General features: G+C 33.4%; 2 protein-coding genes across 4 annotated transcripts; both read left to right on the top strand.

Annotated features, from left to right (window-relative positions):
- Window positions 1-17,427: 17,427 nt before the first annotated feature.
- Window positions 17,428-26,894, top strand: LOC133288309 (RNA-binding protein 2-like). Of its 3 annotated transcripts, none has more exons than XM_061486036.1 (7): window positions 17,428-17,598; window positions 23,089-23,151; window positions 23,387-23,526; window positions 23,631-23,913; window positions 24,029-24,090; window positions 24,208-24,289; window positions 26,261-26,894. In XM_061486036.1, the coding sequence occupies exons 1-7, from the start codon at window positions 17,520-17,522 to the stop codon at window positions 26,362-26,364; spliced, it is 813 nt and encodes a 270-aa protein (XP_061342020.1). In that variant the 5' UTR covers window positions 17,428-17,519; the 3' UTR covers window positions 26,365-26,894. The 3 variants fall into 3 exon arrangements, with proteins under 3 accessions (XP_061342020.1, XP_061342024.1, XP_061342021.1); XM_061486037.1 differs by lacking the exon at window positions 17,428-17,598 and adding an exon at window positions 19,732-19,780; XM_061486040.1 differs by lacking the exon at window positions 23,089-23,151.
- Window positions 26,895-41,106: 14,212 nt separating this feature from the next.
- On the top strand, window positions 41,107-43,476 carry LOC133288295 (extensin-like). The gene is made up of 4 exons (XM_061486017.1): window positions 41,107-41,387; window positions 41,445-41,552; window positions 41,910-42,870; window positions 43,126-43,476. Exons 1-3 carry the CDS (start codon window positions 41,136-41,138, stop codon window positions 42,840-42,842), a joined length of 1,293 nt encoding a protein of 430 aa, XP_061342001.1. The 5' UTR covers window positions 41,107-41,135; the 3' UTR covers window positions 42,843-42,870; window positions 43,126-43,476.
- The last annotated feature ends 28,613 nt before the right edge of the window (window positions 43,477-72,089 follow it).

Genomic DNA, 72,089 nt, shown 5'->3' with positions numbered 1-72,089 from the left:
TTTTTTTGGTAGATTCTCTCTCACTTATTAATATTAAAGATATAATTTTTTTGAAAATAATTAATATTGCATTAATTTTTTAAAATTATAAAGCATGTGATTATCATTCTCAACGAAATTCAAAAATGAGTCATTATTCAGTAAAAAATATATTAAGTGATACTTCTTCCATTTTAATATGGGAAAAATATTGTTTACCAAAAAAAAAATTGGGAGAAATATTTGTCATTTAAAAAAATATAACTTTGCGTCATTTTAGATTATAACCATTGATTTTAGTCAATCAACAGTTAGGATTTATTGGGTCAAACTTATTAATTAATTAATAATTCTTAATAAAACTCAATAAATCCTAACCGTTGATTGATGAAAATCAACGATTAAGATTTAAAATGACACAAAATTATATCCTTTAAAAGGATAATATTTTTCCTTTTAAAATTTTAGTTATATATTTTAAAGAAAAAATGGTATACCAACCCTAATCTTGTGTGAATCGAACTCAAATTCTCTCGTCATCTATTTAGCTTATGCCACCAACTGAATACACCCACTAGGCATTCCTTTTTTATAACTTTATCTTTTTCTATTGATATCTCCATTAAATAAAATATAAAAAATTAATATAGCGAGAGAATAATTTCATATAATATTTATCTAACATTGAAATTATTTAATTATTTTTAATTCTAATAAAAAATAAACAATTGATATTTTAAATCGGAATAGTATCACCACTATCATGATCATAATATATTAAAGAACCATGAAACTAACTACCAAAATAAAGAACCATGTCCACACCAAAAAAAAAAAAAAAGAACCATGAAACTCCTATATTGGCACCGACAATCCACACTAACTTTCCATGTTTCACCAAATTAAATAGCTAAGCCACCCCTTTCAAAGGAAAAGTTTATAATATCTGTGGAAATTGAGCAAGAAGCGCTGTTTGTTTAACCTAACCCACTTGAAATTTGTTTCCCTAACACCAAACTTTTACTATTAATTAACCACCTTTGACTTGCTCATTTTAGAAACAACCGAAATATGAATAATTTTTTTTTTCGTACAAAATAATTTTTTATTTTTCTAGTAAACATTTTAATATTTAAATAAGAAAACATTAAATATTTTTTATATTTACTATTTTAAGTAATTAAGAGGATATACTTTATTAGAAGATACTCTTGAGATGTGTATTAATATGATAAGGACTTTATTAATAGGAACCGTTAAAGCATGAGTTAATAACAATTATTACCTTCTCATTAAATTATTATAATTTCTTTAAAAAAAATTAATATCTAAAAATTTATTTTCACTTAATAGTTTCTATGTTAATCTTTTAATTCTTGGGGAGGAGGCTGAACCTTTAGCCATCACTGTTCCCCCGCACTCCGGATTAGTCTCATAGCCGGCTCAAAGAGTCGAAGCTCGTGGGGATACCGGAGGGAGCCAACTCGTCTCAAAGAGATAATTAGGGTTGGGTAACTCCAAAAAAAAAGAAATTAATAAAATTATACATTCTAATTAATAACCCTCTTAATCATTTAAAAATAAATTATTAAATTTTTTTGATTTCTTAATGCTTTACTCTCTTTTTTAATCATTTCATGGTTGAATGTTGTTTTTAAATAATTAGGAGTACTGTTAATGGAATTTGTTGAAAGGCTACAGCAATGCTCGAATCAATCAACGAAAAATAAAAGTTTCAAAATTTGACTAGCCCTACTAGCCTTACCATTTTCGATTCATCAACTCAAAAAAGAAATCTAAGTTTGCGATGATAATATGTACCCCAAAAAAAAAAAAGTTTGACACAGTAAAATAAAGAGAATATAATTGTTCATGTTGCATGAAATAATTTGTCTCATGCAATATATAAAAAAATGAATGAAATGTACAAAAAAAAAAAAAAATAGGTCTTGTTCACAGAAATTTTTAATATGCTCATGTCCCTTCATGGTCCTTCCATTAAGGAGGTGATACATGAAATTTTTTTTTTCTCACTTTTCTCTTCTCTCTCCTCAATTTTTCTTTCACTCTCTCCTTCACCCCACTCAATCACCCATGGGCCGGGAGCGCCAAATTTAAGGGAACAGTGACCATTGTGACACTGTTCCCACACAAATTTACCTAAATGCCACGCTCTTGAACTAATTTTCCAAACTGTCATGCAGGCAAGATCGCTTGCAGCAGTAGCGAACTATGCAAGATGATGTGTCAGGAAGCTGGTGGTGTCAGAGTTTGCTTCTAACACAGGCGACCTCTGTTCTAAGTTCGCCTACCATGTAGGCGACCTTCATTTTTTTTTATTTTTTTTTTAAATTTGATACTTGTTATCCACTAAAAGTGTGACACGTCAGCAAACCGAATTCGTCTGTGTCTGAAGCGAACTTGTCCCCGTGGCAGATTGGAAAATAACACTGTTCGCATGACATTTAGGTAAAAAAAAGTTGGTGAACAGTGACATTTTAGTCATTATATCCAAATTTAAGCTCCTCGTTCACATCAGACATTTTGTGTCATTTATAATAAGAAACTATATCCCCTAAAATAAAACTCTAAACTAACTCCAAGTACAGATAACTTAACTAGATAAGCAAAAAGACACAACTTGAAGCAACATAGGCTGTGCAGTGTAGGATAGCTATGAAAACAAGGGTCCTCGCACGAACATTTATTTGCTACTTAATATAAAATCAAATCAAAACATTACTTGGGAAGATTCTCACGTCATTTCCCGTAGTTTTATGAGAATGTATGGTCACTCTTAGCAACAGTTACTACCTTTATCAACTTTGCACGCATTCAAACTACAGAATTTCAGTGAGAGAAGTTCCAAGTTCAGAAGAACACTTGTTGGAACGGTCTACTCATGAAGAATTGAAGCGACTAGCTAGAATCAATAATATGCAACTTCTTTTCTAAATCCTAGTCTAACATATATATATCAACAAAATTCATGAAAAGTTCCGTTATCTTTTTCTTCCAAAGGAAGAACAATGCCAGCTTTCTATTTACCAAACACTGAGCTTACTTGCAAGGAACAGAAGCAGAAGTAGATATACATCAACTTCGCAAGATTTTTTACCTTTTTCTCTTTGCTTTTAAGTACAAGAGCTTTTATCTTTAAGCCAAGCCTCAAAACACTTCTTGGTTTGACCTCAAGGGTTCTATTACAAGTATGAAGGCAAAGCTTATCCAAATATCATTCACATGCAGCTGTGTGGAGAAGGCAATCTTCATATATATACCCTTTAATAGCTCATTCTGAAACTGTCTGTTCCTTTAAAATGATCTTAAAAATAAACAGAAAGGAGGGAAAACCAAAATAACAAAAAAATAAAAACAAAATACAATTAATGCATACCCTTAAATTTTTTTATAAGAGATTAGAGGCCAAGATAAAGGAGGAACAAGATATCCCTCTACGGTTTCCCCAGTGAGCTTTGTAATCCAATGCCATTGTGCTTCCTAGAAGGCCCTGAAGGTGGGATTGGCATTGCTTTTGGCAAGAAGCCAGAGAAGTTTGGAGGCAAAGCCTGAGCCTTTGGTTGCACTTTGAGAATTTGAGGGTGTCTAGAACCGTAACTGTGGCCAGCAAAATATATCAGCAAAAGCAGCAACACTAGCAATACATAAAGATGTCTTCTATCCATTTTGTCCAACAAAGGGAGTTTCCTTTATAGCAAGAGAACCTCAGAAGGGAAAAAGAGGAAGTGAAAAAGAGTGAGACAGAAATAGAGAGGGTTATGTTTAAGGGGGGAAAGGGAGGATAATGAATGCTGCAAGCTACAAGATTGTTTCACGCATACTTAATAAATGAAGAAAGAATTTGTGGAGTGCTTGTAGTGCCAAAGTGGCTTGTTTGTGAAGTATATATGAAAGAAATGCTACCAACAATGAAGAACGAGGCCTGTGTGCGCGGAAACATGGGGAAGAGTAAATGCAGGGTCATGTGCTTTAAGATTTTGCTGTTGGGAGTGATATTTGTATTACGATTTTGGTGGCTTGTAGCAATAAATGAGACAACATGAAAACTATAGTCCTTTTATCCAATTAAAAAGAGACTTCTAGGAAAGCATTTAAGAGGCCTTGGAACGGGTCCTTAGGGAAGATGTTCTGTGTCATACAAGTTGCGGAGTAGAAATTAAGTTGAAACCAGCCAAAAGGGTATTGCCAAATGAACTTGGCAAATGAAAAGAGTGGAGGAAAAATTATATAAATTTATATTTTTATATAAAAATACAATATATTGAGAGCAAAATAGGGTGAGTGTTGTCTGGTTAGGTGAATCTGTGGGCCTCCATGGAAATTAATAGCCGACTAAGGAACTGAAGGTCTGAAACTGTTGTGCTAAGTCTCACAGGTAACATGTAAATTCGTCCCTCATCAATGACTTGGGGACTAATTAAACTCTGCAGGCAATTCAATGAGGTGATGTCATAGCTTCTCTCTATCTCTCTTAACAACTTCTTAATGGGAATTGAGGACCAAACTCTATAGTGCCAAGAGTGACTTGTTTATGAGAAAATTATATAGAATTAGATAGTAAGTTTATGAGAATAAAATAATTATGGGCAAGATAAGCTTTAAAAGAAGGTATCTAATTTTGTTTAATTCTATTAAATTTATTTATATAGAGAAGGTTACTTATTTTAAATAGTGTACACAGAAATAAGAGGGTATTGATGAATAAGGCGGGTACAGCATGAGTGGGGCAGGCAAAAAGAATTGGGTTTTCTTGACATAATTAAGACGAGGCAGATAAAGTTGGACCCACGTGCTGTGTGGAAATAGAGACAGATATAGGGACAGATTGATGAGAGGGATTGTGTTGTAATCAGTGCTTGTAAGTTGTAAGTTCTCAGCAGAAGGAAGGCTCTATGCTCATAGGAGAGGAAAAAAAAGTTGAGCTAAAAAGTTAGACACTGATGTGGTCTGGATATGTTAAGTGCGGCTGTAAAGAGTATTAGATTAATATAGTTAATTAGTAACTTTAGATTATTATAGTTAGCATGACAACATTGAGAAAATATTTGGATGCATAATTTGGCCTTCCTCTATGGATTGCAAGTTCTTTCATTCAAGCCTTGATTCATTAAGATTAGAAAACAATAATAGAAAAAACTTCTTACAGAATAATATAAATTATTACAAAGACTCTTTTTGGTTGAAGTTATTTTTTATATGGTATGAGAGCTCTAGTGATCACAAGATCATGAGTTTGATCTTCACTGTCCCCACTTGAGAATTTAAATAAGTATAAGGTAAACAAAATAAATAAAAAAATTGACTTATGCAATATCTATACTTCAAACCCAAAGCGCTCTCTTGCATGAGAGAGTATGTTAGAAAATAATATAAATCATTAAAAATGTCTTCACTTAACACCTTAAGTTTTTGGGCTCTTGCATGAGAGAGTATGTTAGAAAATAATATAAATCATTAAGAAGACCTTCACTTAACACCTTAAGTTTTTGGGTTGAAATAGTTTTTAAAAAACCTTTGAATTTGCACCAAAAATGCATATTAACACCTGATAAGTCTAAAACTATCAATGGATGCGGAGAACTTTCTCTTTCTATATGGAGAAACACTTAAGAAAGACAAACATTGTAACACAAAATTAGTTATTCTACAAGATATGTATTTAATTTAGAGGTCTAAAAGGATTTCTAAATAACTATATACATTTATAATTAAGACAGTCATTTTCTTACACTCCTTTTTCTTCAAGTTTTAATTTAGTTTGTTCTTTTCCTCACTTTGTTTCCGAAAAGAAAAGAAGGTTAAACCTAAACGCAACTCAAATAAAGTAAAGAACAAAATATTGAAACTATGTGAGCTATTTGTTAAATATTTGTGTTTTTGGTACAAATTGGAACACTACTGTTATACTCAAACTGAATAATGATCCTAGATTCTACTGACCTCATGTGCAGTGAGAGTTAGCTTACTGTACACCGGAATCAATACGGCAGTACTGTAGCTACATTGATAATAATAGAGAATCTGTTCCATCCAAAAGAAGATAAACAAAGAAAAAGTTACTTGGATAATTTTTTTTGAAAGAAGTGTGTCATTTTAAAGAATGTAAAGTTGTGTCATTCTAAGTGAGAGAAGGAGATAGATAAAGGAGGAGAGAGTGGACAAAATAAAAATAAAAATGTGAATCTCATCTCTTTGTGAGAGTGAAATGATATAAATTATATCATTTTAAAAGGATAAATAACTTTCCTTTTTTCATTCATTTATATTTCTCTGGTAATCTCTTATCAAGTAATACTTCTTTATTTCTGCCGCTAAATTTTGGTATTTAAAAAGTCTATTAAAACATATCTCCTGGGTATTTTTGGGTCTCCCTTCCTCAACATTTTTCAGTACATTTTGCACTATGTGTTGGTTTACAAGAAGAACGTGTAAATTCCTAAATGGGCATTAGAAAATCTCAGTTATGATTGAAAATTACTAGAAAAAATTAGTAGCATTTTGACCAAATAATAATAATAATAAAATTAAAATGTCAGAATGGCATGACAAAATGAAACTAGCTTTTGGTCTGCCCTCTTTCTTTTCTACATTTATATTAAGGGCTTTATTAATGTTTATAGACGAGTAATTGGGACAGTGATCATTTTGTCATGTTTGATCAAAATATTTACCAGACTGTCACGTTAATAGTAAATTTTTTCAGAATGTCACGCGGCATAATTCGCTACACTGTGCAGCGAATTATGTTTGCAAATAATTCGCTACACAGTGTAGCAAATTATGACATGTCAGGGTGCACAGTCAGCAAAAATAACACGTGTCAAGCAGGTAGTAATTCGCTACATTGTGTAGCGAATTATGCTTGGACGACTGCCTGCTTGACATGTGTCATTATTGCTGACGGTGCAGCCTGACATGGCATAATTCGCTACACTGTGCAAACATAATTCGCTGCACAGTGTAGCGAATTATGCCGCGTGGTATTCTGGAAAAATTTACTGTTGGCGTGGCAGTCTGATAAATATTTTGGCCAAACATAATAAAATGGTCACTGTTCCAGAATAATTCTCTTATACCATAGATATAATTATAAGCGTGGTCCACTCATAAAAAAATTATAATGAATATATAGAAAAGAGAGATATTCTCTAACATAAGAGAAGTTTTTCCCTCGTATCAATAGCATCTTGATGTTGAGGATTATAGCATTCCATTTGCAGGGAGGCCCATGTGTCAAAAGCATGCATCTATTAACAATCTTTGAATTCATATCCCCCATTTTTCATGGCATCACTGCTATAAAGCAGAGTTTTTTCTACCATTTGGTTTTAGTTCAGTTTGAAGTACTAGACCAAAAAAACAAAAATCTTACTTACCCTGTATAGGATGGAGCCCAACAAGTTTGCGCAAAACATATACACTATCGGAAGAATCAAATTGTAAGCCCGAACCTGATCGTGGGCTTCTTTTTTTCTTTTCTTTTTCCAAAACTGGTCTAAGACTTACTGATATTTGCTAATAGTCCAAAATGAGTGCTGGGAATATCAGGAATGTTTTCAATTATTTTAGGATACCAAAAATATAGAAAGAAAATATGAAACCATAAAATATGCAAGTATAAATTATATATGAAAGATTGTAATCTTGAAACATATATATTCTCATATCCTTGCTAGATTTTAAAAAACAGATAGTATCAATTTATATCGGTATAAGAATAGTAAAGTTCACACTTGATCTTTGTTGTTGATTTCATCCATCAAACAACTATAATTAATTGAGTTATTTTTATTAATTAATTTTTAATTTTTAATAAATTATAACCATTAGATATATAAAAATCAATGATTAAGATTGAGTGTGAGATTTTACAACGATATAAGAAGATCCAGCCCCTTTTAAAAATTTTGGGTTAATAATATTTTGTTTATGTGTCTTTTAGTTAATTGTTAATTTTAACTCTTTATTAATGAGATAAATGTAATAGTAGAAATTAAAATTATGTATTTTTTATAAAAAAAAAATGTAAAAGTATATCACAAGTTTTGGTGAAGTATAAATGCAAATCAAAGTACCAACCTTGTTCCCACCTATAAAAAATAAAACTCGTGTTATCCTTTATATCCATTAGTAAGGTAAAAAAATAATTTTATGTTGTTCTTGTTAGAAAATAAAGAGAGAAATGGAAGAGAGAAGACAACAAGAAGTAGGGCAAAAATCTAATTCTCATTTAGCTCTTTTCTCCAATACACACAATGTCAATATATAAGATTACAACCATGAATAAGGGAGTAATGATTCATTAGTGTAGTGGTTACATAATCATGAATGGGAGATAATTATACCGTTACTGCCAATGATAACGTCATGACGTCATCCATAATTGTACCGTTACTGCAACCGGTAATGTAACGATAACATGATTTAAGTCATCCATATTTTACAACACTTCCCCTTGGATGACTAAACAATTTGAATATGTCTCATTAAAACCTTGCTAAGAATAACTTAGTGGGATAAAAGCTTAGCAAAAGAAAATGAGTACAATATTAATATACAAGCTTTTGTTATACGCTAACATAGATTGTCTTATTAAAAACCTTTCCAAGAAAAATCCAGTAGGATAAAAACTTGGCAAAGAAAAAAAGAGTACAGTGCATATAACTCCCCCTCAATTAAGTTGTATAGCTACTGTTGGAGTTAAGGCAATAGAGTAACAGTTACAATTTTCAATAATAGTAATTTCGTAATCTTCTCCCATAGTAAATTGTAATTATGTCCATTTATAACATTTCATATGGACTTCGTTGTGCTAATATCCATGCCTCGTTAAAACCTTGATAAAAAAAACCTAGTGGGAAAAACTAACGAAGGAAAAATAGCACATGACATGCGCTTCAGGGCTCCATCCTCCAGGGATAGTCATAATTAATTTGTTCGTCCTGGTGAAAATAATATATTAAGGAAGTAGCGACTAGGCTTAACTTTATAGTCTTCCATAACATTGCGGTGCTTCCACAGAGAAATGCATCTCTACTTTGTGATTATATAGTCAACACCGAAGTATTTCACCAATGTAAAATCTCCATATCATGGATAGATCCTCAAAAATATGATTAACTTTATTCTAATGTCATAAGGAGCAACACTATGTCTAGCTAGAACTTTAACTGCAAATGCAATATCAGGCCTGATTGCAATTTGCAGAGTATAGTAGAGTTCCTTATGATGCTTAAGATTAGGAACTTCTAGGTCACTTGTGATGCTTAATATCTGACCATTTTGAAAGATGTTCGATCTGCAAGTCAAGACATATAATCATCTTTGAGCTCGATGCTAAACATGTTGTGACTTTCATTCTTTTTTACATGTGATATGGGAAATCTTTCAGGAATAAATATCACCATCAAATGAGCCATATATATATGTTGTCAAAACGTTCATAAGACGTGTTTCTAATCTTTCAAAGACTATTACGCAAATTAGAAAAACAAATTGTAATTATATCTATCATAGGTGAATATGTCTCATCATAATCAATCTCAGGTCTCTGAGAGAACCTTTGGGTAATGAGTCAGACTTTATATTTCACAACCTCATTTTCTCATTTCGTTTTCAGACAAATACCCTTTTATATCCAACATACTTTACATTGTTAGGAATTCAAGTTATAGAGAATCCTTCGGGGATATAAATATTATCGTCAAGTAACCCTGCAGTCATGACGCCCATTAAATGCATCTTAATATGCATCATAATTGCCATACTGATCAAGTAACGGAACGTGATATAATTCATTATGGGATAATAAACATCATAATTGATGTAGGGTCTCTGCGAAAAACCCTTGTTATTTCTTAATTGCCTCCTTCAATTCATTATATTATGAATGCTTCTGGCATTCTTGAATGACATTGGGTTCTGGATCCAAATTATCTCTTGAGACAGCAAGACTTACTGAGAAGGCAATGGTGTCGCCGACGACAAATAATATTATCATCTTTGTCGTTTCCCATGACATTCAGATTTGGGCATTCCGTATTCCTAGAATTATTGCGGTTAGCAGCGCTGCATTTATTTCACCGGATTCACTTTCTTCAGGATTAACCTCTTCAGGAGGTGCGATGAGTGACTTATTTTTATTTTTCGCCGATTTATGTCTTTAGTCTCATTCACGCTTCTGGCGTTGTCTAGACTCAAACAAATTTTTGTGTCATCAAATTCACCACAACATGTGGCTCATTTTCTGCAGGGATATGAGACTTAGTCACTCTTTTGTGATCAGTAAATATACATGGCATTTTCCTTGTTAATGATTGCAAGCTAATGATATTTTGAACTTCAAGTTCAATTATACTTGTACGTGGACCATTATAATAATTTAGTTGGTTTTTCTTTCAAAATATTTTCCCGGGATTCATCAAGCTTCTGGCTTTCTCCCCCTAATGCCGGGAAATGTCCCTCTATTTAATAAGTGAATTGTGTATTAAACAATTCGCCCATCAAGGGCTCCAAATACTTGATTCTGTATTGATTTTCACAAACTCACGTAAATGTCAATCCTTTAGGTGACATAGGGACATATATAATTCAACCAAAAATGCGCAGATGGGAAACATCATGTTCACATTCACATACAAGTTCAAGAGGGGAGTAAATCATATGAGCTAGTGGACTTCGGGTTCATAATCAGTTCAATATTGTTGTAGACATGCCCACGACCACATTATGTAAATGTATCGATAAAAAATTCTACAATACCTAGTGAATTCTTTTGCCATTTTTTTAAGCAATCCATCCGGGATGTATATAATGTGAGGTTCACCATTCTTGCCCATATTCAATCAACTATATTCATTTCATTAGCCACTTTAGTTTGGCTCCTTTCCCTTTCATGATTTGATCAAAAGTTAGATTTTCAATGGTCCTTTCAGGGGTTATATCATTATTTGTGCTTCATAGCCCTCAAAATAGCTAGAGTCTTTTTTATTTTTTGAAAATGGATTAGTTATCCAACCTTAAATAAATGTGGTTATCCATAACTAAACCGTTTTAAATTATAATAAAAGGCCCATTCCCATCTCTTAACTCATGATCGAACAAACTCCTCTAAGTTCTAGACCCTTCCATGTTTTAATGTCTAGATTACACAGTCTTAGTGGGGATTTGTAGATGAAAGAGAGAGAGAGAGAGAGAGAGAGAGAGAGAGAACAGTGGTCATACTTCACTTTAGATCTTTATCAGAGGTGGCAAGAGGTCAATAGCGATTTTGAAGAGGTCAAGAGCATTGTTGTAATGGTTTGGGGTTTCTGCCTTCATCTTTTGATAAATTTGGTTTTGAATTGGATTTGAGATAAAACCGGTTCTGAACCCGTTATCAACCGATTTTTACATAGCATAACCAAATGAATAAAATCTAAACAGGTTCAGCTCAAAAATCCAAATTATATTACCGGATTATTTAAGATTAGTTCGATTCTCTTACTAAACCTATCCATGCACATCACTCCATTGACTGGATAAATTCTTTACCCAAAAAAATAAAGCAAAATTTAAATTTTAAAGATCTTTAACTATGACTAAACTCCAAATCGAGATTAGACTTATAACCGACTCAAAGAGTTGAAACTTCTGAGAATATCCTAGAAATTGACTTGCCTTAAAGAAGTAATTGGGGTTGGTATATCAAAAAATATATATCCACTTAAAATATTTGAATAAAACATTTTTATACAATTTTAAGAAGATTATCTACCCAAGAAAAAAAAAATTGTGATAACAATAAACTCATATATAAATTAGTTTTTCTTATTTTCATTCTTGTCTTTTGATGAAATAATGTAATAATATTTTATATAATCAAGAAAATATTACAGCATAATTAAATATAATTAAAAAAATGCAAGAATATATTATAAATTATTTTATTAAATTATAAGCCCCAGAGCAAAAGTATTAAATTATTTTATTACTACTAAAAAAACATATGTAACGACGGAATTTCAATAAAATTTCCCTCATAAAATTCGTGGTTATTTGATTTCCTTAGCGAATTTTGTCGCAAACCTCGTTTGCGAGAGAATTTACAACAGAAAGTAGTTGTGATGATGGAATTAGCGACTGAAATTTTATAGCAATTCCGTTGACTTTTTGACCCTTTTGCCCTTTATTAATTAATTAATAACCATTTTGCCCCTGATCCAAAACTATCCACCAATCTGCCCTTCTTTAATCGATTAACGAAAAGATTTAATCGATTAAATGGTCAAAACTGGCAAATATGGTTGACTCGAAATTTAACCGATTAAATCTTCAAGTTAATCGATTTAATCGATTAAAAATTGTATTTAATCGATTAAATACAGCAGAATCTCACGAGCAATCATCGATTAAGAAGCTTTTTAAAGCGTTTATAAGTTGTGGAAGAAGAATGGATCGTTGCCGTTCAAATGAGTTGAGATTACAACTTCCACATGGAGGAGGAATGGATCATTGAGCGTTTATAACTTGTATTTTTATTGACTCTCGCAGCCGAGATATGCTGGTAGAGTTTTTGGCTTTTGATTTCGTTTACTTGCCTATAGATTTCAAGTTCGCTACAAATATATATCGTATGATGTTCAGCTAGCTCTTTTTTATTGTGTGAACTTTTGATCATGATATATAATTGTTTTGCATAAGCGGGTTGAACAAGGGTTACGCTTTTGTTAACTTCACAAACCCCAAGGCAGCTTGGAAGTTTCTTTTAACAGCCTACAATATGAAATGGGACATGTTCCGGTCATACAAGATACGTGAAGTCGTTGCCACGTCTCCATGTATGGTGAGGAACATGGGTTTCTGTTACATGAGAAACACCCTGCTTTTCGTTCCTCTTCGATTAAAACTTGTATTTAAATGAAAAAGGGAGTTTTAATCGATTAAAAGGGAGATTTAATCAATTAAATCTCGAGTCAATCATTTTTGACAGTTTTGACCATTTAATCGATTAAATCTTCAAGTTAATCGATTAAAGAGGAACAGATTGGTGGATAGTTTTGAATCAAGAACAAAATAGTTATTAATTAATTAATGAAGGGCAAAAGGGTCAAAAAGCCATTGCTATACAAGTTTCAATTCCAAACTTAATGGCATCATAAATATTCTTTTACTATTAATATAAAAATAATTTTTTATTCGAAAAGGTATATAAATAGTTTTAAATATTGAGTACATCTTCAACAAAATGTTTTGACATTTTAGACAATTTAAAAAAAAAAAAGTTCTAAAAGCAATACTGTTTTAATTGTATAAATCCGAAAAGAAAGAAGTAAAAAAATGTCAATATTACGCAGTCGTAAAAATTATTTAAATTATTTAAATTTTGAAATATTTAAAAATACTAATTATATAAAATAAAGTGGCGATGTATTGAGGATTGAATATTATATAAGTACTGAAAATATTTTCTTTATTTATAACCCTCTAATTTTGATCAAATTAAAATTAAAAATATTAATTTTGAAAGAACTAATATATAAAATATTAATTTATGTTTAAAATAAATTTTTAAAAACTGTACTCAAAAGTATTAACTATATTTAAATAGTAAAAAAAATTTAAATATAAATATAAATTTTTATAATCGAAGAAGTCTCAAATCTTAAATTGATTTTACTCAATAAAAAATAGAAGAATATTTTAAAATTAATTATAATGAGTGCAAAATAATTATAAAAAGTCAAATTTTATACCATGCAAATCAAATTATTTTAAATAACTTGGCACAATAGCTTAAGAAACCATTGGATTAGCATTAATTATAATCAGTATTAACTATCAACCCACTATTAATTATAAAATATTAATTTATGTTTAAGATAATTTTTTAAAAACTGTACTCAAAAGCATTAAATATATTTAAAAAGTAAAAAAAATTTAAATATAAATATAATTTTTTTAAATCGTAGAAGTCTCAAATCTCAAATTGATTTTATTCAATAAAAAATAAAAAAAATATTTTAAAATTAATTATAATGAGTACAAAATAATTATAAAAAGTCAAATTTTATACCATGCAAATCAAATTATGTTAAATAACTTGGCACAATAGCTTAAGAAACCATTGGATTAGCATTAATTGAAATCAGTATTAACTACCAACCCACTATTAATCTAATTACTATTGAATTAACATTTTTTCTCTCTATGTCATACAATGGTAATTAGATAGATAATGAGTTGATAGTTAATTTTTTTTGTAGTTAAAAAATCCTCCCTCTAATAGTTATATGACATATATTTTACCTAAAATATAAATATAAAAAAAATATTTATTATTTTAAAAGATATAATTTTATGTTATTTTAATTTTGAGAGTAATTATCATTTTTGGTCCTCAGCAAATTTCACGATGCCCGCTTTAGTCCCTAGCAAATAAAAAGGCCCATTGTGGTCCCTAAAAAATTTAAAATGAACCCACATTAGTCCCTAAAACTAAAAGGACTAAAATGGATCCATTTTAAATTTTTTAAAGATCACGATTTGCCTTTTTATTTGCTAGGGACTAAAACGGGTATCGTGAAATTTGCTTAAGACCAACAAAGATATTTACTCTAATTTTGAAGTATATTTATTGGTCTTTACATTCTCTTCTCCAAAAAACTAGGAGGAGATAGAAATAAAAAATATTACAGAAGAAAAAATATATACAAAAAAGGAAATTATTGTTTTTTTAAGAGGGATAACTTTTTTCTAGTATTACCATTAAGATAACTTTAAGGGGTGTATTGGATTAGGATCTTAAAAGACTATTTTGATATAATACTTTTTTATAAATATTTAAAAGACCATCTAGAATTCTAGTGATTTAATGACTTTTTTAAAAGATTTTTTTTACAATCAAGATTTTATAAAATTAAATTTAATAAAATATATAAGATTTGAAAAGACAATATTGAATTATTGATTTATAAGATTTTTAAAAATTATATGAATTTTTAACAAACATTCAAAATTATAAGAGTCAATAAAAAAATAACAAAGAAATACAATGATATTAATAAAAAAGTAAAATCTAATATAATTTTTTCAATCACTAATTTGATATAACTTGATGTCTTACTAAGTAGCAGCTCTCTACATATTTATACTAGCCCTCCACGCATTAACATCTTCTCATTTTTGCTCTAGGGTTTGACCAATAGGATGAAATTTATTTTTTTCATTTGGTATTAAAGCTATGCATATATGATTATAAGACCCACAATTTTTTTATTTATTAAAACCTAAAATTTGCAATATTATAAAATTTCGTTTGGAATTTTTTGCAATTGATCTTGAAAACCTTGGGGGTTTTGTTATATGTGATGAGAGTTTTCTAACTATATATCATATGCATATTTTTATAGGGTATTATAAGAAAAATTCGAATCTAAATTTCTGGGTTTTATTATATGAAAGTTTAAAAAATTTCTCAAATTATTTTTAATCGATACATTGAAATCTTAAATTGCTTTGGGGCTTTTGAAAAACAAGTTTTTAGTGATCTATTGACACAAAAATTATTTGAAATCATTTCCTATAGCGAAGGAATTTCGTTCATGAATGTATTGTTACGAAACATTCATATTATGAAAGTTTCAATCTTGCTTTAAATCGACCTTGTTTCATTGATGTAAAACAAAAATTGGTTTAGGGGATTTTGTTTTCCTATTATTTTCTCATTATTTGTAATACAAAATTAATCACAAAATCATTTTTTAAACTTTCAAAAACTCAATTTGCTATTTTTTAGATGGATTAGATTAAAATCTTGTTGGGGTTGTTGTTTTTTAGTTGTTTTGTGATGAATATAGCTAAAAAATATGCTATTTTTTTATTTTTGACAAAGCTCTCGTGGCGAAACCTGATTTTAATGGGTCGACCCGCCAAAGGAAGAAGAAGACACTACAATAAAGAAATATCAAGAAATCCTAAGGGGGAGTTTGGTAGAGCAGAACTTTTTTTTTACCAGGAAAATATAATTATTAGGAATATAGTGGAAAAACAAGTTTGGTAGGAAAATTTAAAAAAGTTGTTTGGTAAGCCGAAACCAAAAAAAATTGGATAAAATTTTATGAGTATACGTATTTTTGTCACCATTTTCTTGCTCTTTTTTCCCTTTATCCAGTCATCTTCAAATACCACATCCCAAGTGGTATTCTTGCACAGTGTGTTTGGTCCCATTTTACAAGCAACTATGGAATACTGTGCAAATAACTTTGCACATCTCCTATACCTATCTTTCTTCAAACATATCTCCTACCAAACATTACCTAAGGGTTAGGATAAGATTGTGAGAGAGACATCATAATTATATTTCTCAAGTCTCACGAATCCTCACCAGTAGAAAATTCACTAAAATCGTGAGATTTTCGAATACCACAAGATTATTTTTTCTTTGTTTATAATCCGAATTGAATATTACTAGATATGAGTATACTCTAAAATAATATTTTAAAATCCTAATCGAATATCGCATATTTTTTTTTTCAATCCTTTAAAATCTTAACTAATTGAATACAAATGGATTTTTTTTATCTAAAAATAATCTATTAAAATCTTTTAAAATCTCAATCTAATACACCCTTTTATTCTCACAAAGTCCAACTCACTTTTGTATCAGGACATAAAATTTGTAGAGAAACATTATTTCCTTGGGCATGTTTAGTATAGGATAAAGCCTGATAGTATAAGACTTGATTAGATTTTAATACTATCTAGTGTTTGATATGATATTGTATAAGATAATATCCTCCAATATTTTAAAAATGAATATATTAAAAAAATTATTTTAGTATATTAATATTGAAATGATATATTAGTTATTGAGAATTGTACTTATAAGTAATATTAATCATCAATCCTTTATCAGACTTAATCTCACACCCTTAGGCCTGATTAAGTTATACATCATTTTGATGTATTAAGAGGTTCTGCTGTATAAGCTTATAATACGATGGTCACACCAAACAACAGAAAATGTCATAACGTATAATACAAGTTTATACTATCAAGCCTTATACATTACACCAAATAAACCTAAACAAATATGCGAACTAGAAAAACTAAGTGGGACCATCATTTCACGACGAAGTTGTGTCGTCTAAAACAGCCAAGGTTTTTCCCATAAAAATAGAGAAATATTAACCTCACGTGATAGGAGACAATAAATCTCTCATATACACTCAAAAAGACATGGGACCCACTTCAATTTTTTTTTCTCTTTTACTATACAATGGGACTCACATAAATTTGTGAGTGTAACATGAGATATTTTATCTCTGTATAAGAAAATATAATCGCTAAAAAAAAATCTATGGACTTTTTTGTATTTAAAAAAAAAAAAAACGAAACGAGAACGGTTGAATATTTTGTTTTTATCATTCTGCAGAGACGGGTCAAGAATTAGAGTTTGGTTTCTTGCTAATTAGGGTTTCTGATTTGCATCTCCTTCACCAATATATCCATCAAATTCATCATTCTCTTGATCTCTCACGATGACGGATGGCTTCTGGAATCGGCAGCAGGCGCTTCTCCCCTCTTCCGGCATGCTCAAACGACCTCGTATTGACTATGGTTTGCTCTTATCTCTTTTCGGTGTACTTTCTGTCGACAATACCATTATTTCACATTTTCGATGCACTTTCCCCCATCCAAATATACCCTAAGTGGGTTTTGAAGCTAGGTGTATTAGGTCTTTATTATAAATTGATTCTCATCGGATATAATTTGTGCAAAAAGAGGGAAATCATTTTGAGCATCACTAGCATTTTTTAGTTGTGATTTTAAAGTAGGGTGCAACAATGGCTGAGTGTATACCGGCGTGGAACCAGAATTAGAGTTTTGGGGTAAACATAAAAACTTTCTAGGGCCAGAACTATATTTCCATGTTGGGGCATTTTGAACTCCATAGTGTGCAGTACTGCATTTGCGCATTGAGCAGGGCAAAAGGTTGCTGGGGGAATAATGTTCCTTTGCATTGCACCTTTAAATCTATGACTAGGTTTGGCTCATCTGCATGCAATGTGGAGAAATCATCACTCTGTTTTTCATGCAATCTGAGAAATATTGAAGACTCATTAAACTTGAAAAGATCCCATCGAAATTAAGGGAAAATTAACCCTCACCTCCTTTCAACACTCTTTAGAAAAGCATATAGGCAGGTTCTACATGAAGCACACCATCTGTCTCTCCCGGTCATTCTTTTGCCTTCCTGTCAGCCTGTGACACTTCTGAATGGCATAATTCAATCCCTTCTGTAAGTATTTCTTGATACAAATGATAAAATCTAAGTAGTTGATTGTAGAAAGATGGCTTCCCCCAAGAGTATGCTATAGTGGCATAGCAGATTGTGAAGTGAGTGCTACAGAAAACAAAGCAGCTTCAATGAATTTTTTTTACAAAAAAAGGTGTTTGAGACTGAGTTTGTTTAGGAAAAGATAAGAGTTATTTTTTAGTTTCTAATACTAAGTTCTTAAGCTCAAACTAGTAACTGGAGAAGAATTAAAAAGAAATTGGTGCAATCACTTTATGAAAAATGAATGGGAATATCAGCTGAAGGAGGGCAAGGCCAAAACTGGTTGAGGGAGGCTCGAGGAGCAAGGCTAACTTGTGATCAAAACAACAGAGCCAGGCCGAAATAGGGAGGTTCAAATTAGATTAGAGAATCTGAAGCCCCAGATTCCTACATTTGATCTAAAATTGCAAGATTTGCAATTGATTGGTCCCTAAAGTCAACTAGGTGCAGCCCATTCACTGAAGGTGGGTTTAAGTAATGTTAAAACAGGGAATTTATCTCCCAGAGTCTTAGTGGAAGAGTGGCCCCTATTGGAGGCTGCTATGCCCCCCCACCGTGGCTCATCAAGCTGCTTCACTGAAACACTCAGCCATGGCCATTCAGGAAGCTGCCAACCCTTGGGCTGCTCTATTATTCTGCTATTGTTTCCAGTTAAGACTTGATAAAACTTGTGTTTCTTGCCACTCTTCACGATCCTTCTATTTGTTTGCTGAGCTGCTAGTAACAAGGGCATGCTTCCGATTGGGTATGAGTTGAGGCTAAAGATCCTTTGAGAAATTGTTCCCTTTCTTTTGTGTGTGTGACATAGATCTTTTTTTTTTTGGCAGTGAAGAGTGGAGTTGGTGGACAAAGGGTTGAGAGGGATTTAGAAAGATAAATAACATAAGGTGATAGTGACATTAATCTTTAAGGGAGTTATTAATGACATTAATCTTATAGGGGACAAATATTAAATAAGTTTATTTCTGATGGTGTTGTTGGGATATTGTTATATCACTGTTGATGATCCTTAGTCTATCAAACTTCTTAATAGTTAATATGTGGTCACATTAATTTTCCAAATACTTGGAAACATATTTCTAACATATTTTAGTAAGAGATATATGAAGAGTTTAAGATCCGCTTGCTGGTTTTATCATATCAATCATGAGGATCTTTAATATTTATAAGCTTCATAGTTAAATATCTGATAAAATAATTGATAAATTTAGATTTTCACTGATAGAAACTAGATCGGAGATAAAATAAAAGAGACAGCATAAAGAGCTTTTGGCCCAAAAGAACTGGATTTTCTGTTTGTTAATGGGAATTGAAAGTACAAACTGACCCTATGGAATACATGTAAATTGCAGAAAAGAAGATTACAAGCTGAAACAATCAACTATACTAAATTGCAGAAGAAGAACTAAATGCAAAGAAGTAATAAACTCTAGAAGAAAATGTACTCAGCACTTCCGAGAGGTGCTGCTCTCTCCCAGCCTAACCTCTTACGTGCCACTTTCACTATTTAACCAACTCTTCTAACCAACTTACCCAACCTTAGCATAGAGTACTCTAGAATATTCTATTTACGTGCTAAGTCATCCTTTGGAACTAATCCTCTGTAGTGCTTTCTATAGTACCTCCTCTGAGGAGTCTTATCAATACTTCCCCAAGACTTTCACTTTGCCCTCAAGGTGAAGTTCTATCCTCGAAAACCTTTCGCCGGGATCCCATTGCTTGAATTGTAAACAACAACTTATGACAAAATCATAGTGATTTCCTCCAGGGTTCCATTTCCTATCCACATTAGCTCCATCATCACCTTGCAGCATAAGAAGCTTTAACACACCAAAAATAGTGCTCGATCCATGACAAGAATGAATCCCAATCATTTGCTCCAAGATTGAACTAAGTCCACTATAAAGAGAAAATTCTGCCAAAGCAATCAACTTGAGCTCAATATCTTCAATAAGATCAGGTGTCCAAAATGCTTTCCCAATCTACCCCCTAGATAGATCTTTCTTTTACCCTTTTTCACGGAAGGCTTGGAGGAGACACACAAGAGCAGGATCATTTGGGGCTCCTTTCCAAGACTCATGTAACAAAGAGTCTAAACTAAATGCATGTAGATCGGTGGAATTGGAGGTTTGATTGTACCAAGAATGATAGCTAACCTCTCAATACAAATTACAATTGATTCTGAAACAAGGAAATAGACCAAATCTAGAAAGAACCTCAATGTTGAGTGCCTTCTTGTTTGATTTCTGAACATAGTAAAATGGCTGAATACATCTGCCTTAAACATAGGGTACCCATTCCCCTCTTGAAATTCAATGAATAAAATATTCTCCTACCCAACCATTGTGACTCACAGAGATGACATTCAAGTCCTCTGAAATTGGCAGCTATAACAAGCAATAAAGCAGTTTCGTAAAAAAAAACTGAGCCAAGGAACAGCTAAGTTATTGAGACAATAATCCAAAACAAGCAAGAGATTGTTTGTTTTATATTGGAACCAAAACACTTTTAAAAAGGAATCGATAACAGTAAGAACCTTGCTTAGGTGACTTTGAATCCTTAGTTTCGTGAAAAAAATGAGTGCCACCATCGAGGATTGACTCTCCTCCTTCTTGTCCTTGTGTTCTTCTTTCCTCGTGAGATTGGTGTAGGTGTAAGTGTTCATACTCGCCACTTGATTTGCTTTGTTTCTCTTGAAAGTTGACTTAAGGATGCATATCTGGTCTGTGACGTTGACGAACAGTCCCACCCACTCGTCAAGGGTGGCCGACACTGCTAAGATCTGCTCCCTCATGAGCTTCTGTTGTTGCATCAACCTCTTGCTGAATTTACCATCCAAAAATAAATAGGACCCTGGGTTTCTTGGTCCACTTTGTCGGGATAGACTGATGGGCTCATAAGCCCAATCCTCCAATAAAGCATAGACTGATTTACCATTGTGTCCGGGTTGGGCTTTGGGTAACTTAACAAAAATTTGGGCTAGATCAAAAAATTTACCCAACCCCATCCCTTATCTTGTTCGCTCATCTTCCAAATTCTTACACGTTTGCATCTGTCTTCTCTGTCCATAGCTGGGCAAGGAAGACTTCTCTACCTTAGACCTGGTGGTGGCTCTGGCAAGGGTGGAGGATCAACCTCAACCACCATCATTGGAGGTTGTAGTGACTCCGGTGACTGTGCACCCATCTCAAATGTCTTGTCCGCCTCTATAGTTCTTTCTTCTAAACCCTTTCTCACGATTCCCTGATTTTCATTTCCTCCCTTCTCTATCGACCATTCTAGAATTGAAACCAGTTCTATTATTGCCGTTTTATCTTCACCGTAAGTTTCCTTCTCTTGTTTCGATGTCTCATTCTCCTCCCACTCCGATTGCTGTTGTGGTTCAGGTTCAGGTTTTTGAGGATACCATTGTGCATCATCCACCTAACAAATTTCTGATAGATATTTCCCTATAAATGCTTTTGTAAAACTCCACTAGCTTGCCTTTGGATTGAGCCAAGACCAACATTTATATCATGTGAGATGGAATAAAAGAGACAACAGACAAGAGCTTTTGGCCCAGAAGAACTGGATTTTCTGTATGTTAATGGGAATTGAAAGTAGAAACTGACTCTATGAAATACATGTAAATTGCAGAAAAGAAGATTATAATCTGAAACAATCAACTGTACTAAATTTCAAAAGAAGGAATAAACTCTAGAAGAAAGAAATGTACTCGGCACATTCGAGAGGTGTTGCTCTCTCTCAACCCAAGATTCCCTAATTCAAGTTTAACCTCTTACATGTCACTTTCACTATTTAACCAACTCTGCTAACCAGCTCAGCACAGAGTATTCTAGAATATTCTATCCACATGCTGAGTCATCCTTTGGAGCTAATCCTCTATAGCGCTTTCTATAGTACCTCTTCTGAGGAGTCTTATCATTCACCTAACAGAAGCTTCCTTATCTTTGTCATGTTGATAGATTTAAGTGTTTGGTGTTGCATTTTATGTTTGACACATTTGAATTTTGGATGATTATTGGAGTCATATTAAGTTTATGTTTCAAGTATGAGTTTTTTCATATGTATTTGTTGATTCATTTGTATAGTGTTGTTATTTTGTTTTGTTTTAAATACATATAAACATCTTTAGTATGTTCTGCGCTCTGCTTCAATATTACCCTGCACAACATTGTGGTGCCATGAGGCCTGTGTCCAGCATTGTGCATTGGGCAATAAATAACAATGTTCATGTTTATGTTCTTGCAACAAATAAAGACTTAAAAGGAATGAAATCTTGACAATTTTTTTGTTTTTAGCAAATTTCAAAATTAATTTACAGAAAATTTGCTATGAAGGATTTACACTAAATAGTATTCGATGTGGTTACTAGTGCTGAAATGGATAACTTGCTTATGATTTATCAGTATTTCATATGCAAGGAGATTTAAATATGAGAGTATGAAGGATTTCTATTTTCTAAAAAACTTAGGAGAATTAATCGCAGGTATATATGCCTTTTTTTTGGTATTATTGTGAAATGGTTCCCCGTTTAAGAGTTCAAGTCAGATTCTCAAACTTGTCATCATCTTGAAACTGAGAAGCCATGCATTGAGCTCGCACAAGTTCAGATTATGAGATTGAGATGTAATAATGATCTGTGTGTATGTAATTGTGTGGGCTTGCATTTTCTTTCTCTTCTCCTTACTCTTTATTGTCAAAACTCCTTAAGCTTTTCTTTTCTTTTTGATTGGGGACTTGTAACTATTTCCTTTTGTCATCCTTAGAAATCCATAACATATCACCTAAGAAGCATCGATATGTAGCTCAGCCCACTTTACCTGTGTCTGGTAAGGCTCTGGTACTGGTACTCGTGCTAGACAATGTTGTTTAGTTATCTGTTTTGCTAGCATCTGGCATATTTCTTTGATGTATTTTATTATAGTCAGTGATTAGCATTGTAGGAATAGCAACGATATATGATATTGCAAATAGACAGAAACATTTTTGATAGAGTGGGTGCTTTTCAGCTTTATTTCTTTGATAGAGAAGTAGGTTGTAAGACTTGATTCTGTTACATTGCAGATATGTCCCCGTCTGGTCTGACTTCAGTTAATGAGATGCATAATTATATTGCTCGAGATGATGACCGTACCGGTCACCGAATGCTAAAGGACACTAAATCACTTGGGTCTGCTTATGACCGTTACCTTCAGAGTGGGGGGGTAACATCTTAACCTGTTTCATTTGCATAATGACTAATGAGTGTGTGCATGTGCTTTTACTGCTTGTTTGCTGAAAACTTTCATCCTGTTTGGTTATGAAGCAGATTACTTCATTTAATTCTGGGGAAGCGAGTACAATTGGTGGTGTTGGATTGGCAAGGGGTGTTGGTGCAGGCCATTCATTAGCTGATCCTGCTGTCATTGGGCATCCTGCTGGTGGTGGTCCTGATCTTGCACGAAATGGACAAAATGTGAATTATGGTGGTCAGTTACCAGTAGATGCAGTTTCCAGGCCCGGACCTGAGACAGTACCTTTACCCTCAGATGCTTCAAGTACTTTATATGTTGAAGGTCTCCCATCTGACAGCTCAAGAAGGGAAGTGGCTCGTATCCTTTTTGTTCTAAGACACTGTTTAGGAATTGTCTACTCATGATTTATCCGTATCTACTGAGCTCCATTTATTATAATTCAGTTACCCAAGTTCCTTAATGTCATGTTTAGATATTTTTCGCCCTTTTGTTGGATATAGAGAAGTGAGACTTGTGAGCAAAGAATCCAAACATGTAAGTGTACTGTTTGTAACAGTTGTCTGGTTGTCCTCTTTTGACTTTGTTACTGTCATGCTTATTGGTTGAAAGATCCATTATCCTTTTTTATGCTGAAATGCTTGTTGATTGCAGCGTGGTGGAGATCCTCTAATCCTCTGTTTTGTGGATTTTGCAAATCCGGCTTGTGCAGCAACTGCTTTGAGTGCCTTGCAAGGTATCGATTCTTGCTACCTGCTGATATAAAAGGAGATTAATTTCATTTTTTGGTTATGCAAGTCATCTAGTAGGGAATTGTAACGCTCGGCCGCTTCAAGAATCAACGGCTATCCCCACATACTAACACGAGACTTTTCAGTGTGCTTTTTCCTCACTCGCACACTTCCCGAGAAAACTTCCCAGGAGGTCACCCATCCCAGAATTGCTCCAAGTCAAGCACGCTTAACTGTGGAGTTCTTCCGATCCGGGCTACCGAAAAGAAGATGCATCTTGTTAGTATAGGTAGTATCAATTAATTCTTTTAAGCTATTCCCAAACTGTGCAGACTCATACCTGCACAGTCTTTGGAATCCCTCTCTTTCGGGTGTCGATTCGATTCATTCATGCATGTAACCCCCAGCTGGAAGCCTGTCAGGAGCCGCTCCTTGTCCGTGCCTCTTTGCACCGGCGATCACTCCCCGCCCTCGTCAGCGCTCGGGATGTTACATGCCCACCGGCTTCCGCCTGGTTCGTTCTCGAACCACACCGTACTGGAAGAGAGGCCTACTCTGATACCACTTGTAACGCTCGGCCGCTTCAAGAATCAACGACTATCCCCACATACTAACACGAGACTTTTCAGTGTGCTTTTTCCTCACTCGCACACTTCCCGGGAAAACTTCCCAGGAGGTCACCCATCCCAGAATTGCTCCAAGTCAAGCACGCTTAACTGTGGAGTTCTTCTGATCCGGGCTACCGAAAAGCAGATGCATCTTGTTAGTATAGGTAGTACCAATTAATTCTTTTAAGCTATTCCCAAACTGTGCAGACTCATACCTGCACAGTCTTTGGAATCCCTTTCTTTTGGGTGTCGATTCGATTCATTCATGCATGTAACCCCCCGCTGGAAGCCTGTCAAGAGCCGCTCCTTGTCCGTGCCTCTTTGCACCGGCGATCACTCCCTGCCCTCGTCAGCGCTCGGGATGTTACATGCCCACCAGCTTCCGCCTGGTTCGTCCTCGAACCACACCGTACTGGAAGAAAGGCCTGCTCTGATACCACTTGTAACGCTCGGCCGCTTCAAGAATCAACGACTATCCCCACATACTAACACGAGACTTTTCAGTGTGCTTTTTCCTCACTCGCACACTTCCCGGGAAAACTTCCCAGGAGGTCACCCATCCCAGAATTGCTCCAAGTCAAGCACGCTTAACTGTGGAGTTCTTCCGATCCGAGCTACTGAAAAGCAGATGCATCTTGTTAGTATAGGTAGTACCAATTAATTCTTTTAAGCTATTCCGAAAAACAGTTCTAAATTGCAGTGAATAAAATTACATATAAACAAGTCTACAAGTATGATTATGCTTATCCAACTCATAAAATTACTCGATTACTGAACTAAAGGGTTTCAACTTGGGAAGTTGTAAATCACTCTGTTACACTGAATATATAGATATATGCAAGTTATCTTTAAAGCAAAGGCTTGTTCAAACTGAAAAACTAAAACTTCATAGTAACTGAAGTAGTGAATACGTGACAAATGAGTGCCAACTTCCATGGTTCCGTTTGTTATCGTCTCATTCAAAGTTACATAAAATGAACAAATACCAAGATATCTGTTCTATTAACTATCAATATCATCGTCATCATCACTTCTGAAATTGTTGTAATGCTGCTTTCTAGTGCGTCTGCCTTCTTTGCAATAATCTCCGTCATTGGGAAATGTATTCCTGTTCTCTATCGGTACGACATGATCACCATTACTGTCATCAATATCATGATATTTTTGGGAAGTCAAATGAAGCCCAAAATTCTTCCATTATAACGTAGTCAGCTGTGCCTTTGATTGGCAAGCTAATAGCCATGTTTGTGAGTATCGTAGTCAGTCATAAAAAGTTAGTAGGATTTGAAGTCAATGGTTAACAACCTTTTACATAATTGTGTGCCCAAATTTCATGGTTTTTGCTGACATTGTGGTTGGATGGCACAGGTTATCAAGTTGATGAACTCCATCCTGAGTCCAGTCACTTGCGGCTTCAGTTTTCTAGGTTTCCTGGTCCCAGAACTGGACCTGGACCTCGTGGCAAGAGGTGAGGTGGTTAACCTAGGGCATTTAGGTTTTATGTGTGTCGTAATGTCTTACAGTCTTCCATTATCCCCATCTTTCTGGGGCGAGAATATTTACGGGTCAATGCTTTGCACATGCAAATTTGGTCTCTCCCTCCTGGCTACTATCCTAGTTAATGCTCTTGGGGCACAGACACTATTAACAGGCTGAGGTAAGGCTACAGCTGCATTTGAGCAATTCTAACATGAAGATTTTGGATGCTCATTGCCGAGTACCTTGTTGTATAAATATTGATATTTTGTAGTATGAAACTGATGTCTTATTTACCATAGCATTTACTTTTTGTTGCTCAAATGAAGGTATCATTCTATTAATTTTTTTGTTATAATTTTCGATTATATCTGGCATGTGCATACTTTTAGGTCTGTGCCTGTGGAGCTATTGTAATCTAGTTTGTAACTGAGTCAGGGAACTCTGGTGAAAGTAGGCATATATGGTAGGGAATAGGGATTGAAATTGGAGTTATTTTGGCTAATGGGACAAGTTTATTATATCTTGGCTTTATGATACCACGGTTCCTGGCTCAAAACTGGGAATAAGATTGCTACTTCGATTGATAGAGAAACCGATTCTGTGTTTCACTTACACTGCTCTCATCTTTTTACATCGGCAAGATAGATATAATAATTTTGGAATATAATTGCTCCAGAAGTCTTATCTTTACCAAAGAATATGATCTGAATTGGTAGTTTCTGTGGTAAAACTTTTTCAGGGATCCGTTTTCCTACAAAAAGTTGGAGTATGTAACCCGGTTTGATGGGTTATGTTTTTAAATTGTCCTTTTCATTTTTATACATTTATTATAAACAATTTTATAATAAAAAATATTAATATTTTGATTGTTAAATTAAATATTATTTTTTCAAGCTTATTGTACAATTACTGCAATGTATCATTAATATTTAATTATTAGTAAATTATTTTTATCAAACTAACCGTACTGTTTATTATCATGGCACTGTGAACAAATCATGTTTCATTTTACAACAAATGTTGTAATTTTAAGTTTTACAAAAGTCTAAATTTAAGTGTCTGATTGTTATGGTGGTTAAACGACGGTATTACATGTTTGGTTTGTAAGATATTATTAATAAGATATTGGGGAAAATGTTTTTCTTTCTCCCATAATAGTAGATAAAGTTATTTTTAACAATTGTAAAATTATCTCATTTTGGGGATTGATATAATTAATGAAGAATTTTTTAGAATTTTTTTTTTTGTTATATAAATTTTACCAGAACACCTTCATTAATTTCCTCAAGGGATTGTTGGAGATGACTTAGAGAAATGATAAACTCAAAAATATATGTGAGAAATCCTAAGAGGAAATTAAAATTTTCAAAATACCTTTTATATTTAATCTTAAACCCCAAAACAATTATTTTAGAGATGTAGGAAATAACTTTATATCATGTGATATAAAAAATATTTTCAAATATATATATATATATATATATATATATAGGCTTTAATATTTTTAAAGTGAATGTAGATAAATTATCTACATTCGCTCCCAAAACGACGTCGTTTTGGGTTGAAAAATTAAAAAATTATAATGAAAAAGACTATTATAACCTTGAAATAAATTATAATTACAAAAATACATTGATTTTCGCTTGAAAACGACGTCACCTAGGGCTTAACGTAGATAACTTATTTACATTGACTATAGAAAAAACAAACTCATATATATATAATGTAATTAATTATGAGAATAATGTAATTAAATATGGTCGTTTGATGGACGGAAATCAACGTTTAAGATTAAGTGTAAGAGTAACACTGGTGTAAGTTGATCCTGATTTATATATATATATACCGAAAAATATTTCTGCAGTTACTGCATATAAGTTATCTGCATTTACTTTCAAAATGACGTCGTTTTGGGCGTGAAATATTAAAAAATTACAATAATAGAGACTATAATAACTCTAAAATAAATTAAAATTATAAAAACACCATGATTTCTGTCCTAAAATAACGTCGTATTGAGCTTACTGCAGATAACTTATCTGCAGTAACTGCAGAAAAAGCGAACCCATATATATATATACAGGGGCGGACCCAGTAGGGGGCTAGGGTGGGCCCCCGCCCCCCCTCTAAAATTTGGAATTTTTTTTAATAATATATGTAAAAAAATGTGATAATGAAATTATCGTGTTGTACATATTTTTTCCTTCAGTTCCCCATGCTTCTACTCACACTCTTACCCATATTTTTCTTTGAGAACATCATATCATCCTCTCTCTCCTTTTCGTGTTTCGTCCATCACCAACCTCCTTCTTCAGCCTTTCGATTTTGGCTGTGTAAATTCTAGAGCCAGGCAGAATCAACTTCCACCTTCTTAAAATCATTGCTTGTATGTATAGTCATAGACTATATTTGATTACATATATTGAAAAAGATTATTTTGAATTTTAGCACGGATTCAATATATATGAGTTTAATAATATGAAAACACGTAGAGCAAGAATAAGTGAAGTGATGTTAATTCTTGTAATAGATTTTTTTCAATTTTTTGTATATTAAATTTGTATTTTATTTCAAGTACTTTTATTTATGATATATTATTTTTTATTTTCGTCCCCTTTTATTAAAATTTCTGTGTCTGCCACTATATATATATATATATATATATATATATATATATATATATATATATGGCTTATCATTTTTCAAGTTGCTTGAGATAACTTTATCTCCGCCTACTAAATCATACCCTTACAAAGATGGATCAATGGTGATAAATGAATAGTGAGAAAAGAGGAATCATAATAATTCAAAGGTGAATCAATTAATATACGGAAATAAATAAATAAAATGACGTAATTTTGAAATAACCAGAGATAAATATATCTGAAGCAGCTTGAAAAATATTTTTTTCATATATATATATATATATATATATATACGAAAAATCCAAAATTCAGTCACTGGACTGTCGAGTGAGTGAATTTTGACTATATTCTCCCGCGAGAATATAATGCAAAAACATTACAAATGTGTTCTGGAGATGTTCTCCCGGGATAACATAGGCAAAAATTTTTGTGCACTATATTCTCGCGGGAAAATATAGTGCACTAGACCTAATTTACATCAAGTCACTTGATACTCACTAAATCCATATATATATATATATATATATATATATATAATATATATATTTTGCTTTACCGCTGCACTAAATACTTTTTATATTTAATTATATGTTTTACAGTTTTAGTATGAATAAAAAAACCTTAAACTCTTTAAACATGTAAATTTAAATTTGTTCTCAAATTCATATGTCTAAAGTACTGTTCAGAAATGCTTTCCCGTACCAATTTTAATTGTGGCCATCGTAGATTTACTACTGCATTTTTACATTTTTTTAATTAAAATATTTTTACCAATATACCAAACGTTTTTGTGTTTTTATAATTTTTTACAAATATTTTTATTACAATTTTATATTTTATAATTTTTTTATTCCCTTACGTTTTTGTGTAAAATCTCATTTTTAAATATACGAGTTTCCTAAAACTCCGGCTTTTGTTCTTTCTAAATCACCGTCGGCTACCTGGCATCCTTCAGAAGAAATTGATGGCAAATGGTAATTTATTTATAGTTTATTCTTAAATTAATTAAAAATATTATTAGATCATTTTCAGGATATAAAATTTAAAATTTTATGTAGTCTATTTGTATGTTTCTTTTTTTTTTTTAAGCAAATAATTTAAGAATGCTTTTTATTGTCGGTTAGGGATTTTTTATTTTGTTTTTATGCATTTGAAAATGCTTTGTGATTTCGAAGCAAATGATTGTTTGCTACAGTGAAAAGATGCAATGTCTCGTAGATGGTTTATGAGTCGGCAGATGGTCCATTTTGCTTCCTTTACGTACAAAGGTAACAGAATAGGTATTGTAAAAGTTAAAGCAATTTAATTGGTCGAGGAAAAAGTATAACGTTTAAACATTGTTCAACAAAAAAATCTATATCCTGTCCACTTAATTTAAGATGTGAGTGAGGTCCATTAAAAATAGAAAAGAAAAGAAAAAACAAAATACGACCCACACTTTATATCATGGGTCTTATAAGAGTTATGATGTAGGAAAAGTGATGGTGAAATGTTATAGAAATTCATTTTGCATGCATTAATTTTTTTTTCTTTAAAAAGTGCGGGCTCCACAAAATATTATGTGTATAGAAAAAAATTTTGTATCATGTTAAAGGACAAAACAAAAACATTTATATTTTTTTTTGGAGGTTTCAAAAACCCTTATATTATATCACGTGTGTAAGGAAAACATTTTTCTCGTGTAATGAGCAAAAATTATAACCCTTACTTTTATGGGTTTAGTGTGTGTATTTTTAAAGAATATAATATTATATTTTTAATAGTTATAATTATGTGTTAGGTATAGTATATAGCTATAATATTAAAATTATATTTTGTTTCATTTTTTATGTCAGCAAGCAAATAATTTTTAAAGAGAGAAAAAAATACAACTATAATATTGTAATTATATATTATCCATAATACATAACAAAAATATTTTTAGCAAATTTTTTTTCTAATAATAGATAACAACTATATATTATTCGTATTGCATAAAAGAACACAGCTTTATATAGTTTTAAGGAAATATTTTTCTCATGTTGCATGAGACAAAAAAAATAGATAGGAGCCACTAAAAAGAGGAGAGAAAAAGAAAAAGAAAATAAATCTCATTCACTTTTTTGTGTATTGCATAATACAAATTGTGTCATGCAATATAAGAAAAACATTTCTCGTAGTTTAAAAGCAAAAACTTTTTCCCTACTTTTATTGTAAAAATATTTTCGATCGTAATCATTTGAAAATATGATACACACCATGTCAAATATCACCTACCATAAAAGTTCCAATGGAAGTTACTTGGTACCATACAGCTGGACTCGTGAACTTTCAATGTTAATTGCTGCATTTTTCTTGAGTTTTAAAAATAGGAGTTGAACTTTAATTCTCATGGCTTTACTCTAAAAGAGAAAAATACTCGGAATGGTATTAAAAAAGCTTCATTTAAAGAATGCATTGCTCCAAATTCAATGTCTATTAAAGGCAGTAGTGCTGGTTTAATCAATCTCTATCGTCCCTTGGCATCTTTCTGCAGTTGGTGGCTGACTTTTCTTCTTCTTCTCTTTCCCTTATTTAAGCACATTGTAAGTCTCAGAAAGTAATCCATAAGAAAGCAAAAATAATGAATCATCCCTGGTACCTTGCCTTGCCTTGCCTGCTTTAACCACAAGCTCAGATAATGTAATTTCCTTCTTACTTGTTGACGAAATTTTAGTGGGGTATTGTATTATTGCTGTTCTGTTTTCATTTTTCCCAATTAAAATGGGGATTCATTACTTCCATCTTTGTCCAAGATACTAGGACACTGTAAGAACTGAGACATCTAATTTCATGGGGAAGATGAGAAGAACTGCAAGCATTGCCAGTGTATACAGGAGTTGACATCTCATGAAATTAACAAATAGAAAAGCAAAAGTGTTTGAAAGGACCTTAAATTGGGATCAGTAATTAAGAAAATTATGCTTTGTCTATCATATAATGCAATTGGCTGGTGAAAAAAGAGAGAGTGAATGCTATTTGCTATTTACTTGATAGTGCATGCACATGATTGCACTCAAAGCTCTGGGGCCAGGGATAACGGGGAAAAAGGGGAAAAGCCAACATATAGATAAAACCCCACTTGTCGCCATGTGCAAAAGCATTGTTTCAAACTCAGCAATTGCATGGCATCTTCAAAGGGATATACCTAATATGATTGCCTTGCCTAACTAATGTTAACATTCAAGAGAGTTGCGTGCATGATGCATAGAATTTGGTTAAAAACAAAGTTACTTTGTGTGTCATTATTTGTTGCTTTTTGTAATTATACAATATTCTTTGTCTGGCATAAATACGATTAACTATACATCACAAGATTGAATACCTTGTAATTTTATTAATGAAGTGCATGGGTATAGAAACCATTGGGACTATTATTGATTTGTTGGCCAAATTTTTATCTTTCAAAATTATAGTACTTAAACATTAATATTAATATATAATGGGTGTCTATAAAATTGAGTTAATACTGTGATTAAGGAGGATTAATTTAAAGCAAATCAAAAGTGGTTATGCATCGGAATTGTGGAGGTGTCAACACGAATAAAGCAGAATTAGGAGCCTTTTTTGAGGAAAATCCTCGGATTCTATGCAAGGGAAGTAGGAGAATCAAACGACGAAGTGGTCCCATGACCAAACAACACCACGCCTTTCATCAAATACGAGAAGGGAACTGTAGCTTTTTAATTTTTTTGGTGTAAAGGGAACTGTAGCTTTCACTATCAAGATTTATGGATTTTGTTTGTGTGTGTTGGCGACTGTTCAAACTCGGGAACCTTCACTACGGACCAAACACTAAAAAACAAAGAAACTGAGGCCTTGATGTGAAGCAACTTTGACTTTAGTTTCTGGATTTTGGATGTGTGTTATGTGACTAGGTGGATGCAAGTAGTGAGTCTAGTGACTCACTCGCATTGTGAAAACTCCATCTGATCAAATTGTAGCCGTCTGATCCACCTTATGGTCGTTATGGTGTAGGCCTAAATGTGCAGTCAGTCTCATGCTATATTTTCTGTGTCGGTAAGTAAGATGATACTTTTTTTTTCACAATAATTATAAAATAAGGATTTTATTTTTATATGGTCCTTATCAATTATGCTCCATTTTTTTACCTGCTGCGTAAGTACAACTTAACAAGTGCTAAATAATGGTAATAATTAATTTTTTAGTACATTTGATGCTCGTCGTACAACCATCAAAATCATCTGTTTTCTTCTGCCCTAGGATCCTAAGTCCTAATCTCTTGCTTTCTTTCGCCATGTTAATTAATTATATACAATCATTAACTTATTATTTAAATATTTTATGATTAGATGATTTTTTTCACAGTGTTAATTATATAAAATGACCAAGCAAATGAGTAATTTCATGCTTGAGAAATCGTCTTGACCGGTTTATAGTGATAAGGAAATAAAACACAAAAAAATAATTTAAAAATAGAAGAAAGAAGTTACCATGTACTTTCATGAGTGGTAATCTAATTTTGTCCGGCTAAATTAAATAAAATTACAATGAGCAATTTGATATTTTAAATTTTAAGCCAATATACAAGGATAAATATATCGAATCACTGAAATACCTTGAATAAATATGAATAATTAAAATTTAAAAAATAAAATAAAATAAGAATGATAAAAAAACTTACCCTCAAAATATGTGAAGTTTATAATCTAAAAGTAAATTGAATGTGTATAGGAACCCGCATGCCATACACATATAATAATAAATTTGGCTAGTAGAGTAATGAGAGATAAGTTTTTCTGCAGATTGTGTTTTTGATTACAACCTGACACTGATATTAAAAAACGAAATCAACGAAGTCAATTAATTCTCCTAAATAGGGTTTTTAGTGGTGCATATATAAGCACTTATCTAATTCAATTGACCATGTGATATACGATATATTTGTACTACTGCATAACGACTTTGTAATAGCATATCATAATTTGACCTGCATGATGTCTACACGTTTAATTATGCTGTATACCCCATCTTGTGGATTGTACACGAATTCAAGTTTTAAGATGCGTGGCCTCTAGTGGATTGTACACCCATCTTGCAGACATCCTGATTGATAATAGTTCAAGTTCACATGCCAACTACCATACTAATTTTTTTATTAATTTTTTTTTTCATTTGAATAGTTATTTTAATCAATTAATCATTCACCCTATATATGTTGACATAATGGTATATATGGGCCAAGGATCATGAATGCCTCACAGAAGTTCCCAATCATGATTTCGATGGACAAAACCCAGAGAATTTCACGAAGCTATAGGTAGATCTAGTGTTTGTTGGTCACTTTGAGGTTTTATCTTGAAATTAAATCTCTTTATTCTAGGCGTTAGTTTCGACTTTCGATATTAGGAATCATTTTATTTCATTTTTTATTCTTATTGCATAGTTTTTAATTTCTACTAAGAATTATGTTTTGACTTAAAAATAATTTATTTTTGTTCAAAACAGATAAAAAATAGCTATAAAAATTAGTAAGTCTTTCTTTAAATTATGTAAGTTTTGAGTTCTACACAATTTTTTTTTCTTTCAAAAGGCCTCCAAGGAAAAACCTTAATCAAATTCTTCTCTGAAGTACTTTTACTCGGCATGTGTTGGAGCTATTAACACATAATTAAGTTTATTTCATTACAAATTCATTTCATTTAAAAATTATTTTTTCTCAGCTTCTATCTGATTTGAGTGAAATACACACACAAATACGTGTATTTCAAATTAAAAAAAAAAATAAGGTTTTAACTTTTAAGATTTTTTTTCTTTTTTTCTTTATAAAAGTAAGATTTCTGTTGTTACTAACACATAAAAGCAAATAGATTCTGTTAAAATTTATTTTTTTTATAATAAGATCATTCATTTTTATATGGATGCGGTGGGTAGAAATATCTTTTAAGTAAATTCTTTTTTATTTTTCTCCTCTCATAAAGATTTTTAAATCTTTTGTTGTCAAATCACTTTCATTTCATTTGTAGGTTAAGGAATTTACCCAACAAGTAAAACACAGCAAGACGTGTAATGATGTAGTTGACGATTGCTCAATTGCTTGTTCTACTATCTCAAATATTTTCTACTACAAAAATGGCCAAAACCAAATTTTATACACTTTGCACCGTTTTTGGATATAATAGAGGGATTCAACACATAATTTAATATAAATTATTTAAATTTCTTATCACTGAATCAATCCTTGTTGCTTTGCACTTTCATTATTATAGAAAAAAAAAAGAGATTAGTAATGACCTACTCCTTCTTAGGGGACGTTTGATAGAAGAAATTTTTTTTATCCGAAAATCATAATTTTTAAAAATATGATGAGAAAATGAGTTTCTCAAAAATTTTATCAAAAAATTATTTGATAAGTCAAAATATTATCAGAAATATAGCTTAAGTTTAGTCTAAATTTTCCATTTTCCTTAGAAAATGAGAATATCATTATCTGGATAGTATTCTTAGGTGATATTTTGTTTACATTTTACGCATAAAGTAAAATTCTGATAAAATCATATTTTTGGAAAAAAAAAATTAGAAATCTTTTATCAAATATAGATAAATTAAATTACCATTATTTCTTTTCCGGAAATCCAAAAATAAACACTGTACTAAACTCCCCCCTACTTAAATGGAAAAGTAATACCAATGGCATTTGCTTGAGACAGGGTGCAAGATGTGTCTCCGATATGGAAAAGGACCTGTGGTCAATGATAATAATGAAAATACGGCATCTATGTGATCATGAGGGTCAATAATTGGGTCAGACAGATGCAGACCTGGATCTGAACTAAACATTTATTTTTTTCTTTTAAATGTTTTCCATTTATCTCTCTGGAATGTCATTGCCTGAGTTGGTGGTACCTTCCTTTTACTATTTTTTTAGTTAGTTAACCGAAATTCTCTCTTTAAACCAAGTTAACTTTTCCGGTATTTTTATAATTTTTTATTTTTTGAACCAGCTATTAAACTATTTTAAAATGCAGGATAGATTATAGATTAGGGACATAGATATTTAAATTTCTTCCAAACATAATATATAAAAATCGAATCGAAGTTATTTTTTTTTCTACTGATTAACTCTCTTGCCATCAACCGAGCTATCACTATTTCTTATCCTTTTTTTTTTTGGATTACATCCGGGTATTCCCACCACCGATAGCCATGAGACTAATCCTTCGCCCCGGATCAGCACACAAAGCGATAAAGAGAAAAATGTGTATTTTTAAAAGGATATAAATTTATGTGCTTTTAAGAAAAAAATAAACACAAAGAAATATGAATTATATTAAAATAATAAAAGTATAGATCTCATCTCTGTGTTTATCTTTCTTTTATAAAAAAATCTAAGTCTGTGTGTTTTAAAAAAAAATACACGTTTTCCCCTTTTACTATATATGCTTTTACTGAGATATGCTTTTACTATTTCTTATTAGGTTCATAATTGATTGCTTATATATGACGGTGAATTATAAAATAAGATTTCTCTTTTTAATGTTAAAAATAAAAGTTTTCTAACACTAAGTTCTGCTTTGCTTAGTCAATCATTTATTAAGATTAACCACCTGTCATTACCAATTGATTAAACTAGAGCAAGTAATGGACTAATTGATTTGTAGTTAGATTGGGTACTTTAAAGTATTTTGGAAGGTAATGTACCTGATGAAGTAAACACGTACTTCGATTTATTATTTTAATTTTTTTTAATACCAATTTAGCATACATTTAGTATAGAACTCGCAGGATATTATATTTTATATCCCTGTTCAAGTAACATTATGTTTTAGGTTATGTTAATAGCGACGTGTTGATACTTTCCTAATGCTTTGCAAAACTATCTCCAATTTTGAAAACATTGAAGCAAAAGTCATATCCCAACCCTTTTTCCCTACTTAGTATACGCAGTAGGGATAAATGTAACTCCCATCAAATTTTACTAAAACAAGAGCATGAAATAAGCTACTATCTCCACTTTTCTTCCCAATTTCTTAATTAATCAAGTTAATTTGCTTCCTTTCTATCTACTTTTTGTGGAACCTTTAACTCTTTAAATTAAAGCAGTGAGTTATCCCCCCTGCTTTTTTCAACCCCATCCCTGCAACTCACACCTTTAATTTGCTGTGTAAATTAAGTTTCGCTTCTTCTTTCTTAAAATATTCAATCGGTTCATTACTTCACAACTAATCTGATTCGGAACGGGTTTAGAATTAAGGTTTTAAACCCCTCTCAAATATGGTACTGGAGAGATTCGAACACATGCTCACACCCTCACCTGCTTAGCAGCTCCCATGCGCCAACTGAGCTACTACTATTTGGTAATTAAGCTTCGCTTTACCTCATACATATTCAGCATTTTTAACTTATTTATTCGATTTTACAATTTTGATAGACTTGAAAGTTTTTAATGGTTGAACTAATTGAATTGAATTTATGTAAAGATAAATAATAATTCCCTTACGTTATGGGTTTGAATCCTAGGTGTACAATTATGATGGAGCCGGTTTTGCTAACAAAGTACAGGTTAACCTTAGAATAATTTATAGGTGCATGACATATTTAGTCTAAAATTTAACCAAACTTAACTTATTTAGACCATATTCAAATCCAATTTTTTAGCCAAAAGCTACATATTGGTTTTACTCTCCACCTCAACTGTTTATTTGACAATGGTAATTTATTGAATTATATTTATTAATTAATTATTAATATTAAATAACCTATGGTTGTCGTATGCATAAAAATTAATCGTTGAGAAAAGAATGAGATTTCTTAATTTTACAACGGAATCAAAAGATCTTACAACGAAATCATGTTGTAGGAAACTTTAACATCATGTCATTCTCACAAAAAATGATGGTCCACCTTATTTTATTTTTTAGCTTTCTTTTTGAGTGGGACCCACATGAAATATATTATAGTAACATGACACTACAAGTTTCCTACAACATGACATATATAAAATCCTATATATATATATATATATATATATATATATATATATATATATATATATATATATACTCAAATTGTTTTAATCAATAAATGAAATTTTTAAACAAGTAACGTTTATTAGTCGTTTCAGTCATTTTGCGCTACTTATTTAATTCAAATTAATAATTTATGGAAGGCGGTTATATTCATTATTATTTTAGGTTTATTATTCTTATTAATGATAGTTAATTTTTTCATTTTTTAACCGTTAATTTTAAATTAATTCAATGATAATTAATCATATAATAAAATGTTAGTAAGTATAAAGACGGAAAAATGGTTCACCGAGTTTTGGTTCCAGAAGATAAGTACTATGAATTAAATAAGTTATCCAACATCTTTTGTTCGATTAACTTAATGCTAGTAAAAGCCCATCCTGCTTGATGTACAAATATGGTCAGCGTTATAAAATATGAAAAATAATACATGAGATCTCAATGAGTTGTTTATTGCATTTAGTTATAAAGATGGAAAAATTTCCTTTCAAACATGAACGCGCTCCATTATCAGTAAATGTCCACACTCTTATTAGTTAATTATTACCGACTGCATGATAATTAGTCAAAATGTTTACTTGTTTGCCTCTAGTAAATTGTTGAGGGTATATTAAAAACAGAAAAATTAATGAGTGATATTTATTTCTCACAAGTCACAATATTTATCACAACGGTTATGCTAAAGAAACAAAGACTTGCTTAATTATTATTGTTTAGAATCTAAAATGTGGTCGTAAATACTCGTGCATTCCGATCCTAGGATACATTTAGCTATATTTTTTAAGACTTTAATTTCCTTTTTTTTTTGGTTGCTGAACTCTTTAGATTGCAAGATTAAGATTAGGATTATATTTCTCAATGGGGTGTATTATTTCAGTGTAATGATGAATCATGAGGTGGCGTTATGGACCAAAATTCAATGGAGAATCTTAGGTGAAGGTAATACGTGAGCACGCGGTGGCTTTGAAGAAAGCTAGGTAACATCTATGTGATTACTGATTAGTAAAGAAATGGCGCATCTTGAGAGAGATTTATAGGTGTAAAGATTTTCCAATGATAAGTGAGAATATGAACCTCAAGCGTGAAATGTGATTGTGTAAGAGAATGCAATCCTCAGTTACCAGAAGTGGTGTAAATAAGTTTGATTGAGTTAGGCTTTTGATCTAAATAGGTTACTTTGGTGTAAAATATTTTAGGTCTGTCCTGACTTGTTAACTTTGTATAAGCTTAAATTATAAGTTTAATTTGATTTATATTTAAAAATAAAAACCTTGACCTATTATCCTATTTAAGCTTTTTAGACATTCAAAAATCAAAAAAATTAATTAAAATAATGATTTATTTATTTTATTTAAAATAAATAATATGATATAAGCTGATCTGTAAGCTTATAAGTTCGGTGTGTAAAAGAAAGTATATGGCCTAATTTTTAAATAATTTTTTTAAAATTCAAACTTATTCTATTTAATTATATATAATAGGTTAAGTCTAATTTGACGTAGGACGAGCCATAGCCACTATTAAGCCAACTAATCTATTTAAATCCCTAATTACTAGAATTAAAGTATCCCGTAATTACTGACTCATTGAACTCGAAGAGTGTGGCCACTCCAAAACAATTGATTTTCAAAAATTATTAATAATATTATTGTTAATAGGAAGACAAACATGATTTATTCTAAATTTTCATGTTTCATTGAAGGGTCCTTTTTTGTCTGTTACTGCAATTCTTTTTTCTGTTATTAATTATAATTATATATTTTGAAGAATACACATAATTATGATAGAAAAATTATTTTTTTCTCTTCTTTACATCAACCAATAACTTTTGAAGATTTTTTTTTTAATATTGTAATTATATAATTCTTAAGATATATAATTATAGGGTTTTATAAGAGTTACGTTGTAGGAAAAGTGATTGTGTTATGTTATAGAGATTCGTTTTGCGTGCCAAAGTTTTTTTTTGCTGCGGGTCCCACAAAATGTTGTGTGTGTAGGAAAATTTTTGTGGTCATGTTAAATGATAAACCCATAATTATAATCGGTAGGAAGATATATATTTTTTTTTTCCAGCGAAGTAGATTTCCCTTCATTGAAAGCTAAAATTAGTTACAAAGGAGTACAAAACACTTGACCCACATTTTCGTACCAGAGTTATATGCTTTAGAGAGTAAAAAATTCAAAAGCTGCTAAGTAAAAGGAGTCATCTCATCGGTCACTCTTGTCTTTATCTGAAAAGGACTAAGGCTAGCTGAAGCAATGCCATGCAAAATGTGCAAGCCGTGGTCTACTGTAGACTCTAGAGTCTTTTAAAATCATAAATTGATTGGATAGAGAAAGTGGGTAAACTGATTAAAAATCATAGAGGCTGCTATAGTATTTCCAAAAAAAAAAAAGTAGAGGCTGCTATAGGCCCTGTATTATAAGCCTTCTTGAAGTAAGATGCGTGAAGAGGATAAATGACAATATAGAAACACAGAATGATTTTTTCACCAAAAAAGAAACACTCAATGATTTAATAAAGATGTCTTTGTTTTTTAATAATTGAATTAATAGGAAGATCGCCTTCAAGGTTGAAATAATTAAAAGCGCAATTTCACAATTAGCCACCATCAAATCTAAATCCTCGTTCTAAACCCCATTTAGGTCATTTATAAAAAAAAAGTCAGAAACACACTTCTTGACATGCTCTTTATTATTAGATAAATTTCCATAAAATTTATCAAATAACATCAAATATTTACAAAGAGTGTATTGTTATTTGAGAGTTTTCCTTTCCATGAAGGTGAATTTTGGAGTATGTAATATTCTCTTAATATTTCTTAACAATTCAGAAAAAGAAATTTAATTGAAAATGCTTTCACTTTCAAGTAATAGTTTTGTATGCTAAATTATTAACTTTTAATTAGAAAACCCAGGCAGGGAACATGAAAGGAGAAAACCTGGTTGGAATTGGAATCTGAATTATGGTATGGTTCAAAACAAACTTACCAAGATGATTAGGTGGTGTTGAATGGGGTAAAAAAGGAATCTATATAAAGGGTAGCACTTGCTTCACTAAGAGCATAAGACTCACTTCGTAGTGAGGTTGAGGAAGTGAAAAAAAAAAACATGGGGTCACTAATGGCCTCTGCTACTCTGACTCTTGTGTTGGCTATAATTTCTCTGAGCTTGCCACCTCAAATCTCAGCAGACAACTACATGTATTCATCTCCTCCACCACCCAAGAAGTACCCTCCGGTGTCTCCTCCTTACCACTACGTTTCACCACCACCACCTCCAGTCTACTCTCCACCTTACTATTATCACTCTCCACCTCCTCCACCAAAGAAGCCTTACTATTACCACTCTCCACCACCACCAGTGTACTCTCCACCTAAACATCCTTACCACTATCCTTCACCACCCCCTCCTAAGAAGCCATCATACAAATACCCATCTCCACCACCACCAAAGGCCCCATACCATTACTCATCTCCACCACCACCACCAAAGAAGCCATACAAGTACTCATCTCCCCCACCTCCAGTGCACGTACTTCCTTATCCTCACCCTCACCCTCACCCTCATCCTCACCCATACCCTCACCCTCACCCTCACCCACCACCTAAAAAGCCATACAAGTACTCATCTCCTCCCCCTCCAGTCCACCCTTACCCTCACCCTCACCCTCACCCACACCCTCACCCACATCCTTACCCACACCCACACCCACACCCACACCCTTACCCAGTTTATCACTCTCCACCACCTCCAAAGAAGCCTTATAAGTATCCATCTCCACCACCTCCGGTACACGTGCACCCATACCCGCATCCTCACCCTTACCCTCATCCTCATCCTCATCCTCATCCATACCCTCACCCTCACCCACCTCCTACGAAGCCTTACAAGTACTCATCTCCTCCACCTCCGGTGCACGTTCTCCCTTACCCTCACCCTCATCCTCATCCTCATCCTCATCCATACCCTCACCCTCACCCTCCCCCATCCCCGAAGAAGCCTTATTACAAATACCAATCTCCTCCACCACCGGTTCCCAAGTTACCTCCCTACATTCCTCACCCAGTTTACCATCATCATCCTCCACCCCCTCCATACAAGTACCCATCTCCTCCACCACCACCATACTATCCACATCCATCTCCAACACCAGCCCCATACAAGTACCCATCTCCTCCACCACCACCATACTATCCACACCCAACTCCAAAACCAACCCCAACCCCATACAAGTACCCTTCTCCTCCACCACCCCCATACAAGTATCCATCTCCAACACCAGCACCATACAAGTACCCTTCACCTCCACCACCCCCATACTATCCACACCCAACTCCAAAACCAACACCAACCCCATACAAGTACCCATCTCCTCCACCACCCCCATACTATCCACACCCAACTCCAAAACCAACCCCAACCCCATACAAGTACCCTTCTCCTCCACCACCCCCATACTATCCACACCCAACTCCAAAACCAACCCCGACCCCATACAAGTACCCTTCTCCTCCACCACCCCCATACAAGTATCCATCTCCAACACCAGCACCATACAAGTACCCTTCTCCTCCACCACCTCCATACTACCCACACCCATCTCCAACACCAACACCAGCACCATACAAGTACCCATCTCCTCCACCGCCCCCATACTATCCACACCCATCTCCAACACCAACACCATACATTCCACACCCAGTTTACCACTCTCATCCACCACCTCCATACAAGAAGCCTTACAAGTACATGTCTCCTCCTCCACCTTCTCACGGTTACGTCTATGCATCACCTCCCCCTCCTTACCACTATTAGATAGCGGTTTAGCATACCTCTCTCTATGGTAAGCTTCATTATACAATCTACATTATCATCTAATCCCAACACATTTTCATCTTCTGAGATCCAACTCGATCGATCTTGCATGTTTTATGTTTCCATTACTGTGTAACTGTAATTAAGGTTTATTAATTAATCAAATAAGAGCATCTTAGTCTGCTTTAACGTTTCACTTAAAAATGATTTTTCTTATTTAGATTTAGTTGAGGACAGATCAATGACTTTGACTGACATATTAATAATATATGCGTGTTGGTAGGATATGAAGAATATGTGCAAATAAAGAAAGCGACGGAGGGAAGAAGCGCTTCATAATACAAGAAAGAGAAGAATGGAAGCAAAGTTTCCGCGTTTTGTCTTCGCAAGAAGTGTTTAATTTCTATGATAGGATTGAATTCGGTCTTTTTCTATGCTCTTTTGTTTTGTTTATGAATTATGTATTTAAACAGTTGTAAAGCGCTGCTATGCTATGGTCCAACTCAAAGGGACACGCACTCCTGTTGATGGATGGTACATGAATGAATGCAATGTAGTTTTCAACCTGCTGTGTTTGCAGGGGTTGTAAAACTAAATTATAAATAATAATAAAATAATTATATTTTCTCTCAAATTTGTGACTCAAATTAAATTGGTTTACAGTACTCCATATTGTTTTGTCTACGTGCACAAACATGTTGTTGTAATTTCCGGGCACGAATAAAGATGGTGACAGAAAGAAACCCGACATTGTACACTTGTTCGCAAGACTTGGTTGAGCTTGACACTTGTTTTTCCGTTATTTTATTTGTATAGATCTATATGTACGCGAGTTACGCGCGTGAATAATTCCTTCTGCTAAAAATAATCTAATTAAAATGGAATTAGATCCAGTCAAATTTCACCGGAGGGTGATCTTGAATTTTTGTATTCATCTCTTTTTACAAAATAAATTCACATGAGATATATACGAAAATAAAAAATTCACATAATTCTTTCACGTGAATTTTAACAACAGAGAATTCATTCCCATTTATAATACATTTTCCTTGTAAGTATTCCCAAAAAAAAAAAAGCATTTCCCCTGTCAGTTGTAAGTCATAAATCAACGAGAATATCTCGTATTAACATTTTACATGATTAAACACTTATTTAATGCATGTGAATGTGAACAGAGAGACATCGATTTCCTAAACTATTAATCTAAGCTTCTTACTGAAACAGAGTTAGGTGACAACTTCCGACCTCCTTTCAATAGGGTCTTAATAGAATGTGTGTCCAATTATTTAATATGCGGTTGATAATCTAAATATATGGTTGTTAGAAAAATATTATATAAAATAAGTTTGTGGGATATTATATAAAAATATAAATAAAAATTATTAATATTCTTTAATTTAATCCTTTAAGTTTTTGGGTTAAAAGTGAATTTTTAATTAGAGGTGACAATATGGGTTGAACCCGGCAGGTCAACTCACCAACCCGTCAAAACGGGGTTGATTGGGTTATAAATTTCAATCCACCAACCCACCTCAGCCTAACCAGCTTAGTTGTGGGTCAAAACGGATTGGAAGTGGATCAGAGCAGGTTGTCCTGCGGGTCAATTTTTTATTTTTTTTACTAATAGGTAGTATCATATCCTTATTGAAACAGCGGGTGCATTGAACTTCAATGCCGGAGGAAGAATGAGACTAATCCCCCATTCGAGAATAGAAGCACAGCTCCTCTAACCTCAAAGATTTTTCAAGAATTTGCTTGAGACAAGGTTTGAACCCCTGACTCAAGCAAATCATTGGAAGCTCAGCTACCAACTGAACTACCCTTAGGGGTTAAGAAAAACTTTATTTATAACAAAGGTTATCCATATATGGAGACAAAAATAAATTCCTAAAAAATATCTTACTGGATATTAGTATACATTTAGACTTGAGATTGAAAAAAAACTAAAGGGATTGTGAAATGAAAATAAGTAATATTATAAAATTAATAAAATAATTTATTTTTTATATTTAATTTTTTTTTAGGCGGGTTGACACGCCAACCAATCACAAAACGGGGTGGGTTAAAATTTTCAACCCATATGAAATGCGGGACAGGGCAGGCCAACCCATTTTGCCACCTCTATTTTTAATGGTATCAAAGTTTTTCATTTAATCACTAATTTAATCTTTGGCCTTCTATCCTTCAAGTTTAACTCTCGTCGAGTTAAAAAAAAAATATTATATCAAGGGAAAAAGAAGTACAATATTACGAGGAACGATATTGTGACAATCAAGTTGTGTTACTACCAAGTGACTACCAATCAATCTCACCGTTAGATCAATTATGTTGATCCAACGGTTATATTTATTTCTATCTTTGTATGGTCATGATTCTCCAAATTTAATACTTTATGTTTATTTTTACCTTTGTATGGTTATGATTTCCCATATTTAATGCTTTCACTTTAAATATGGGGAATCATGACCATACAAAGATGGAAATAAATATAACCGTTGGATCAACATAATTGATCTAACGGTGAGATTGATTGGTAGTCACTTGGTAGTAACACAACTTGGTTGTCACAATATCATTCCCTTAATATTATAGGAAAGTTGTTAGGTTAAGTTATAGAGATAGAGATTGTGAGACTCACATTTATTTTTATTTTTTAAAAAAATATAGGTCCCGCAATCTCTATTTCTATAACATAACTTAACAACTTTCCTATATCATTTGCTTTTTTCCCCTTATCAAATATATAAACCGGTAAAGTGCTTTCACATCACAATCTTTGGGTTTAAGGGTCGATTTGGACGAGCCCCTTTTTTTCTCCAAAAATTATTTTTTTTTAAGAAAAAAAAGTACTTCTCACTTTAAGTTCATTTGAATGTTTGTTTTAAAAAAAAAACAGAAGTCACAAAAAAGTTAAAAATTTACTTTTTTTTCTTAAGCTAAAAATTGTAACTTAAAAAAAAAAATCAAAAGCCAAATATTTTTTTCCAAAACTAAATATTTTTATAAAAATATAAATAGCTTTAACTTTTATAAAAAATACTTTTAAAATAAGGAAGAGACAAAAACTACTTTTTTGTGGAAGGCGAAACAAACGGACTCTAAATGGATGTTTATAAAGGTAATAAAAAGCAAGAAAAGAGAGTGAATAAATTGTGAGAAAAAATAAAAATGATTAATATCAAATAACTAAAATTAAAATCAATTTAAGTCCCAAAATGGCACACAAGTTTTCAATGGATTTTTGGGTCACAATAAACTTTGTAATTTAAAAAGTAAAAAGATGACTGATTGATCAGTAATACAAACACCGACAAGTCCTCAATCTATAATTGTCATCTGTTGACAAGACAAATTTGTTCTCCCCGATTTGTTGATCAGATTTCAATCTTTACTAATGGAAAATTATTAAAAACAAAATTGATCTCAAAGCTATACTTTTAAATTAAGGTTTAAATGTATTTTTTGAGATAATTTTATATTATATATATATAAGTATGTGAAATTCATATAAAATCATGTGAAAAAAATGAGCCTCGTGTGTGGGAGATAATTTTTTTTTTTACAATATGAGAAATATTAAATTCTTTAAATAATAATATAATAATTATTGTGCATCAAATAAATAAATATAATCATAAATCACTCTTCAATGTGGGAACCCATGGTCTGATTTGTCTTTTCCTTCTTCTTTTTTTTAATCCTAGTTGTCCTTGTTAATTTGTTAAAGAAAAGAAAGGATTGCATTAAATATACTTGACAATGAATCAGATTTAAAGCAAAAAAAAGGCCAAACAGTTGGTATAGTGAGCTGTGGTTATGGCAAGTTTGTCACTTTCTCTTCGTTTTCCTAACACCTTTGGGCAAATCTTATCACAAACATTATTGACATATAGAAAAGGCCCTACTATCCGACTTATCCTTTGTTAGTATGCCACTCGACTCATATGGATTGGTGAGTTTGGGATGCTGAATTTAAATGTTATTTGTTCTCATTTTCTCTTCTCATATGAATATAAAAAGTGTGCATGAAGCGGTTCATAATCGATTTTGTCAAAAACCGAACCGAACCGGTTTTTAATGGTTTGATTTTCAAATCGAACCAATTTTTTTTTAAAATCGGTTTTTAATTTGTCCAAACCGGTTTAAAACCGGTTTTGAAATCGGTTTATGGTTTTGAACCGGTTTTAATTCAAAACTGATTTAAAATCAAAATCGGTTATGAACCATAAACCGGTTATCAAGTTCAAAACCGATTTTACAACAAATTAAAAACCGGTTTTTGATGTGCTGTGTTATTTTATTTTTTTGAAATAAAATAAAAAATACCTTTCTTGTTTCTAGTTTAGGAATTTCTAGTTTTTAGTTCTTGTTTTGCACTTGGATCTATATATCGACTCAGTTAACAATAGATGTTGTTGGTATAAGAGACAGTGACCTGAACTCCGAAAAATCTCTTGTCCAACTATTTCTTCTTGCTTTTTTCTAAGCTACTGTGAAGCTGAATCAGACTTGGATATTCTTAATTCATTAACAAGGTATTCATGATACTTAGTATCTCCATAATTGGGTCATTGGATTTTTTATCAACAGTGCAGGACGAGATAGGAAAAAGAAAAAGAGCCAATTCAAAACAGTGGATAAACAGAAACATTGCCAAATAGATTGTACGAAATAACTGCGTAAAACAAAAAACTGGACCGCATTTATATTGAAAACTAAAAATAAAAAATGATTAAAGAAAAAAATCGGATATGATTTGGTTATCCAGCATATCTAAACCATTTGATACATGGATATCCAAACCATATCCAAAATAAAAAAGTGGATAATTTTTTTGAACTGTTTTAAAAAAAATCAATTTTTTTAATTGGTTTGGTTGAATTTTTAAAATGGTTTGGATCATTTGGACATTTTGCACATCCCTATGAATCTTCTTCTTTTGCAGATATATAGATATCAAAAAATAATTAGCTAAGTAAATAGTAGAACAAAAAATGAACTAATTTTTGTTTGAATTCTTTTCTCAGTGTGTAAACCTGAAAGGTTGTTTGTGCTTATATATATATATATATATTTTTTTTTTTTGGGCTTTGGATTTCTTCAGCGACAGAAGATCACCGTTCTTTCCTACAGAGAGTAGACAAACTGGGCCCCACCAAATTTTGTATAAAATAAAATAAAATGTTTGGCACGTTTTTTGAAGTATGAGTGGCAGAAGATTAACAAATTCCTATTACATAAGAATTAATTTTGCATATATATATAGGGTTTTATTTTTCTTATGTTGCATGAGACAAGTTGTCTCATGCAACACACAAAAAGTGAATGGGACCCACTAAAAAAGAAGAGAGAGAAAATAAAAAAGCGGGTCCCACCCACTTTTTGTGTGTTGCATGAAACAACTTGTCTCATGCAACATAAGAAAAATAAAACCCATATATATATATATATATATATATATATATATATATATATATATATATAGAGGATCAAGATCATTTTATATCGGTGTAAGTTATACTCTCAATTTCAATCTTAATCATTGATCTTATTTGTATCTAACGATTTACTTAATTGATACTGAAACCGTTAGATTCAAGCAAATCAATGATCAAGATTTAGTGTGAGACTTCTTATTTGTTTGAACCATTTCCTCTGTGTGAGTAAGCATGAAAGGTCCTTTTAGATGAATGTAATGTGTTTTTTAAAATTCATCCTTTTAAACACATTACATTCATCTAATTTAAATGTTATTTGTTCTCGTTTTCTCTTCTCATATGAATCTTCTTCGTTTGTGCTTATATATATATATATATATATATATATATATATATATATATATATATATATATATATATATATATATATATACGAGGAATGTTATACTTACAATCTTTTTTTTTTACAACCTCTTACACAAATGAATATAATGAGAGATAAAGACTATTATAACCTCTTAAAAAATTATAATTACAAAAATATCTTGATTTCTATCTCAAAAAGACATCGTTTTAGGCTCAATGTAGATAACTTATCTACATTGACTGCAGAAAAAATGAACCCACATATTTATATATAGGTATATGATCATTTGATATCAGTGTCAAATTTTGAAATTTGACATCAAATCATAACCTTTGATTTCTGCCAATCAACGATTATCATTTATAGAGAATCAAACTTATTAATTAATATTAATTTCTAATAAATAATAAACGTTGATTAACGAGAATAAACAGATAAAACTTGATATCAAATTTTAAAATTTGATACCGGTGCCAAATGATTCTGCCATATATATATATATATATATATATATATATATATATATAAATAATGACAAGGGAAAAGTCAATGCAATCAATCATAAGAGTATAATTATTAATTCATAATCATCAAATTCATGGCTACCATCTATTTTACCTCTAAACATTCAACATTATGGAACCAAATTACATCAAGATGAAATTTTTATTTGAGTTTGGAACTCCAACGAAACAATTGAGATTTTCTAGATAACAAAGACAATTTTTTATTTATAAAATTCGGTGCATTAAATTACTGATGACGACTGTTGAGCTTTAGCGCATAATTCACTTTGAGAAATATATTTAGGTTTATTTATTTAATTTTTTTTATGCTCAAATCAACCTGAAATCGTGGAGGAATCCATGGAAGCATTATTTTGTCCCACTTAATTAAGCCCCACTACTCCAAGTCAAATAATTCAGTCATCATGTACGAAAGAAAAAGAGACAGAGACAGAGACAGAGAGAGAAACCAGTATTTCCAAGAGTATGCCACCATATCTCAGTAGAGGTGTTGGTATAACATACTTTAATGAAAGAGGGAGGAAAAGTCGATAGTTAATGGCGACCTGATAATAAGTTTTTTTATTTTATTTTTTTCATTTTGCTGAATAGTTTCTAGCAACTGCATTCCAATCGATTGATAGATAACTATGGCTCCTCTTGTTGCCTAGAGGTTGGCGAAGTTAGCTATTTATATGTGAACAAAACAATTAATTTTGAAGTAATTTTACTTGTACTCACACCTTGCTACACATGTATGAAAAACATGAGTAGTCGACTATAATCGATCTCACTCCGTTGTTAAGTGTAGACAAGTTGTCTAACCGCATACGGCAAGTGTGTTGTTTATGGATTTAGATCTTTTCATGCGTAAAAGTAATCATGTGGTGATGTTATTTGATGACAATCACTTATTTAAAAATCATATATTTTTTTCTCTTATCTTATTATCTACGAGTAATTGTGATCAATAATATGATCACATGATTACTTTTCTATATAAGAGAATCCAAATCCGTTGTTTGTACGTAGCATTACTTAAAGAGTTTTGTTCTGCACGGCTTTCCAGGTTTTTAAGTTCTTTAGTTTTCATTGGGTGGCCATTTGGAACAATACAATACCATATTGGATTTCCAACTTATGATTTAAATTGTTTAGTTGGACCATGTTGAAGGAATCTTTATCCCAAAGTTTGAATATTGGAACAACTTCACAAACATCAAAATACGACATTTGATTTGTTGCCGACAGAGGATTTTTTGTTGATTAATTACATACTTGTTTTTAGAAAGAATTTTTGAAATGTATGGCTTGCAATTTGCAAAGACATTTCTTCCTTTTAAGTTAGATCCATTTAGTCATTGGGATGGTGAAAAGATTGAATCTAGAAACTTCCCATCATTCCAATGATCTAGACGTGTAATGGATGCTTTCCATGAACGTGCCATTGAATAATGTAGTAGTTATTGGCCACTTTCTTCTTTCTAGTTTTGTTGTTACTTCTTGCTATTAAAATGTAGGGTAATGCTTTTCTCATGCTACATGAGATAGTATTATCTCATGTAGAGACATAATTGGGTGAGTCTCACGATTAAAAAAAAGAAAAAAGAAAAAGAAATATTGACTCGGATTGTGATGTGTCTGTGACATGAGATAAAAAATTTTATGTAACTTGAGAAAAACATTTCTCTAAAATGTAATAGAGAACGAGAAAGAGAGACGGCTGCCACTTACCTATCAAAGCTCTTTTTTTTTTTTTTTGGTTGAATATTTGCCAATCAAAGCTACTTCTACGCTATGAGATATTCTTTAAGATTTTCACTCCCTTTATTTCTTTTTGTTATATACATTTTTTGCTCTACGAAACAGGGAAATCGTTGCAATGTAACTTCTCTCTCTAATTACTATAGATAGCAAAAGAGAAAAAATTGAATGTATCGACATACAGGTGACTAACTCTGTTGACACGAATTATTATTATTTTTTAACAGATACACGAATCTATATATATAGTTAGGATATTCTTACTACTAATTTTTTTTACTACCACTTCACTACCACTCTAATTACCATTGGATTAGAGAAAAAATTGAATGAAGAGAGAGAAAAGAAAAATAACTTTTGAATCCAATGGTGATTAAAGTGGTAGTGGAGTGGTAGTAGAAAAAATTGGTAGTAAGAATATCCTACTTCATATATATATATATATGTGGGTAAAGGATTTCTTCAGTTACCGGAGATAAAGTTATCTCCAGTGAGCTCAAAATGACGTTGTTTTGAGATGAAAATCAAAGTGTTTTTGTAATTGTAATATATTGCAGGTTATATTAGTCTTTATCATTATAATTTTTTAATCTTATAATTTCAAAACGACGTCGTTTTGAGCTCACTGGAGATAATTTTATCTCCGTGACTGGAGAAATACTTTTCCCTATATATATATATATATATATATATATATATATATATATATATATATATATATATATATATATATAAGTTAAGCCATTCTTTGGAAAGTTTGATAATATGTCACTCTTTCTTCCATTTTCAGGTTTGTGTTCAAACTACATAACATTTAAAACCTTTCCTTCTTTAGTAAAAAAGTAGAAATAAAAAAATATTAAATTTGCAAATAAATTCAATGGAGAAAATATGTGAATAATTGTTGGTAGCAGGTAACTTATTTAATGTCCCTCTACTTGCTATATTGGAATTTCCAAATTAATAATATCTCACTGCTTTCTGAAATCTTGATTTTCTATTTTTAATTTTTAATTTTTAATTTTTAATTTGAATTTTGAATTTTAAAGGGTGGAAAAATATTTGAACAATTATTGGTGACAGACAGCTCATTTATTATCTCATTACTTTCTACATGGGTAATTGTTAACGACATCCAAGCTGCATAAAAAAAAAAACTATTTTGTTAAAAAATAATCATTAAAAAAACAAAAAATATTTTGTAAAATAACACAAATATTTTGTGTATAAATAGGACGTGTTATTGGATTTTTTTCATTTGGTAATTAGCTTCTGTGCACATATTTCTTCTCTTATCTGTCTGTTTATCTTCTTCATCTTCTCAAGTTGTTGTTCTATTACATGAACATGTAATATTTTTGATTTTTTTTTTCAGATTTGTTGTAGAATGATAAACCTTTAGTTTATCTTATTTTATAGACTAAAATTACATGAATTATCTAGTTAAATGAGTGACAACTAGGGTTTATTGACATAAAAACATGAATTTGTGAATTATGGATTAAATAATATATATTTGCTTATTTTGAAGGTATTTGATGATAATTGGAAGCAAATATGACGATTGAAGAGATGGAGATCAAGAATTAAAGATATGAAGATCTTATTTGAAGAAAAAGAAAGAAAATCAAATTCTTGAAGAGGAGGCTTAAGCCTCCAATCTAGGGCTTAAGCCCCCAAATACTCCAAAATTTGTAAAAAGCCACTGCCTGAGGGCGCTTAAGCCCCCAAATTCAGGCTCTTAAGCCCCCAAATTCAGGCTTAAGCGCGCTATAAAAGATAACTTCTGATTCGAAGTGGGCGCTTAAGCCACCAAATTCAGGCTTAAGCGCGCCACGTGAAAACTGCATGCGTAATCTTGGAGGCTTAAGCGCCCCGAATGAATCAACTTAGGCCCACTTGAATTATCCACCTAGGGCACAAATTCTTTGCCCATAAAAACACAATTTGGGACAGAATTACACAGTTTTTCACATTCTTGGATCAGTCTTGGTACTTAGAGGCAAAGGGAACACAGAGAATCATCCAGCTCATGTTCGTGAGAGGCGGAGACGGATCAGAATCAAGCCTGCACTGGAAATATTGAAGATTCACCATTCAACTATGGAGTTTGGGGAAGCTTTTCTATTTTCTTTCTTGATTTCACTGTGTCCGGCTAAGTTTTCATAGTAGTTAGGATTAGATGGAACTGAATTAATCTGTTATGTTTTGAATAATTCTTGATGTTGATTTTCCTTTTTATCATGAATGAAATTGTCTTTTCTTAATGTTTTCTATGAGCTTGAATCTTGTAGATGGATCTTAGGTAAATGTATGACAATAGGAATGTTGGTGCATGATCCGTATATGACAATTTTATCGTAATCCTTATGATTCTAGGGATAGATATAGGGTTTTGTGAAATCTTGAGATTCTTGAACTTAATGCTTATATTCTTGGGGAATAATCGAGGAACTAGGGTTCTTGCAAGATTGTAAAGATTTAGGATGTCAAGGGATTGAGTCATAATTAAATTAAAAGAATCGACTGAATTGATATTAAGGACAATTAACTTAAAGAATGAACTCAAACATAATAGAGATGTAGAGGGAAATCGAATACCTAGCTGCATTTATTTTCTATTAATTAATCAAATCTTTAAATTCTTGTTTTCTTTATTCTTGTTGTTAATTAGTTTTAATATTTTAAATTTTAATTCAAATTCTGTTTAAATACAATTTTGATTGTCCAACTTAAGTTAAAGTAGTGAATTAGTGATTGAGTCATAATCCTCATGGGAACGATCTCTTACTTAAACATTATATTACTTCTACGACTGGTGCACTTGCCGTGAGCGCAACATAGAACAAAGCCGACGGGATGATTTGGAATCACTGGGATATGTGCTTTTGTACTTCCTCAGTGAAAAATATGACATTCTTCTCTATTTGCTTTTCTTCTACAAGTATTTTCTCCATAATCTAATATCATGAATGGGATGATAGAATAAAATGTCTTAACTTTTAAATGACTAAACATTTGTCTTTAGCCTTCTTTGGAAAGATCTAAAAGTTGTGTAAGAACTCGCATCGTTAAATAAGGTATTTAATTAATTAATTATGTAAAATTATGAAATGATTCCATAATTGACCCTAATAATCACTATGAGACTCTAATAATTATGAAAAGTGATTAAGAATGCTGAAATTCGCTTTTCGGAAGAAAAAGTGCAGATACCGATTCTGCTAGTCGGTATAAATGCGTACCGAAAAAGTATCCCAAAAAATTGATGTAAGTGCATGATAATTACTAGAATATTATATAGGACTTGTAAAACGAGTTTCAAGTCCAAATAATGAGAACTGGTGCCAGAAACTGATACTGGCGAAGAAAAATGCCTACCGAAAAGGTGCTTAGAAAAATATAATAAAAATATAATAAAAATATGATAATTCTTGTAAAATTGAGTAGGTTAAGAATCCAAAGTTTGGGATTAATATGCTAAGCGTAGCAATTAAAGCTAATACTGTGTGTTTTATTGCTAAGTGGCTATATATACTCATTTAAGGGCACATTGCCCTAGATACCAGATTTTCCAGCGTGAGAATTAGGGAGGCTGATCAGTTTGGGCTATTCCTTTGGGTTCTTCTCCATTTCTTGAGCCAAGAAGTGATCTTTCTTGATTTTCTTCACACTTTCTCTTGGGAAAACACTTGGTTAGGTGTGGTAGTCTCTTGTGAGTAGGAAAGGAAATTATTTTCTGAGTGAGGCTTTTGTATAGTGAAGGTAAGCTAGTTGTGTTCACATTTTGGGAAGAAGAGAGATTTCTTTTGGTGTTTTGAAGCTTCAAGGAGCTTCCTTGTGGGGTAAAAGAACCACCTTTGTGCATCATTTTCGTGTGCAGTGAGAGACAGAACCTTGGGAGTGTCTAGTGAGCTCCAAGAGCCTCTTTGTTCTGAGTTTTGAGCCTTGGTATGTTGTACCAACCTTTGTTTATGAGTTTAATGCTTAAAAATGTTACATTGATGCATGTAAAGGTTAAAAGATGATAACTTAATGTTGGGTAACGATTAACACACCTAGAAATGCATGCTTAAATGTCTAGAATCAGTAAAAACCCAACCTTGGAATGATATCTTCACGAAATGCAGTTTCTGCATTCTGTCGTGAAATATCCGGATATCTGCCCGTGAAATATCCGGATATTTGATATCCGGATATGGGATTTGGATATCCGGATATTGGATATCCGGATATGGTCAGTGAGATATCCGGATATTGTATATCCAGATATGGTCAGTGAGATATTCGGATATTGCATATCCGGATATGTCCCGTGGAATATCCGGATATTCTGGGATTTCGAAGAACAGTAGCTGTGCTGTGTGTATAGTAGGCTATTGGGGGTTGTGGACCCTAGATCGATGAAGTTGAACTTCTGTAATTAATGAACTAAGTCAGAATCATGTGATTAAGGGCTTGAGGCTTTGTTGGAAGCCTTCAGACGTAAATCGTTAAAGGAGAACGTAGTCTTTATGTTAATGCTTTTGAGCTATGTATGTCGATACACTTGCTGGTCCTAAATTAGATTGTGATCTGCTGTGTGTTGGACTTGAGCTGTGAGGACTCTTGGCATTGGATAGTGAGCTTGCAAGGTAAGCTTTCGTGTCCTCGGTTTAGCCATGTTGTGGTTCCACCATGTCCCATGGGGATATGGTTATATGCATGCTGTGTTACATGATTTTGATGTTTTGGAAATGCTGATGAGCTGTTATATGCTAGTGCCTTGTTGATATGCGTGTGGTGTGCCACCTATACGGTAAGCCTGAGTATGTAGTACATACAATATGGTGAGGCTGTGGGTGATGTGCAAGTGGTGTTCCTTGTACTACATGTAGGTATAGACGTATTCCTGCATTTCTCTGGCCAGTAGAATAGTTTAGACACCCATGGCATGAATATCTGTTGCACTGCATAGTTTTGGAACTGATATTGATATAAATTCTTTTAGAACTTATATTCCACATGTAAGTGAGCTTGGGGTGGAAGATCCTTGAAGACCCCTTGTCTTACTGAGATTTCTGGTTTAGAGATCTCACCCCACGTTTGGGAAATGCTTATTTCAGGGTCAGGTAATGTTGAGATCTCAGGCGGCAGGAGGCCGAAACTGAGTTAGATATTGATGATATTGCTGACTTGTTGGATGCTGGATATGCATGTTGTTTTTATGCTTTGAGCTTCATTCTATGATTATGGTTATCTTGTTGAGACGCTGTTGATTTGGTGAGCATGAGGATTGTCCATGCCACGTAGACTTGTTATGTCATGCTTTTGTTAGAGTTGTATTAATGTATCAGGATATCGTCCGGATTACGTGATGTAATGTCGTGACTTAGATACTCACTTTATATATTATATTGAGGTATTTCAGTAGATGTCTTATTGCAATTTACATTCAGGCGATATTTTATGAAATTGATTAAGTAATCTAGTTGGTAATTGATAATGACGTCATAATTGAAAAGAAAAAGAATATTCCGCATTTTTAATTAAGCGTAGCTTAATACGATGTAATGATAACACTACCGGATATATACGGGATGTTACATTTTATGGTATCAGAGCAACGGTTCAAGGGAAAAGCCTGTATGTATTGCAATGATTAGGATGTTTGGTTGTGTCTGTTTTGTGTGTTTGCTCCGTCGAGTATTATTATGATAATGCATATATGATCACATTACGTGGGCCTGATCAACTCATAATTTGTGTAACTTGTGCAGAGTCATGGTAAGACCCGGGAGATACTGCGAGACTTCAGAGGATCATCCTGATCCTGTCCTGGCTGCATTGGGTGATATGCAGGCGGCCCGACAAGCCGACTAAGAGGCCATTAGAATGGCAAACCAGGCCATGCTGGACGCTGTCAGAGAGGCAAACAGGAAGGCCACTGAGGATGTGTTGGAGGCCAACCGTCTGGCGAACATGACGATGTTTAGAGTCATGTTGGAGGAGATGAGGAATGGTCCTACTGTTGGCCATGTTCCTCCTCCGCCACCACCACCACCTCCACCCAGTCTGCAGGATGACTCTCAGAGTCAGATGGGGGATGGCAGTCACCTTACGGGGGCCATGCAGACCATCCCTGTTTTTGTTGAGGATCGAGATGAGATCCATCACCGGCTGAATGCTTTCCGTAAGCATAAGCCACCTACCTTTGATGGATCCTTTGATCCTGTTGCTGCGGCGCGTTGGCTACAGGCGTTGGACAAGATATTTCGGGTCATGCAGTGTACAGATCCGCAGAAGCTGATGTTCGCTACTTACATGCTGGAGGGCGATGCCCACGAGTGGTGGACGAACATTTCTCATATCTACGAGATGCAGGGTCATGTGATGACTTGGCCATTGTTCGAGGATTTCTTCTTGGGTCAGTACTTTCCGTATGACGCTCAGGAGAGGCAGCAGGGAGAGTTTTACAGATTGGTTCAGGGCTCGTTGTCTGTGGACGAGTACCTGACCAAGTTCAACCAGTTGGTGAAGTTTGCACACTTCGGGATGGCGAGGCCTACTCCTACATATCTGGCTGCTAAGTTCCGCAGGGGACTTAGTGAGGATATTGCTGGTTACCTAGCTGGTTCTGCTTCTAGAGACTTTGGGACACTGGTTCAGCAGTATCATGAAATTGAGGATTTCTACAGCACGAGTAAGGCCAAGAGGGCCAAGGTTGCTGAGGCGACGAAAGTTGTAGTCGGTAGTTCCACTTCTTGGAGAGACAGGAAGTTTGGGAACAAGGGTAAAGGTAAACCGATGGCAGCTCGGCAGGCGCCGAATCAGTTCAAGAGGACTTCTGCTCAGGGGAGTGCAGCGAGACCTCCTGCTCCTAGGTGTTCGGAATGCAGGAAGACTCATTTTAAGCCGTGTTCTACCGGCCAATTGATTTGCTTTCAGTGTGGCAAGGAGGGCCACTTCTTCAGAGATTGTCCATCGGCGACGGCGAGGGCTACTGCAGTGCAGGCAGTGCCACTTCAGATGGTTCCCCTTCCACCTACTTCGGCACTGGCAATGCCACCATCTTCTGGGAGAGTTTATACTCTGGATCATCAGCAGTCAGATAGAGCTCCGAACCTTGTTAGAGGTACTGTTACCATTGGTGGTTCACCTGTGGATGTCTTGTTTGACTCTGGGGCTACGCATTCTTTTTTGCAACCCTGATTGCTGTGGGGCTTGAGTTGCCTATTGATGTGCTTTCTCCACCGTTGCGGGTTACCACCGCCACCGGAGAAAAGTGTGATGCGACCACTGTTCATCGCGATGTAGCGTTTCAGTGGGAGGGCCGCGAGTTCTCGGTAGATCTGATAGGATTGCCGATGGCCAACTTGGAGGTTATTCTGGGCATGGATTGGCTGTCCAGAAATTGTGTGATGATTGACTGTTGTGCCAAGCGTGTAGTGTTGTCTCCGTGTGATTCCACCACTAGTTCCTCGCCGTACATTTCGTTGCTGCAGGCTAGGAGAGCCTTGAGAGCAAGGGCATTTGGATATGTCATGTTGGGTGGTTTGGTGAGTGAGATACAGGAGGATATCATTGGCATTCCTGTGGTGAGGGAGTTCCTCGAGGTGTTTCCTGATTTTCCGCCACAAAGGGAGATCGAGTTCTCCATAGATCTGTTGCCTGGTGTGGGCCCGATTTTATTAGCTCCATACCAGATGTCGCCACCGGAGCTGGCAGAGCTGAAGAAACTTATTGAGGATCTTTCAGCGAAAGATTTCATTAGACCGAGTGTGTCTCCTTGGGGAGCACCAGACATTTTTGTGAAAAAGAAGGACGGGACAATGCGATTGTGCACCGACTACAGACAGCTGAACAAGGTGACAATCAAAAAACAAGTATCCCCTTCCTCGGATTGATGATCTGTTGGATCAGCTCATGGGTGCTTGCGTCTATTCCAAGATTGATCTCCGGTCCGGATACCATCAGATTCGGGTGAAGCCGAAGTACTTGGTGATTTCGTTCGGTTTCACCAATGCACGTGCTGTGTTCATGGATTACATGAACCGAATTTTCCAGCCGTACCTGGATCAGTTTGTGATCGTCTTCATTGACAATATTTTGATTTACTCCAAGACGGAGGAGGAGCATTTGAGAATTGTTCTGCAAGTGCTGAAGGAGAAGAAACTGTATGCAAAGCCTTCAAAGTGTGAGTTTTGGCTCAAGTCTGTGAAGTTCCTTGGGCATGTTATTTCTGCTGAAGGAGTTGCAGTGGATCCGAACAAGATCGAGGCCGTACTGGATTGGGAGAGACCCAAGACAGTTACGGAAGTGAGGAGCTTTCTGGGTTTGGCAGGTTACTATCGGAGGTTCATCAAGGGATTCTCCACCATGGTTTTGCCATTGACTCGCCTTACCCGGAAGGAGACTCCATTTGTGTGGACTCACGAGTGTGAGGTCTGTTTTCAGGAGTTGAAGGAGAGACTGACTACTGCACCTGTGTTGGTCCTTCCTGATCCTGCGCTTGAGATTGAGCTTTACACCGATGCCTCCGGGAAGGGGCTAGGTTGTGTGTTGATGCAGTTGGGCAAAGTGATTGCCTATGCTTCGAGGCAGTTGAAACCTCATGAGGAGAACTACCCTACTCATGACTTGGAGTTGGCTGCTATTGTGTTTGCTTTCAAGATTTGGAGGCATTATCTTTTTGGTGTGAAGTTTGTGGTGTTCAGTGACCACAAGAGTTTGAAGTACCTGTTCGACCAGAAGGAGTTGAACATGAGGCAGAGGAGATGGATGGAGTTCATAAAGGACTACGACTTCGAGCTAAGGTATCATCCGGGCAAGGCCAATGTGGTAGCTGATGCTTTGAGTCGGAAATCCAGTAGCTCATCCAGTTTTTTACTTAGTAACTTCGATGTGGTTGAGAAGTTCTGAAACCTGGCTGTGACCGCTCCGTGTGGGAGTGCGCTCCTCGAGATGGAAGCAGCAGACGTTGTGAACGAGCTGTTAGAAAAGATAAAAAAGGCACAAGTTCAGAGGGAGTGTCTGGATTATGTGAAGAACCATGACGGTGTGTCTTAGAATGGTGAAGGATTGCTTTTGTTTCAGCAGAGGATTGTGGTTCCTCGAGGTCCGTTGACCGAAGAGGTTATGGCAGAGGGCCATAAGGGTCAGTTTTCTTTCCACCCCGGTGCTACTAAGATGTATCAAGACCTGAAGAAGAACTTCTGGTGCCCGGGCATGAAGAACGATGTTGTTGTCTTTGTGTCCAAGTGTTTGGTTTGCAAGAAGGTGAAGATTGAGCACCAGAAGCTTTCTGGTGAACTTCAACCTCTTGAAGTACCACAGTGGAAGTGGGAAGGTATTTCCATGGACTTCGTGGTGGGATTGCCGAAGACTCAGGCGGGTTGTGACTCTATTTGGGTCATTGTGGACAGACTGACGAAGTCTGCCCATTTTCTTCCAGTGAAGGTGAGCTTCACTACAGAGCAGTTGGCCAAGCTTTATGTTCGCGAGATTGTGAGGCTTCACGGGGTGCCCGAGAGTATCATCAGTGATAGGGACTCGAAGTTCACATCTCGGTTCTGGGAGACGCTGCAGGAGGCTTTTGGTACGCAGTTGAGATTGAGTACCGCCTATCACCCTCAGACTGATGGACAGACTTAGAGGACTATCCAGACCTTGGAGGACATGTTGCGAGCTTGCACGTTGGAGCAGGGCTCGGCATGGGATAGGTAGCTTCCGTTGGTTGAATTTTCGTACAACAACAGCTTTCATGCTAGCCTGGGCATGGCGCCCTACGAAGCACTGTATGGTAGGAGGTGTCAGACTCCTACTTGTTGGTCTGAGGTTGGGGACAAGGAGCTTTTTGGCTTGGACTTTGTCCAAGATACCACCTTGCAGATCCAGATGATCCGTGAAAAGTTGAAGCAGGCGCAGAATCGCCAGAAGAGCTACTATGATGTCAAGCATCGTCCGCTGGAGTTCAGTGAGGGTGAGCACGTGTTTGTGAGACTGTCACCTGTCACCGGTGTTGGTCGGGCACTCGGAGTAAGGAAGCTGAGCCCGCGATATATTGGGCCATACCAGATTCTTGGTAGAGTAGGACCTGTTGCCTTGCCTCCGAACTTGGCTAACATCCACGACGTGTTTCATGTGTCTCAGCTTTGGAAGTACATAGCAGATCCTTCACACGTGGTGCAACCAGATGATGTGGAGGTTCGGGAGAACCGGAAAACTCCCGTCGGACCACTTAAGATTCTCGATCGTGGCGAGAAGCAGCTGAGGAGCAAGATCATTCCGATGGTCAAGGTACAATGGACTAGAAGAACTCCTGAGGAGTGTACTTGGGAGCGTGAGGACGAGCTTATCCGACAGTACCCCGAGTTTCGACCAGGTGTGTTTCTGATTTTGAGGTCAAAATCCTAAAAAGGTGGGGTGAATGTAAGAACTTGCACCGTTAAATAAGGTATTTAATTAATTAATTATGCAAAATTAGGAAATAATTCTATAATTGACCCTAATAATTACTATGAGACTCTAATAATTATGATAAGTGATTAAGAATGCTGAAAGTCGCTTTTCGGAAGAAAAGTGCAGATACCGGTTCTGCGAGTCGGTATAAATGCGTACCGAAAAAGTATCCCAGAAAATTAATGTAAGTACATGATAATTACTAGAATATTATATAGGACTTGTAAAACGAGTTTCAAGTCCAAATAATGAGAACTGGTGCCAGAAATAGATACTGGATAAGAAAAGCGCGTACCGGAAAGGTGCTCAGAAAAATATAATAAAAATATGATAATTCTTGTAAAATTGAGTAGGATATGAATCCAAAGTTTGGGATTAATTTGCTAAGCGTAGCAATTAAAGCTAATACTGCGTGTTTTATTGCGAAGTGGCTATATATACTCATTTAAGGGCACATTGCCCTAGATACCAGATTTTCCAGCGTGAGAATTAGGGAGGCTGATCAGTTTGGGCTGTTCCTTTGGGTTCTTCTCCATTTCTTGAGCCAAGAAGTGATCTTTCTTGATTTTCTTCACACTTTCTCTTGGGGAAACACTTGGTTGGGTGTGATAGTCTCTTGTGAGTGGGAAAGGAACTTATTTTCTGAGTGAGGCTTCTGTATTGTGAGGGTAAGCTTGTTGTGTTCATGTTTTGGGAAGAAGGGAGCTTTCTTTTGGTGTTTTGAAGCTTCAAGGAGCTTGCTTGTGGGGTAAAAGAACCACCTTTGTGCACCATTTTCGTGTGCAGTGAGAGACATAACCTTGGGAGTGTCTAGTGAGCTCCAAGAGCCTCTTTGTTCTGAGTTTTGAGCCTTGGTATGTTGTACCAACCTTTGTTTATGAGTTTAATGCTTAAAAATGGTACCTTGATGCATGTAAAGGTTAAAACATGATAACTTAATGTTGGGTAACGATTAACACACATAGAAATGCATGCTTAAATGTCTAGAATCGGTAAAAACCCAACCTTGGAAGGATATCTTCACGAAATGCAGTTTCTGCATTCTGTCGTGAAATATCCGGATATCTGCCCGTGAAATATCCGTATATTTGATATCCGGATATGAGATTTGGATATCCGGATATGGTCAGTGAGATATCCGGATATTGTATATCCAGATATGGTTAGTGAAATATCCGGATATTCTGGAATTTCGAAGAACAGTAGCTGTGCTGTGTGTATAGTAGGCTATTGGGGGTTTGTGGACCCTAGATCGATAAAGTTGAACTTCTGTAATTAATGAACTAAGTCAGAATCATGTGATTAAGGGCTTGAGGCTTTGCTGGAAGCCTTAAGACGTAAATCGTTAAAGGAGAACGTAGTCTTTATGTTAATGCTTTTGAGCTTGCAAGATAAGCTTTCGTGTCCTCGGTTTAGCCATGTTGTGGTTCCACCATGTCCTATGGGGATATGGTTATATGCATGCTGTGTTACGTGCTTTTGATGTTTTGGAAATGTTGTTGAGCTGTTATATGCTAGTGCCTTGTTGATATGCGTGTGGTGTGCCACCTATACGGTAAGCCTGAGTATGTAGTACATACAATATGGTGAGGCTGTGGGTGAGGTGCAAGCGGTGTTCCTTGTACTACATGTAGGTATAGACGTATTCCTGCATTTCTCTGGCCAGTAGAATAGTTTAGACACCCATGGCATGAATATCTGTTGCACTGCATAGTTTTGGAACTGATATTGATATAAATGCTTTTAGAACTTATATTGCACATGTAAGTGAGCTTGGGGTGAAAGATCCTTGAGGACCCCTTGCCTTACTGAGATTTCTGGTTTAGAGATCTCACCCCACATTAGGGGAATGCTTATTTTAGGGTCAGGTAATGTTGAGATCTCAGGCGGCAGGAGGCCGAAGCTGAGTTAGATATTGATGATATTGCTGACTTGTTGGATGCTGGATATGCATGCTGTTTTTATGCTTTGAGCTTCATTCTATGATTATGGTTATCTTGTTGAGACGCTGTTGATTTGGTGAGCATGGGGATTGTCCATGCCACGTAGACTTGTTATGTCATGCTTTTGTTAGAGTTGTATTAATGTATCAGGATATCGTCCGGATTACGTGATGTAATGTCGTGACTTAGATACTCACTTTATATATTATATTGAGGTATTTCAGTAGATGTATTATTGCAATTTACATTCAGGCGATATTTTATGAAATTGATTAAGTAATCTAGTTGGTAATTGATAATAACGTCATAATTGAAAAGAAAAAGAATATTCTGCATTTTTAATTAAGCGTAGCTTAATACGATGTAATGATAACACTACCGGATATATACGGGGTGTTACAAGCTGCAACAAAGAAATAAAAGTATACAACGAGCAATAGCATAATGCGTGGATCATCCCAGCCTTTTGGCAAGTTTTGTCTTTTTCTCTCCTGTGTGTTATTTGTACTCTTTGGGCACCATCTCAAAATTCAACACAGTAAAAATTTATCCTTTATCTTAAAGTCCTTATATTTTCTATCTTTAATGTCTGCAAGAGCAAGATGAGCTTTTCCTTTTATTCTTCTTGTCCATACATAATTTGTTTCGCATTGTTGTTGCTGTTCTTTAATTTATGTTTGTTTTTGACATATATGCTTATGGGAGTGATGAGTTGGATAGGGATGATACTACTTTGACCTCATAAACCATCTTCTATTTCTTCAATGGATGTTCGAAGTGTGCCAGATGCTAGACCAGTGCAACCCAACAACGTAGTTTCAAAGCAACTTTTTTTAAGGAATTTTTTGCTTTAAGTATCACTTTTAATTTATTCTTCTACTTTTTTTCATTTTGTTTGTGCCTATTGTATAAGTGCCTAGCCTAATTCAACGTAATTAGGCATTGGAAAGCTCTGTTTTGCATAATCATATTGAGAATATGAACCAGAAGAGAAATTGGTGGCTCTTCAATTCCAAAATATAATACATGCATATGAAGTTTTTCATCTTCAAATTAAATTTATCATAATTAGCCTTGAAACCAACATCCTTTAAAAAAAGTGAATATTCCAGAATATTTTTTGTTAAAAAACAATTCGAAACTCTAATACCAAAAGAGAAAATAATTTCGTACAAGTAATTTTTTAAAAAATATTTAATCATTTCTTTATGATTAATATCAATTTTTTTGTGATTAAAATCTATTAATTTTTTAAATTTGAAAATTCAAACTTCATATATGTGGAAGAAGAGTTCAGCATGAATTGGTGGAAAATATTTTATTTATATCCCACTACTTTTTTGAAATTTGAATTTTAAATTGATATAGGTGAAAAAAGAGTTCAACATTTTTTAGTGGTAGACAGTTATATTATTATCTCACTAATTTTTAAATGGGAATTGTTAAATATATTTATAATATTATTGAAAAATATATTATTATGGTTAGGTTTAATAATTTTTATTAGGGAAAAGTATTTCTCCAGTCACCAGAGATAAAGTTATCTCAAGTGAACTCAAAACGACGTCATTTTAGGGTTATAAGATTAAAAAATTATAATGATAAAGACTAATATAACCCTACAATGTATTATAATTATAAAAATAACTTGATTTCCGCCTCAAAACGACATCGTTTTGGGCTCACTGGAGATAACTTATCCCCATTGACTGGAGAAATCCTGTACCATTTTTATTATTATGTTATTTGGGCTTAATTTATTCGGTCAATCAAAAACGATCATATATTATTTACAAAAGCCAACAAGTTTTTATAATAATATTAAAATTTCACCTATATATTATAATAAATTTAAATTTAAATTTAATGTCTAGCATTTATTCAACATTTAATGTTTCTGAAGTTCAAAAATGTATATATAATAAATTTAATTTTAATATAAAATTATAGATCAAATGAAAAATTATTTACAATTATAAAACTATATGTATAGTTGTTAAAAAATAAAATAAATATTAAATTTAAATGCAAAAAAAATAAATAAGAAATGACATATTTTTACTATAAAAGAAAATAAATAAATAAAAATACAAAAAGAGAAAAAAATTCGTACAAGTATTTTTTTAAAAAACAATTAACATAAATATTTTAAATATATGTATGTATATCTAATTTAAAAATTATAAATTAAAAGATGAAAAAATTAATTTTTCGAATAATATGAATAATTAATAAAAAAATTACATCTATCATTCTGTAAAAAATAAAATATAAAAATTTAATCACTATAAAAATGAATGATCATTCAGTGACCAATGACCATTCAACTCCTGCATCGTAAAAAAATGTTTGTCATTAAGTATTTTACATACTATTTTAATGTTTCTCATTACTTTTCGCATGGAAAATTGTTAAGCCTATTAATCATATTACTTATTATATCTATTGGGAATTCAAACTTTTAAAAATTTGAATTTTGAACTTGATAGGTGAGAAAAGAGTAAAAAGCAAAAACTGGAATTATCAAAAAATGAAATTTGATTAAACAGAGTATAAAAAAAATAAATGATTATACGTGTAAAATAGTTAATTTATAATAAAAATTTAAGGTGCTAAAATTAAAATTTAATAAACCTAGGTATAAAGGAAATCAATTTCGAATATACTACTTATAAAATCTTACGCTATAATATATATGTGTGTGGGAGTGTGTTTGTATGCGCGCGCACATTTAAGATTTTATAATGTAAAAAAACATAAAACATATGTCATTCATATGGTATCATACTATTTTGTGAAAAAATAAAATAAGATTTAAGCTGAAAGTATGTTAGCACACTTGATTTCAAGTTAGAATACCAAGTTTTAATAAAAATTTGAATTCTTTAATTTATCTTTTTTAATTAGTAATAGATTTTTTTCTTTCAACAACATTTCGTTTGCTAAAAACAATTAGTGTATTATAAAACAGGTCTTAACAATGACCGTGTTTATAACACCTCACAATTTTAAATCAAGTAATTAAAATATTAAGTGAGCAATCAGGTGATGGATTAGTGAAAATCCTAAAGATTAGGCCAAAATACAAAGAAAGGGCAAAACAGTAATTAGCCAACACGCAACCCTAGGAGGATAAAAATTGAGTAGAAGGTCTCAGATGATAAAAATAATCCTGGAAATGGATTCAGGACGAAAAATTGAGTTGACAGGCAAGTTTCAGAAAAATCAGTGAATAGTGTTTTTCGCGGGTAAAAATACCGCATTACGATTGCACCGTAAAACGTGCCAGTTGAATTTTGAGCTCTAGGTTTCAAATATGAGTTATAAATGATCTATAGAACTAGGAAATATGATTTCTGATAATATTTGGTATAATTAAGTCAGTTTGGGGAAGCGTGCCAATCGCGCACGCAACAGCTTAAAACAGTGTTTTCTCCGAACGACCGGAAAACTCCGGATTCATCTGATCAAGTATAATAAAAGGACAATGGTTAATGTTAAAAATTAGAGTTTCTAAATAGGTTTTGAATTTATGGACGTTTAGTGAAATCAGAGGAAAATTCAAATGAGTTTGAAATCGCGTGAGGTGGCGGTGGGACCCACCTCACTTAAACCACTTAAGCCACATCACCCTACCACTATTCATCATAACCCTTCCCTCCCCTTCTCATGCCAAAACCGTGCTCCTCCCCCAAATAACCCCATTTTCCATTCAAATTTCAATTCCTTCTAAATCCATCATTTCTTAACCAAATCAAGCGATTTTTGTGCTGAAATTGGTTGGAAACAACCTTCCAAACACATTGGTGGTATCCATTAACCTTGAAACCCTCTCATTGGTGAGTTATGGGCAGTTTTCAGTCACGAATTTGGTGGGAGTTTTGATGTTCATGGAGTTGTTTGGAGCTCCAATGGTTTAGGATAGCTTGGAGGAGTCTTGTGCCAAGCTTTTGAGTAAGTTTCTTCACCATTTTAACGGTTTAATTCTTGGATTGAATTCATGAACCCTAAGGGGGAATTTGATGATTTGTGTTGTTAGAGAGCTCAATTTGAAAATGTGTATTAGATGATAATGTGTTAGAATGATGTATTAGAGCTAGAAATGCGATGAAATTTATTGGTGAAAATTGATGAATTTAACTTAGAAAAATTTGATGATCATAATTTTGGACTTGTGAATTTTGGTGTTGAGACTTGTTTGATGAATTGTGGCATGATGGTATGATGATATAATAGGTTGTATGAAGGTTGGAGTGATTAAAATTGAATGGAAATTCCTTGGAATGTCATAGGGCAAGATTCGAACCTTTGAGGAAAAATGAGTGAAATGATGTTGAAAAATGATTGGGATGATGACTTGTGTAGTTATATGATGCTTAGATGGGTTGTGTTGTGATTGGCAAGTGTTTGAATCAATGGGAAAAGTGAATTGTGTTTAGGGACCTAAATGAGCCCAAAGAGAAATATTTCGCAAAACGATGCGTAAATGTCGTAAAACGGAAAAACGACGATTGAACTAGCCTCTAAAAAACCTAAGGGAGTGTTATAAAATGAGAAAAAAAATTTAGAAAAATAAATCCCCAAATAACACATAGATGGCCGAACCTTCAAGGAGGAAGGAGGGATTTTCCGGTTTTCGCGTTCTGATGTAATCCGACGCGAAAATGACGAACCGGCACTTGAACTGGCCTATTGACAACCTTATTAGACGTAACAAAATGAGAAAGAAAATTTAGAAAAATAAATCTTAAAATAACACTTCATTGGCCGAACCATCAAGGGAGGATGGGGAGGATTTTTGTGATTTTGCGTTCTGATAATATTTGACGCGTACTGATGGATGTACGTAATTGTATAGGTTGTCGTACATTGACTTGAGCCCCGAAACTTGAATCTGGGAGTTGCCATTGGTCTTGGACCAAGTGGATTGAGGTAAGTAATTGGTTCAATGCATGTGTAATTGTGAAGTAGCATGTATTGTTTGAATTATGAGTGATTAGGAATGTCCTCTGTGTAGGCATTCTGCTGTGTACCAAGTTGAGGGATAAGCTGTTGCAGAGCTTGTGGAAACAATATTTCAGGTAACCTCTTGGTACTGGGGCTTGTTCCCCTTTTCTGTTCCACCTTGCCAGTTGATGACAACGGTAGGAAGTGTGTATGAATAGTATAGAACACATGAGCATGCATGCATTATTGCTATGGGTACTGCAGTACCGAGTCTCTGGCCAGTAGACAGTTTTATTAGCCTTCGGGCATTTTCGGACTTCCGCTGGATAGGTCTCCAGGAGGGAGTTCCAGTTGACTGCGGTCATGGTGTGTGATCCGGGTAGGAGCACACTAGGAATGTCTTTGGCGTTTTGGTTGGTTTGGGCATCATGGTAGTGGTTTCTGTGAACACACCTTGGATGATACCCATAGGCTTATATATGCCGAGGGCGTACGTGGAATTGGGGTTACCATCCCGTATCGTCGTATTTTATTTCCTTTATATTCCCCATTCTCTAAATCCCTTGCTATATCCCGTTTTCAAAGTGGTTGTTGTATTCTATATATATGCATCGAAGTGAACCATTGGGTGGAGTTTTCTCCAGAACCTCTTGGTTACTGAGATATATTCGTATATCTCACCCCGTCTCGGGGCATTTATTTCAGGATGTACCTGTAGCGTTGGAGCAGCGGGCAAGAGGCCCGCATGGTGATAGAGGAAAATTTTCAGTATTTGGCATATTGTTCATGTTGGCATGCCTAGGTCTAGTAGTTTGTATCATTTAAATTTATGTCTAAATTTGTAATTGGTGTTGTAATATTGTAAAAGGCAATTTGAAGTTAAAGTCGTAAGTTGTAATATTTAAGTGAATGTTGTAAATGTAAGAGAGGCATGATGTACCAAGATGGAAGGATTTTAGGCCTATGTTAGAGTTATGATTACATGATTATATTGTGAAACTACATGTGATGGGACCTATGTGATTGAAACAAGTAAGAAATATAATGTGAGCTCTATTGTATAAACTGTGTAATAACTATAAACTGGATTGGGTTGTAAGTTCCCCAAGGCGTTGTTGGTCCTTGTATGTGCCACCCATTGGATTATTACTGTATTATCATGTGTTTATTAGGTACATTTGAGGTTTAAATGATCGTTTACAATTTTGGGATTATTGGAAAAACAAAGGAAACTCTGGCGAAATTTCTGTAGAATTGGCAGATTTTAGGCGAAATTCGGGAGAGCATATCTCCCTCTATAGAGGTCCAATAGGGACGTTCCATATGCCATTTTGAAGGTTGAGATGTACTCTACCTTGTGTCAAAATTTGAGGAAATTCTGGGTTGATCTTCGGCCTGAAAAAAATAGAGAAACACGGACTGCTCATGTGCCCCTGCACCTGAGGTAGATTCTGGACCAGATTTGGGAAATTAATTTCCGCTTCGTTTCTCAGTCAAATTAAGCGTGTGATATATCAAAATGAAGTTTGAGATGTCTAGTTTGTAGGATAAAAATTTTAGAGCAAATGGATGAGTGGATTGAGTGCAGTAATTCGAGAAATGTGAGTGGTTTGGAGCTGTGTTTGGGGTTGTTTGGCTATTTGCTTATCCAACTTCAAACGGCGATAACCGGAGCTAATGAGCTCCGAATTGAGCATATGATAGCTTGTTGAAAAGGGAATTAAGTAAGACAAAGATATAATCTGAGAAGAGAGTTTTGTTGCGAACGGTTTGGTCGCAGAAAAATTTAGAGTGAAACATTTCCGAATTGGTAAAAACGTAAAGTTTGGAAATTGGCTAAGTGAGTTTATGGGAACTCCTTAGTAACTTATAATAAGTAATGTGAGTTATAAAAATAGTTTAAATAAGTCTTCCGCAAGAGTTTACAGTTACGGTCACATCTTTTAATTATTACGTCTTTTTATGTTTTAAATGCTCGCGTAATAATCGGAAAAAATTTATTCGCATTTTTATGAATGAACTGCTGTGATTGTAACTACGCTTAATATCATAATCAATGTTAACAATACCGGTGTACATCGGGCTGTTACAGTGTTTCTAATATATATATATATATATATATATATATATATATATATAGGGGAAGGATATTGTAACAACCAAGTTGTGTTACTACCAATCAATCTTACCGTTAGATCGATTATGTTGATCCAACGGTTATATTTATTTCCATCTTTGTATGATCATGATTTCTCAAATTTAATACTTTATATTTATTTTCACCTTTGTATGGTTATGATTTTCCATATTTAATGCTTTTACTTTAAATATGGAGAATCATGACCATACGAAGTTAGAAATAAATATAACCACTAGATCAACATAATCGATCTAACGATGAGATTGATTGGTAGTAACATGGTTGTTACAATATTCTTCCCCATATATATATATGGGGTTTACATTTTTGCAGCTGCTGTACGTGCAACAATCAAATACTTGCCATATATATACTTGAAAGTATTAAATGCGGAGAATCATAACCATACAAAGGATGAAAGCATTAAATGTGGGGAATCATAACCATACACCTATCGTTATTGTACGTAAAGCGGCTGTAGAAATGATTTTACTTATATATATATATGGAGGAAGGTTATAGTTACAATCTTTTTTTTTTACAACCTCTTACAACCATATATCATAACCGTTGATTTTCGCCAATCAACGGTTGTCATTTATTATGAATTAATAATTAATTAATGAGTTTAATTTGCGAAAATCATAACCGTTGATTGACGGAAATCAACGGTTATGATATATGGTTGTAAGAGGTTGTAAAAAAAAAATGTTGTAACTATAACCTCTCCATGTATGTATATAAAAATATATATATACATATACTTTTTAATTATGTTTTTGTTTAAATTTGGTTATATTAAATGCAATTCAATTGAATTCACCAAACATTCGATTTAGTAGAATAATTTTTTGTATCAACCCATATTTGTTCATTATATTTTTGTTACAAATATAAAAAAATATGCACAATGAAAATAAAAGAATTTAATTTTAAATTTAAATAAAAAATAAAAAATGACATTTATCATTCTATAAAAAATAAATAATAAAATTTAGTCACTATGAAATGAAAAGTTTTTTTTTTTGGTAAACTGTAGGGGAAAAAACCCACAGAAAATAAACAAAAGTAATCCTACGCATAGAGCTAGCCTCAGAAAATAAAAGTTTTAATATAATATATAAGAAACAAATTAAACTTTCATTCTTTTGATGTAAGAGTATAAATAACACAATTTCTTATGTCGAAAATGAAGACTAGACACTATTACTTGGAGAATGTGCACATCTTTCTATGTATGTTTCTCACTACTTTCATAATGAAAAGTTATTAAGCCTATTAATAATATTAAATATTATGTCTATTGGGTGGAAAAATATTTAATATTTAAAATTAAATTTTTTTAAATTTAAATTTTTAGTTTGATAAGTGAAAAAAAAGTTCAGCATTTAATGTTTCTGTAATGGAAAAAAGATATATATATATATATATATATATATATATATATATATATATGTATATATATATAAGAAATTTGAATTTAATTTAAAATTATAGATTAAAAAAATATTTACAATTATAAAATATATGTATAGTTGATAAAAATAATAATTTAAATTTTAAATTTAAATAAAAAATAAGAAATGACGTATTTATACTTTAAAAAAATATTTGTTAAAATTTTAACTGAAAAAAGTAATACAAAAAGAGAAAAAAAATTCGTACTAATATTTTTTTTTTTAAAAATATTTAACATAAACAT

The sequence above is a fragment of the Gastrolobium bilobum genome, unplaced genomic scaffold, assembly GCF_033153095.1.
Source record: "Gastrolobium bilobum isolate Gb01-03AN ecotype WA unplaced genomic scaffold, APGP_CSIRO_Gbil_v1 utg2831, whole genome shotgun sequence".
NCBI classification, from domain to species: Eukaryota; Viridiplantae; Streptophyta; class Magnoliopsida; order Fabales; family Fabaceae; genus Gastrolobium; species Gastrolobium bilobum.
The sequence above is the reverse complement of the archived record's forward strand: the minus strand, read 5'-3'. Positions and strand labels throughout refer to the sequence as shown.

Bases quoted from the DNA above. Each gene is read 5' to 3' on its own strand.
- LOC133288295 (XM_061486017.1), top strand. From the start codon at position 41,136: ATGGGGTCACTAATGGCCTCTGCTACTCTGACTCTTGTGTTGGCTATA. The intron at 41,388-41,444 runs GTGTACTCTCCA...CCTCCTAAGAAG, and splicing joins ACCACTCTCCACCACCACCA to CCATCATACAAATACCCATC. The intron at 41,553-41,909 runs GTGCACGTACTT...CCTCCTACGAAG, and splicing joins ACTCATCTCCCCCACCTCCA to CCTTACAAGTACTCATCTCC.
- LOC133288309 (XM_061486036.1), top strand. From the start codon at position 17,520: ATGACGGATGGCTTCTGGAATCGGCAGCAGGCGCTTCTCCCCTCTTCC. The intron at 17,599-23,088 runs GTTTGCTCTTAT...TGTCATCCTTAG, and splicing joins ACGACCTCGTATTGACTATG to AAATCCATAACATATCACCT. The intron at 23,527-23,630 runs GTAACATCTTAA...GTTATGAAGCAG, and splicing joins GTTACCTTCAGAGTGGGGGG to ATTACTTCATTTAATTCTGG.